The 70,565-nt window shown below is 36.5% G+C and overlaps 7 protein-coding genes and 1 long non-coding RNA gene across 10 annotated transcripts in view; 2 read left to right on the top strand and 6 right to left on the bottom strand.

The window, feature by feature from the left end:
- Positions 1-3,718: 3,718 nt before the first annotated feature.
- LOC145233361 (uncharacterized) lies at positions 3,719-6,551 on the bottom strand. Of its 2 annotated transcripts, none has more exons than XM_080098077.1 (3): positions 6,108-6,551; positions 5,153-5,279; positions 3,719-4,748 (listed from the first exon to the last, which is right to left on the bottom strand). In XM_080098077.1, exons 1-3 carry the CDS (start codon positions 6,434-6,436, stop codon positions 3,864-3,866), a joined length of 1,341 nt encoding a protein of 446 aa, XP_079954203.1. In that variant the 5' UTR covers positions 6,437-6,551; the 3' UTR covers positions 3,719-3,863. The 2 variants fall into 2 exon arrangements, with proteins under 2 accessions (XP_079954203.1, XP_079954202.1); XM_080098076.1 differs by having other exon boundaries at positions 5,153-5,315; positions 6,108-6,550.
- A 122-nt stretch (positions 6,552-6,673) lies between these two features.
- LOC145233363 (uncharacterized) lies at positions 6,674-8,641 on the top strand. Its single transcript, XR_013861070.1, has 2 exons — positions 6,674-7,271; positions 7,336-8,641. It is a non-coding gene; the product is annotated as an uncharacterized LOC145233363 (long non-coding RNA).
- A 551-nt stretch (positions 8,642-9,192) lies between these two features.
- LOC145233362 (uncharacterized) lies at positions 9,193-12,513 on the bottom strand. The gene is made up of 2 exons (XM_080098078.1): positions 9,964-12,513; positions 9,193-9,673 (listed from the first exon to the last, which is right to left on the bottom strand). Exons 1-2 carry the CDS (start codon positions 10,983-10,985, stop codon positions 9,460-9,462), a joined length of 1,236 nt encoding a protein of 411 aa, XP_079954204.1. The 5' UTR covers positions 10,986-12,513; the 3' UTR covers positions 9,193-9,459.
- A 2,177-nt stretch (positions 12,514-14,690) lies between these two features.
- LOC145232420 (uncharacterized) lies at positions 14,691-34,482 on the top strand. The gene is made up of 15 exons (XM_080097037.1): positions 14,691-14,825; positions 15,325-15,544; positions 19,234-19,725; positions 21,169-21,232; positions 22,070-22,242; positions 23,012-23,074; positions 25,092-25,189; positions 25,879-26,101; positions 26,603-26,698; positions 27,165-27,312; positions 27,982-28,243; positions 28,825-28,999; positions 29,544-29,623; positions 32,124-32,248; positions 32,593-34,482. The coding sequence occupies exons 1-15, from the start codon at positions 14,787-14,789 to the stop codon at positions 32,759-32,761; spliced, it is 2,427 nt and encodes an 808-aa protein (XP_079953163.1). The 5' UTR covers positions 14,691-14,786; the 3' UTR covers positions 32,762-34,482.
- A 1,844-nt stretch (positions 34,483-36,326) lies between these two features.
- Positions 36,327-44,964, bottom strand: LOC145233203 (FSD1-like protein). The gene is made up of 12 exons (XM_080097880.1): positions 44,709-44,964; positions 44,363-44,590; positions 43,825-43,926; positions 42,920-42,942; positions 42,471-42,592; positions 41,416-41,646; positions 40,968-41,159; positions 40,720-40,839; positions 38,629-38,792; positions 38,331-38,424; positions 38,092-38,222; positions 36,327-36,970 (listed from the first exon to the last, which is right to left on the bottom strand). The coding sequence occupies exons 1-12, from the start codon at positions 44,721-44,723 to the stop codon at positions 36,881-36,883; spliced, it is 1,512 nt and encodes a 503-aa protein (XP_079954006.1). The 5' UTR covers positions 44,724-44,964; the 3' UTR covers positions 36,327-36,880.
- Positions 44,965-54,344: 9,380 nt separating this feature from the next.
- Positions 54,345-56,520, bottom strand: LOC145233047 (uncharacterized). Its single transcript, XM_080097706.1, has 4 exons — positions 56,221-56,520; positions 55,825-56,010; positions 55,079-55,230; positions 54,345-54,492 (listed from the first exon to the last, which is right to left on the bottom strand). Exons 1-4 carry the CDS (start codon positions 56,518-56,520, stop codon positions 54,399-54,401), a joined length of 732 nt encoding a protein of 243 aa, XP_079953832.1. The 3' UTR covers positions 54,345-54,398.
- A 2,089-nt stretch (positions 56,521-58,609) lies between these two features.
- On the bottom strand, positions 58,610-62,926 carry LOC145233046 (galactosylceramide sulfotransferase-like). Of its 2 annotated transcripts, XM_080097704.1 has the most exons (7): positions 62,526-62,924; positions 61,809-61,994; positions 61,388-61,539; positions 61,113-61,307; positions 60,722-60,869; positions 60,395-60,514; positions 58,610-58,926 (listed from the first exon to the last, which is right to left on the bottom strand). In XM_080097704.1, the coding sequence occupies exons 1-7, from the start codon at positions 62,730-62,732 to the stop codon at positions 58,699-58,701; spliced, it is 1,236 nt and encodes a 411-aa protein (XP_079953830.1). In that variant the 5' UTR covers positions 62,733-62,924; the 3' UTR covers positions 58,610-58,698. The 2 variants fall into 2 exon arrangements, with proteins under 2 accessions (XP_079953830.1, XP_079953831.1); XM_080097705.1 differs by lacking the exon at positions 61,113-61,307 and having other exon boundaries at positions 62,526-62,926.
- Positions 62,927-63,482: 556 nt separating this feature from the next.
- The window catches only part of LOC145233045 (uncharacterized), an 8,454-nt gene continuing 1,371 nt past the window's right edge, over positions 63,483-70,565 (bottom strand). Inside the window, exons 2-8 of the mRNA XM_080097703.1 lie at positions 69,950-70,159; positions 67,703-67,858; positions 67,139-67,343; positions 66,539-66,675; positions 65,926-66,097; positions 65,185-65,356; positions 63,483-65,097 (exon numbers count right to left, since the gene is read on the bottom strand). Of these exons, the coding sequence (XP_079953829.1) occupies positions 64,535-65,097; positions 65,185-65,356; positions 65,926-66,097; positions 66,539-66,675; positions 67,139-67,343; positions 67,703-67,858; positions 69,950-70,159 (1,615 nt within the window). The 3' untranslated portion in view covers positions 63,483-64,534. The remainder of the gene's footprint in view (positions 65,098-65,184; positions 65,357-65,925; positions 66,098-66,538; positions 66,676-67,138; positions 67,344-67,702; positions 67,859-69,949; positions 70,160-70,565) is intronic.

A 70,565-nucleotide genomic window follows, 5' to 3' on the forward strand; every position in this document is an offset into this window, starting at 1 on the left:
AAGATAACATCAACTATTCGAATTGTATTCATGCACTATCGAACGAAAGCCAAAATCATTCGAATACAGCACGAAGGTGGCAAAACCGGTATTCGAATGCATTCGAATACGAATGACGAATACGAATGGCCCCATGTCTGATTGCGACACGATTGATCAAAGTTGTAATCATGACCCTCATATACTATAGCAGTGGTTCTCAAACTTTTTTATTGTCGGAGCCAAATGGTATTTTTTAAGTGTGCAGGGAGCCGCAAAAAACGAAACCTTGATAAAATCACTAAAGAAGATGACTTTGAAAGCTAAAATAGCAATGTTTGGTGGTTTTCTGAGGTCTGGTGCGAGCCGCAAAATAAGTAGTTGGGAGCCGCATGCGGCCCCGAAAACCGAGTTTGAGAACCACTGTACTATAGTGTTAAAGAATAGGCTGTACTGGTAACCAATGTTTCATAACGAAACAGAACGGAACAAAATAACGTTATTCGTTCTGTGAATTTTTTTTGTTTCGTCATTTCGTTCCGGTACTGATATGTTTATTTCGTTTCGCTCTGACCGAAAGAAATTTGTATTTTGGGGCATTTCGATTTTAACAAAAGAGAACACCTTATTGTGGTCTTTGAAACTTTTAAGCAAACAGAGTAAGAAAGTTACCACACACAACGCTTATATTGTCGGGTAGGTATTACGTCACATAACATTTGTCAATTGAAGATAAGTCAACTTGGGTATGATGGGGCAACTGCGCAAATTTTCACCGATGTTTTCAGCATGTCAATGACTGAAACGTAATACCGGAATAAATAACAACGGTATTTCGTTCTGTTCCGATATTTTTAATCTTTTTTATTTCGGTATTCCGTTTCGGTATTTGAGCCAAAACAATTGATTTTGTTCCGGTATAATCTTTTCCGACACGAAACACTGCTATTTAAATTGTTATAATAACCTCGGAAACCCGTTGAAGTTCACGAAATAGCTGGTAAGTATTGCTCTTTATCGCCATACGTTTTGGTGTCTCTGTGAATTTCGAGTTGCAGTATTTTTGCGCAAGCACGAAAACACATACACAACTAAAAGCAATACTTGAGCTTCGTGTAGTTAGTTTTTATTAGCCCCAATAACACCATAAATCGTTTTAAACGTGATGACCGGTGGCTTCTCAGCATTGTGGCCATAAGTTGATAAAATAGGCCCTCTGTTCGTAAATATGTTCGTAGTGATTTTTGTATAAGTAGGGACATTTTTAATTCTACCACCTATTTAGGGCCAGTTTTTATACAGAAAATAGTTTCTGAACCACTGATTGAAAAACTTTAATTTTCATATACATATGTAAAAATATCAATCGTAATAATAACCAAATATCATTATTAGCTTAATAATTAAACAAACACCGTTCAAAAATGAACTGCACATTTACTTCAAAGAAATTTGTTTATAAAACTGACAACTTTTTACTGTAACTACCACATTTATTCGATTGTAAGTCGCGCGGCTTGTAAAGTGTTTTATCCGATATTATTTCCACCCCTTGTGTATGTGCTTTCATTTAACTGGATTTAAATTTCTTTGCAAGTTGACAATATAAATCAGCACATGTTTCGTTGGTGAAAATTGTTTTGACTTGTTGTTAACAAAAAGTTCTACTGTGTAACAACAATAAGATGCATTTTAAAACAACAGTAAACTACAACCTATACATGCGGTTTACAACGGGGGTAATTCACAGTCGAGTAAATAAGGTAAATGCAAAAATAAAAGTCAAGTTTCTATCGAAAAGTTTTTAAATTTCTCATTGTAAACAAATTTAACGCAGGTTGATAACAACCAATGCGTTAAAGGTTTTTATAACGTTACAATCGCGTGGTAATTGCAGACGTGTATTCAGTATGAATAACAATTAGTCACGTGAATTCTTTAATTTTGGTCGATCACGGAATCTGTGCGGCATAAGACTTGTCACGAAAACGTAGACAAGTGCTAAACAGTTTCATGTGTATTAGTATTTTTAGGTAGGTGCGCCATCTTTGTACAAACTAACGTTTTGAAGATTGATTTTATCGCTAAGCAACCGACTATGGCGAAGTTTCGGGGAATTTGTCTGAATGCCATAGTATATTAAACAAGCAGTTTTGCACGCTTGCCCATAGCCTAGCTGTTTTTAAATATAGTTTAAAAAAATCTTAAACAAATTAGAAAGATTGTTTAGAAGCAGTACCTCGCATCAAAACAGTGGTAAGTTGTAAATATTTACTTGAGGCTGTCGGTAAACATGGTAAAGACAGTAAAATCAATGTCTAAAGCAGGGGAAGGCAACCTTTTTTGTACTGCGGACCGTTTTTAAACTGTAATTTTATCGCCGACCGGCCTTCAAAAAACTACCAATATTCAGCAATGAAAACGCCTAAATTAGTTTATCATGCATGGGCAAAATGTTTAAAGCGTAAGGTTGCCGACCAAGTACTACTTTCAGGTATGTTTTTAAATACTTGCAGTTATCTATGACTTATTAGCAAAAAATGTGCTTGATGTTTGTATTTGAGTTAATTGCTGCTGTGTGCCGAAATGTAATCGGAATGCTGAAAAGGGAAACTGATGATCTTATCAAAATTTTTGGTTCAAGAATTTTTATCTGACAAATATTTGTAAAGTCGTTGAAATTAATGATGATTCTGCAAAGACAGAAGTGACAAAGTTACTCAAGTCCTAACCTCGTGCTGATTCAGCAAAACTGGGCTCACATACAAATTTGACATCTTCACATCTTCGTTTTCGGCGCCACTGGGATTTTCACAGTTCATTGTTTCCAATTTTTTGTGCACAGGTTTTGGTTTGTTTTTCTATGGCTGTATTTTGTTATACGTTGCCCTGTTACGAACAAACGACTATTACATGTAAAAACACATACACTCTCGGCTAACGCGTATTGTTCCTATTTCCAGTTTTTTCCTTGCGTGTTAAAACCGTGCCATATTCACACAAATCTAAATGTTATGGTGACGCTACAAAAATCTAATTATGATATCTCCACATAACATAGTGATTATGATGACATAATACAATAGCGCGGACGGGCAATAAACTTAACCAACTTCTTGGCTAGTTCAAGTAAACGTTTTGTGGATCTTTACCTAGGCAGCATTCCAGGTTAAGTTAGTTATCTATTTAACTTTTGGTCAAATACTTAATTGTGTAACAATTGCATTCCCACGACTAACGTCCAATGAAGTTAATACGTTCTATATGTTTGTCGGATTAAGTGGTTTTTAATTTGTTTGTAATCAAGCTGTTTTATGTAGGTGAAACATATAAACCATTCTTCTGAACCTATTTAGACTAAAGTTAATTAGGCCGCTAGACCAGGAGTGGCGAACCTTTTTGTTCACAAAGGCCGCCTAACATTTCATTGGCACTAATGTTCTAGGCCACATAGACTATTTCCCAGGCATATGACAATGGTTCCCAAACCTTTTGATTATAAACATAACGGCCGTTGTACATTTCACGAGTGGACTTGTTTTGAAACCGCCGGCTTAAAGCGTAAAAGGTAAAAAAATCGAACAAATAAACATTTCTACATATTTTTCTTCGTCTGGTGCAGTGTGCAAAATCAAGGTTAAAAAAGATTTTGGTATCGAAGGCCGCACTTATTGCCCCAAAGGACCGCGTGTGGCCTTTAGGTCCCTAGACGCACGAACGAAATTACCCAGCACAAAACTTTGTTTTTAAAAATTGTTTTGTTTTGTGACAACAAACTAACAACACAGAACAATAAACTCGACGTAGGAAAAACAGCTGTTACCATATAAGGTACGATTAAAAACACAAAAGAACAAGAATGGAAAAAATACACACAATTTTTGTCACATTTTTTGGTATTGATTTTTCATCACTGTCTCGCTCAAATCGTAAATTCTAGCGTCGTACTGGACCTCTAGTGGTTTACTTTCATTCCAACCGTTGCTTCTGGCGTAGCGACAGTTATTCGACCAAGACGACCAAGTTGAATAGTAAAAGTATTTGCTACGGATCATAACGGCCATTTCGATCATTGAAATTGCTTCATCAATATCCCAATTATTGTCCTTTAAGCAGGTTTTCCACCGATTTAAGACGAACTCGTTAAGTGGAATTGGCGACGAGTAAAAATTTGAATCCAGACTTTTTAATTTTGAATATATGTCACTTGCAAAATACTTTTGTGAAGGCGGAGTGGCGATATAAACGTTTATTCGTTGCTGAAATCGTGGAAAAAAATTCTTTAAGTCATTGTAAATCGCTGTAGCGACGTGTGCTGCCGATATCATTCCAAAGTTTAAACACTCGTTTATTTTAGTTTTTGATTTGATCTTCATATTGCAATATTTCTTCCATTCGTTACTTCCGTATCTCCAATGCACACCTACGTAAGCTTCTCCGGCGAAAACTTCCTTCACAAATTCTTCTGCTGCTTCTACGATAGGCCTAGGTAAGCGGTTGACTGCATGAACGACTTCCCAACCGAAACCTTGCATCTTACTCTGCCAGATAGTGCTTGGTTCCGGTGCAAATGTAGGTCTAACGTTTTCAGTTTCGTCCGCACCAAATAACAAAGCACATGCCTGGATGGAGTTGAAGGTTTCTTCAGCTGAAGTGTCCTTGCTTGTGTAGAAAGTAGGTACGGTGAACTGTTTCTGTGCATCACGGGGGATTTTCATTCCACTGTCAGTTAGAATATTTCGCAGAAACTCTCCTTGAAGCTTAAAGCTCTGTTTTTTAAGAAATAAACATGTTATTTTTCAATCCAATATTTGTTAAATATTCAAATATATATCGAAATCGTCAAGTGGTAATTGCAACCGAGTGGTGATGGTAAAGAACGAAACGTCCTTTTATACATCTTAAAAATCATGTTTAGCGGAAGCCTCAGTTTTTAAGACTCCAACAATTAGGAGAAATGCCACAGGAAAAAATTGCAATGGAAAAATGACACAGCGGAATATTTTTAAATATGTTAAAATAGCTTATAAAACCAACACTAAGTTCAACCCTGAACATTGTTACCAGCAGGTAAAACATTAGATTTGTTTACTAAAGTAAAATAAATTAATCTATAATAAAATATTACAGTGATATTTAGTTTTCAAGTACCTCATACAACAAATAATATTACCAGAAAAAGAACGCCGAAAGCCCCATTGCAGACGGTCTGGAATTGTTTCAAGGAAATACAAGACACGAATCGACACAAGTGATCCACGTCTATTCTGTGATGTGGTTTAACCGTTTTTTCTCCAGTACTAAAGTGGGTGTGGAAATTGGGTATTACCAACGTTCTGTAATGTGGTGAACTTGAACTTTAGTTTTAAATTCGTCACAGTATATTTTTATTGCATAGTATTTGGGTCTAGTAAACTTAATGACTACATGTCACGTCTTACCAGCACGTACGTCAATGACTTTTGCGTATAATTAGCTAAGTCAACGCGCGGATACGTCACGCACATAGTGACGTCACACATTTTTTATCGCCAAACGAAAATTTACCAGTTAACAAAATAACCATCGCGGAAGGCTAACAATTGTTACGCCATCCAGGCTTCGAATGACGTCATGCAAAAAGAAAACTAGTGCATGTATTCTACGAGGAAACTAACTTGCTAACAGCAAATATTAATATGAAGTGTAATCAAGCAAAACAATTGTTTGAAAATGTATTGAACCAAACAATCTCACCAACATTCTTCAACCGTATCGATGTTATTCATTAAGAAAGCGAATTTTTATAGTTATACAAAATTGGTTTGTGAATACCGTCTTTGCAAAAGGTACCACTAATATTGCAAAAATAATAATAATCAATCGTCACATACAAGTCTAAGTGGGCATCGCACAAAGGCATATGACGTCACAATACTCCGTTAGTTTGTGACGAAAATTTCAAGTGTAGAATATTTTCTTGCCAAGAGTTATCTGTTGTTAAACTCTTTATAGTGAGTCTTCGCAGTAGGGTCATATTGACACTTGGCAAGTCAGCACTAAAAGTGACGTCATAAACTAACGTATTCGCAAGAACGTCACAGATATAATCTGACGACGTCACGATTGCTCTTGGTTACCAGCGTTACCTGTTAAGTTTGATAGCGAGGTACGTCGATGTAATAAGCTGCCGCACTTGGTTATTCGGTCCCCAATACACACCAGGGTAAAGAAATCGCGTAGGGTCAAGTTTCCATATAGGAATCACGTGATTCTCACTCCAAGAACTGCAAACATTCACGTGTTCTTGAATTTCGATTTTTTTCTGTTTGCTGACCGGTTTGAGTGCTGCACTGTTTTGATTTGCTCTGTTTTGATTTGCTCCAACTGACCTCAAGTGTAAATACGTATTTACCAACGTGAACACTGTCATGCCAACTACTAAAAGCTTAATCATACGCCAACACTGTCGATGCATTACGGAGAGCTGTTGTTTTGCAACTGCACTAAAACGCTGGCAACCGATTCATTGCAATAAAGAACGGAAGCTGCCTCCTTTGTCTTGTCGTATGAACAAATCTGTTAACCAGTCGACTGATAATGCCTTGATACAATAAACCAATTAAGTCGGTAATCATTATTAGTAACGCAGCTCCATATAAAGTGTGCCATCGGGGGTCGACTAAAAGCCTGACTGAACTGCGGCAGTGTTTCACAAAACATTTTTCGGGCTAATTTGGCAAACTTCTCTTAAGAGTTTTTTAATTAACATGATTTTCAAGACTATGGTTCCAATGAGGCTTAACTATGGTTGATTGCAGAATGTCTAACTAGGTTAATTGCCTGACTTTAAGGGTTGCCAATTACATAAGTGTTACATCTCCACGTTCAGTTACGCATGATTAACTTGTCTCATTATTCCCCTGCTATGACGTTACAATCGCCATGTGCGTAACAGTAAAATTAGAAGGCCTTTGTCTGTATGTTGCAATGATTAGTTCATTTTACTGTACAACGTGGTCGAGTAAGGTGATTTATTACTGCATTAAGTAAATTCGTTTGTGTTGCATTTTTAGAGACGAATAAGGCTAAATTAAATATTGTGACGACTGGCTAATTAATCTTCAAGTGAAGGCTGTTTACCGTGATTGTCGGTGAGTGTTTAATTCGATTTGTGACCTAAATTAATTCATGGCTTTATGTGTGACTTATGGCATGCTGTATTTTCCTATAGTGATTGCAGCGATTGTTTCATCGTCTTGCAACTGTTGATACGTGTACTGTACCTGTTGACCTGTGTCGCAAAATAGTTGGTAAGTTAGTCATTGGCATTTTTGTGCGTTGGCATATGTCAATGTGTTTCGTTTTCTTGTTTAGAAAACTTTTCCCGTCCCAGTCTCCGTTTCGTTCTCAACCCTGTTTCTGTCCGTTCCTGATTGTGTACGACGTTGTGGTTGTTGTCGCTGTGGATTATTACACGTGATTCGGGAAGTGTGATTTGTGTGGGAAAGGGCGGGGCGTGTTTCAACGTGACAAACCCCTTTGTGAGGCTCAGCCTTGCAGGTCGGCCGTTCAGAGTCTACAATAAGGAAAAGAATGTCTAACTAGGAAAAGGCCTGATTTTAAGGGTTGCCAATTACATAAGGCCTGGCCTAGTAAACCGTAAACAGCCTTAGGAGGTTGTAGGTTGGGAAAGGCCTGACTTTCGTGATTGTCGATAGGGAAAGGTCTGAGAGCATTAGAGAAGGTCCGACTTTAAGGATTGTCTACAGACGAAACGTATAGCTACATTTCTTGTTCATCGTCGGTTTACCAACAAAGTTATCTCCCTTTTTATGTTGGGTGTACCAGTTGCCATGCTGAACAAAGCTCTGCGGAGGCGAATGTTTGCGCACAACCTTGAATCCATGTTCAGTCGTGTCTGTGATATAACTCGTTGTGGGAATACTTTTAAAAGAAGCAAATTGATTTGGTGCCCTGAAGTTTCGTTTTCAAAGAAGTACAAATTCAAACATGTTCTCGAAAGTTTGGGAAATTACACATAAAAGTTCAAAATAACCGACTGAAAACACTTTTAATGACCTTGTTATTTAGTAAGCCACCCATTTTTAACTTGTATTTACGTATTGTGACGTCATTACGTTTTTAACAATTGTTATGGCGTCATCCAATTCTACAAGTTAAAAAAAGTCCACCATCATCATTTGCAATGGATTTGTGCCCCTGCCGATTACAGAAGGCCTGACTTAGGTGATTGTTGATTGTGAAAGGCGCGACTGAATAGAAATTGACTGACTTGGGATTTTCGATAAAGAAAGACCGGACTTTGGTAAATGGTAATTAAAAAAGGCCCGATTAAATAGAAACCGGATTTCTTTAGTGATTTTCGATTAGGAAAGGCTTGACTTGGGTAATTGTTAGTTGGGAAAGTTTAGACTGCACATAGAAAAGGTGATTTTCTATTGGTTTCGAATGCACAAAAAAATAGCAAATGCTTTTCATAGTTAACAAAAACATTCCCCTTTTTGTTTGTACCGATGATTGTCAATAATGTTGACGATTTGCAAAGATAACAAAACCTTTATAGACTCTGTTAAATAGTGGGACATATTTTAGCGGTTCAAGCTCTGATATCGTTTGTTGACAGTTTTGCAGAAAAAAGAATAAATAATTAACTTGTGGACTTGTGGTCATGTAACCTATTTTAAAGTAAAACACGTTTAAAAAACCACACAAAGTACTTGCAAAATATTCAAAAACCATAAACACCAGAAAATGCTTGAGCAATTGTTACTTGACTTTAATTTTAGTTTGTTCTTACATTTCTTAAATATAGCGAATAATGCGATTAAATTCGATGCGCGTTGTCTCTAAGTGGGGAGAAAAGTATCAAACACTTTTATAGATAAATGCTAGTTCAAGGAAGTCATTAACTTTAAAATTGACGCCTAAGGTAAAAGTTAAGCGGGAGTTAATTTAAATTACCTCCACGTTAAATATTTTGTATGCAAATATTTGCCGGTTAACAACCTGTACTCGTTGCTGTATGGAAATTGCCCTTTGTTTACTGGTTGATTTTCTTTTTCACACAATGACCATTGTTTGTGTATGTTAAAATGGTTAATGTTGTTGATTGGCTAAACTGCCAGCCAATTGACATGTTTTGTACAAAATATTCCTGAGAAAACGTAGAGAACCAGATATTTAAGGTACCGTAATATAAAAACGCTCATACCAGTTGTGAAAACTGTATTAAAAAAGTATAGGTGTGCCGAAGTTAGGATATAATAAGCAGCAGTTAAAATTATAGGCTACAGTGTTTTTTGTTGTTGCGAAGAAATATAACGAAACAGTTTTCGCAAATAAACACGCGCGACAACACAAAAACAAATGTAAACACAAAATTTTGGCAACCAACACACAAACGACAAAAGAGTACAGACGCAAATACACTAATGAAAAAGATTTTTCTCAAAATGCAACTGGGAGAACCAAAATAGTTTAAAGGTTTGGCCAGTCAAAAGTCGCTCCCGTAATGTGGGCCATTGCGACAAGGGCCAATACAAGTACAGACGATTTGACATTACCTTGGCAACACTTTGAAAAGTCGAGTTCCACACTTTTTTGTGTTTTGTTGGAGCTGCAATCGTAACCGCTTAAATTGATGGTATGTTTCTCGTAGTTTTTGCGGTACCCGTCCGGTATTTGCATGTATCTGTACACAAATATTGATTTATTCCTTACATCATTAGAAATCTGTAGGGATTCATGCTGTAACTAAAACAGTGTTACGAGCATACAGATAGAGCATTCGATATGATAATGATGTTTCACATGCTTTTTTTAAAAATAAACTGCATGGTATTTTTACTCTATTTTTACATTGCGTAACACCAGAAATGGCAATATCATACCAATAAACAAAGCGTTGCTGGATCGATAAACCTAAACCTAACGGTTAAAAAAAAACTAAAAATTAAAGCCTACTTTCAAAGTTTTACGAACCTTGTCTGATTTGAACTGTTGACATCCCACTCAAGAGACTGAACCGGTGTTTGGTGATATGCAAATGCACTGTATGGTATCAACTCAAACGTCAACTTGGACGCCAAAGGAAAGCCATACTTCAAAACGTATGTTCGGTTGCTGCAAGTATGAACTTCAGCGGTCAAAAAGTGGACAGAGCAGCTTGGAAAATTTGCAGTTATCGGCGCTGTCGTAGTTCCAAAGGCGTCGTTTTTAAGTTCCAAAAGATAGCTTTCATTGACTTTAGGAACAGTTACCTCAGCAGATGAACCTGAGATTTTAGGCCGTGATATCGGCTGTCGTGTTGCACTGTATCTGACCATGATCGTACCATTCTGGGCGTAATCTACAGGCCACTGATATTCTACATTGATAGAACGATTGCAACAATGGTACAAAATGTTGGTGACATTTACATGGCATTGCGGAATTGCTCCAAACGGAGTTGGATTTATGCAGCCAGGTATTCGGACAGTGCGTTCAACGCGCTGAACAACACCGTACGTGGGATCGACATTCACAAGGACTTCCAATATAACTTTAAACTCATCACTGGGATAAATAGCAAGGCCTTGTGCTGCCCCAAAGCACTGACTCAATGATATGCTTGTTTTTGTGTGATTACCAATGCAAAAGTAAAAAGAAACTTTGCGTGCAGGTGCAATTGGTTTTACAGCTTCGACTGTAATTTTGTATCCAACAACAGGTGATTGCAACGTTACATTGACCGTAGACCATGTGACGTTAATGGCTATGCTTCTGCCTGTACTTCTGCCTCCAGCAATGTAGTGGTAAGGCTGGTCTAACGCCGTCAAAGCTGTAATGTTAAAAGTTTGGTTGGCCGGTTTTGTTTGGTGGAAAGTCCCGCACACTACATGCTGTTGTTGGCAAGAGATTGAAATGTTTTCTGCTTTGCAAGGATTTTGGCAATTGCTAATGGCAATGTCCAGCGTGTTTATAAAGTAAAAGACACATAACATAAAAGAACAAAGTGAATTCATTTTTTAACTTGATGACTGAAAAACAAGCAAAGCGATTATTGATAAACAATTAATCCTGGTATTTAGTTCAATGTCTAAATACCCTTTCTGAAGAAATCCAATTTTTACGCAGTTTGAATATACACCCGATCAACCAGTTAAATGTTTGACAAAACTAACTTCCATGTAGCCCAATATGTTAGGCCAGGGGTGGGCAACCTTTGTTATACTGTAGGGCCAATTATAAATGTCAAAAATGGATCGAGGGCCGCACATGTGCATCACACACAGTGATTTTGCTTTGTTTCTTACCAAATATGCTTAACTACAAGTATAATTCGTATTTGATTCTAGCTACATTTTGCCAGATCGCAGAAAACTAGCATCAGGCGCATTAATCAGCTCAAAAATTTGTAATAATTGGACTCGTTTGCCAGTACTTTTGAAATCCAAGCGTCTCTGCGGGCCGCACAAGCTTTAATGAAGGGCCGCATGGTTGCCCACCCCTGTGTTAGGCTGTTGTTCCGCACAGCAGACAGGCCGTAACAGTGGACAGTACACAAAAAAAAGGATCAACACACGATGCCGAAAGTCTCTAACCCAAACTTCAAATAATATTTCATCAGCCTTAAATGAACTAACAAACTCCTTACCCTAACCTATAATTTACCATTTATCGGTCTGGTTTTCCCGCCTAATGATTTCAACTGTCTTGATTCTAAGGGCTGAGTATGTCTTGTTTTTGTTCTGGGTTAGAAAATCCGTTCTAAATAACTATAGCCGGTTGCTTGAAAGTTGATAGATTGTGACAACGTCCTATCGAGCTTATAGCATGCACGAACCGTTGCGTTTTTCCTTCGCCTTTTTCGCGGAGTTTTTCGTACGTTGCTGAGCTATGTCACGTGTAGGCTACTTGATGTTCACCTCGTTTTCGTCACAAACCTGGTGCGAAAACGTGCTGAGAAATCAACTGTTCGTTGCAAAACTCGTTTTGCACGGTAGACCGTATTTCGTTTTCGTTGCCCAGATGATCATAGTTTCAAAACTTCGTTATTTTTCTAAACCGGTATAAACGCAATATCACGAACTTTAACGTTGCGGCAATGACGCACATGTACTGATAAACAAAACTTCACTGTTAAACTATTCGAACCCACACAAAGACGGATTTAGAACAGTTTCGGCAAACTTTTTCACAGACCCTATTGCGAACCCTAAACATATCAAGTTTTGGCTGAAAATGAGCTGTTTTTACTTCTTGATTGAATTGTGCTATTCACTGAGTATGAAACTGAAATGAGTTCACCTCAAAACAGCAAATTACCATGTTTATTTTTCAAAGGACCACTGCAGAAAAACCCTGTTTTATCTAAATTCTGACTTTTGAGCGACAAACATGCTAAGATAGGTCTAATTTTCTGTCCCCAAACTGTTCGTTTGCGTTAAGATAAAAACGAGACAGTATACTGCTTGTATACTCCATCAAAACCCACTAAACTTTTGACGTAGCCAAAAGCCCGGTTTATTTGTCGCATGTAAATTTCCGGGAGGAAACTTATTTCCCCTGTCACTTGCTTTACTTCACAGAACTACTAATTAGTCTAGTAGGCTATAAAAATCCCCGACGAAGAACGTGATAAAAGATATCCGCCTGTCCGTGTGAACGTGATAAAAGATATCCGCCATGTAGCTTTAAATACGCTTTGTAGTTCCTGAAATATCACATATCTAATCTATTTATTACTTCTAAGTTTAGAATCTATAGAACTACGGGCCACAAAGGTGTTTTTTGAAATTTACCGGTCCGCGAGCCTAAAAAGGTTTAGAACCGACGTATATGGAATCCCCGAACTGTCAATCAAATTGCTTTTTAAACAGTTGTCACTTGGCTCAATATGAAAGGTCTTTTTTATTTCTGGGAGAAAATTTGTTTTTCACTTATATACACCAATATTTTGGGAAGGCAAATATCGCTGCCGTTCTAATGATAAGACACGTTTTGGAATGGATTTAACGGTGAAGAAGTTTGTGCGAAAGAAATATACAAAACAATCTTTTAGAACCACTTGTAAGTAGGCGTTTTTCGCAGGTTTCGGATTTTAACCATACAATGATCTTTTAACGATAATTTATATTTTGTTTAAAACATAACTTATGAATTGTAGCAATATGCCTTATCCAAAAGACTGTTAAAGTTAATGGGTCCGAAAACATTTAGCCTAATTTAAAGGATTATTGTCAGGTGTACAAGCATATGTGCCGCACCAATGACAAGTAAACAACCAACAACCGTAATAAAATAGGTTAGATTAGTTTTGGTTCTTAATCGCTGACACGTCTTTTGCCCTACAAGTGCGCTCTTTTAAGAACTTTGTTGCCTTGGGCTGCTTTTTTTAATTCATGGCCTGAAAATGCCACAGGCCACTTTATTCTTGACAACGCCTTGAAGCCTACGAAAGTTGATGAGCGCTAGCTCATTTATACGATTTAACTGGGTTATGTTGTCAGAAAATTTGTGCTTCGCTCATTTGGTAACAAAATGTACACTTGCAGTTCTTATAAGCAGCACCTGTATCCCATAATATTACGGGTTAAGTTACAATGCAATGCACCTGTGTGAGCAATTTCAAAATCATTTCTGGGCCTTGATGAAGTAGGCTACAGGTTACCATAGTGAGTTTATACCTAGATATGAGCGTTTTCTGAGCAATAAAGTAGCCACAATTCTGAAATGCACTTTTTCGTCCAACAGCTCGCTGTTTTTACCAAACTGCAACATATTTGCAAAACTAATTTCACGTTTTCTCCCGCCAAGTAGTTTCTCTCCAACGACAATGTAGTTTCAAACTTCATCCACATATTGTTTACTTATTTGGCTTTGTAATGTACTAGTTTATCTCATGTACATATATTTTCGCCACTGCTTCCATCAATTTTACTGAACTTTACAAATATTCAAGCCAATAGCGAATGAACCAATGTGAGAATTATTGTCTAATTTGCTATTTGTTACGCTCCAATGACCACAGCCAAAAACCAAATAAGTTTTTATCGTACGTCGGGGTGTTGAAGTAATTGGCAAGCAAATAGCAACTGTATATTTTGTAGGTTACGTTAGCATTAATGACTCATAACGCAAAATTAACTTGAAAGTGTTTATCTTTTGTTTTTGTCATTATTGCGTGTTTTAGAGGATACGTTCAGGCAGTTAGTAATGTTTGTTGTTTGACACACTTGATGTAAAGAACAGAAAAATGCTTTACCGGTATATTTCCTATTTAAACAACAGTTTTATTTAATGCATATAGTGAAAGTATTAGTAAGCAGTAGTGTTTTCCATGCTGGTTTTGTTAGTTATTATAACTGTGGGTTTCAAAATATGGTGTACTATAATTTGAAAAAATATATATACTGCATTAATGTGCTACAAACAAGGTTGTTTGATCCAAATAATACATATTTACTTGTTTAGTGAGTGCATAATCAATCATTGGGGAAGATTGTGTTAAAATTTAATGCAGTTAAGATTTAAGTAGTTTGGTTTCCTGAGACATGCTTGACCAAATTTTGTTTTGTGAGTTTTTAATAATAAGGTCAATTGTGCTCCAAAAATAGTTTTAATATGTGCAATATTTAAAAGCATGTCCAACAAAATTCTTTGATGTTAGTAGCAAAACAAAATATTTGTTCTATGTTATGTTTCAATTCGTGTGGTTCCTGAAATTGTATGTAAACTGGTGATTGTTTCTTCAGATTTATTTCCTTAGATTTTCCAAGTACTATCGTGTTGTGCTGTTATCTTTTGTCACAACAAACTGCCCCATGGAGGGCCAAGCTGTGCCAAGACTTCAACCAATAACGGTATGTCATCTCCACAACATAAGTTATATCTACAGGATTTCGAAACATATGTTTTTCTGATTGTTTATAGTATATTGCATTGAAACAGTTCATGTGTCTCAATGTGCATTATGACTTCATGCGCCAGTGACCTTTAGGAAAAACAAAAAATAAAATAAAATAAAAGAATACAAAGAAATAATATTTATTAAAAGATACCTGTTGACTTATATATGTGCAATAGGTTAAACAAATTGCCTCTAATGCTCATTAAATGGCAAATTTAACATGTTAAATGTCAAGCAAGTTATCTAACACTAATAATATCATGAGTGTATACAAGGATTATTTACACAGCCTCATAGAATAATACCATGTCAATAACAACTGTGTTGATATTTTGTAACAACTGCCATTCCTCTGTATGCTACTTTTATTGTACAAACTGGCTAGATCCCAAGTCTTTACCATAAAGTTAATGGGGTTTTCATATGTGTGCTTAATTTATTATGTTTATTAGATACACCATATAAACAAGGGACGACATCATACGCCAAATGTCACATCACCCCCACTGTCCCCAACTTCAGCTACGCCCCCTGTGCAGCATATGGAGACCCCAAAAGTAAAACCCCTGAACAAGATGACAACACCAAATCCGAAATCTTCACAGAATGGTGCAGAGTCCCATCAGCGTGGTTGGCTTTCGTTTGATGATAGTCCAGTCCACTCACAACCAGGTATATAAAACTTTTTTTTAAAATGTCAATCTTCTCTCCAAGATGTGGCTACAGTCCAATGAAAGCTGCATAACGTCAGAAAATTTGCATTTTACTTGAGTGTGCTGCCTGTGGGAGTGCCAATTAATATGTTTACACTTTACACAACACCAAGGGCAGGTACTTTTCTGGCTATTATGTTAAAGCCGTATGATTTTACTTTCAAGAATGTTGAAGGGTTTATTACTTTTGGTTCTAACTAAACTGGCAACAGTTAAGATCATATTTTGTGCTTATGATGCATTTAGGACTTTTTGGTTATTCCACACAACTGCAAAACTTACCTAAATGTTTGTTGCATACATTTTATTTTACTGTTCCTGGACTGAAATTTGAAGTGCAAGTTCAAATGCACTCAGATTTTTCAGGCAATATGTTGAAAAATGGTACACCTGTAAAACATGTGTTGACTGGTTTAATTTGCAATATTAAAAGAATTCTTGCAATCAGTAAATTTTTGAGCTGCATAATTATTATCAATTAGAGCAAATAAAAAATATCATTGAACGCTTGATATATTGAATGGGTCGACTTAAAGTTGGTTCACTTAAGAATTTTTTGTCACCTGTTTGTTTATGAAAAGAATCAACATGTAGCCATTTTTTGCAAAAAATTATATGTTACTATATGGCTTTAAAATATAACAGTGTCCATGTTTTTGGGAGACAAATTAGTTGCTCAACATAAGTACAGCCTGTTATGAAAATTGTTGAGATGTTGATCCTAAATATGTTTTTCTTTTCTTGAGCTTAAATGTTTGAGTACCTTTATTGTTTCGATAATAGTCAATGCAACTTAGCACATCCATGTAAAAAAAAATCAGTTTAAAAACATTTTGGTCATTTTCAATCAAGGTTGGATACCACTGATGGCAATTTGGTGCTGTTTATGATCAGTTACTTCAGTTACTTAGAAAAAAATGAAAGATTAGGAAACACAATATACTACTGTTTCAAAGTAAAACTATGTTACAATTTTAAAAATATTGTTTATTTCAATATTAAAAGAACACTTTTTAAATCACCTTAAACAACTCCCATATCCTGTTTATGTTGTGATTTGGTCTTTTGATCCCAAAATAATATCAATAAAATAATTACATGTCACTGTGTTTTGTTGGGAAACGGTTAAATCGGTCATCACCCTCACAGGAAAGGGTAACACCCTTTTCCTTTTGTGGTCCAGTCACGCTCACTGAATGCCTATCCTGTCTTGTTGTGGGAAAAATAAAATAGTGCTCTGGTCGATGAATAGGCCATGCCAACAGCTAACTATTATTTGAGGTAATAGTGGGGAGCAGTTAAGGTGTTTTGTTCATGATATTTTGACTAAGATTCTAATGCAGTTAGTGTGATGTGTCTGTAGAAATTGATAAATGACAAGCATAAACAGGTAGTCATTACCTTTTGTGAGATATGTATTTAAGTCAAGATAAAAAAAGAGTCAAAACATAATACTTTTTTATGATGAGATATATGTACTCAATGAGATAAATTAACACAAAAATGAAAAAATAGAACAGTACAGTTATGTTTAAGGTAATATGTAGACAAAATTAGTTCGAAAGGATTTTTGTGTACATTCATCTGATATTCAAGCCTACCTGGTTCCATAATATTATTATCGGCAGATTTCGTTGCTTGGAAAATCTTTTCCATTCTTAGTTGGTTCCATGATAGTTTGAAAATTTGCTCGGTATGGTTTTTGTTGAGGTGATACATTGATATGAAATTAGTTTTTAAAGGAATTTATGTGTGCATTTAGGTGATATTTGAGTCTCCTTGATTTCAAGATAATTTGATTTTTGCTTACTTTGAAGCAGTTACAACAGATACATTTTATTTGATTGACAAAACATATTCAACCAATATGCCTGATATTGTTCTGCATTTTGATGCCGAATCAAGCCCCAATAACAGCCAAATGAAGAAACCAGTAATAAAATCATTAAGTTCCGATGATGTTGCTTACAGCATGAACAAATTTACTCCAAGACTTTCACACAAAAGTATAGCAAACCAGGAACCAAAGAACATGTTTTCCAAGAGCACAGGAAGTTTTGACCTCCGGCGTCAGAAATCTGCACATACCAAGCTTCGTAAACGTCAGAATTTTAAATGTGGTGAAAATGAGAATAAAAGCACAGCGCGTTTAGATACTTACCCCAGCTTACCTTCCTCAAGTGCTACAACAACCTGCAGTCAAAACACTCAAGTTGGATATGGTGGTCGCAGATTTTGTACTGTTAACAGCAATGTCTTAAATAAACAGACCCAAGAACATGATGACAATACCAACACTACAGCAAGTGCCTTTGGAAGCAGTTTTAATAGCCCAGCATTAAACAACCTTTTGAAAAATGTGCCTCAGCTAGGTGGAATAAATATTGCTGAATATTCTACTGATGTTGATTCACGAAGAAGATCAGATGCTCAACTGATAACAGAAGACATGGAAAGTGTAAAAGCTAGCAAACTTAGGTTAAGGTCTCATTGGAGCCCTCAGTCTCTGTTCAAAGACAAGAACAAGCCTAAAGTAAATGCGGTAGAAGTTAAAGATGTAAAGAAAACCGAGAAACCTCAAACCTACTCAATTTCTGATGCTCTTTCACCTGGAGCTCCTGGTTTTGGTCCCAACAGCGATTTTATAAAATTATCTCCTTTGCCATTGGATGACATCCCTGCAACAGATTTTAGTAGTGAAGAATCATCACCTATAGCTGGAAAAGACACTTTAAGCTTTTCTTGGCCTTCATCGGTGTTTTCAAAAGAAAACTCATGTGAAAAGGAGAATGCAAAAGTCAATAAAACTCTTCCAACTGATCAGCCAGATAGAAGCTCATCAAAAATGTCCCCATTAATTGGTAGATTAAAACGAGTTGTAATGTCAGCTATCCCGAAAAAAGAAAAGGATGGTTTAATTTCTGGAGGCATGTTTTCACATTCTACAAGTTTTAATTCAGTTCCATGTGCAGTTAGGTCTGACATGTCAAGCTCTGCTATTAATATTCCAGCCAAGACGCTACGCAGCGGAAGTATTAGCAAAAGCTGGGATTCCAGTCGGAGTTCAAGTTTTTGCTCCTATATGGCTGAACATGCAAGTTCTGGAAGTGGTGCTGGGTTGCTTCAAATGAGTAATAAAATGAAATTTGTTTATTTCTTGCATAGATTTGTATAAGCATTTTTTTAGTTTTTTTTTTGTAAAGTTGACTGTCTGTGTCAGTGTTCCTTGACCTGTTTTTCTTTCCTTGTCCAGATATGTTTTTTGGCTCAAACTTACTGTTGGATAAGTTGTGACTAAGATTTTTGCCTGGTCCAATGGCCCATTTGCAAACTTGTTTTATGGCCAGTAATCACAAAACAATAGTCTGCGAATACGACACGAAAAATTGAAGAGCTATGGTTTTGTTGAAAATTTAGGATTTTTAAAAATTAAGAGAAATACAGATGTAGAATTGCTGCTAATTTGGTCTGAACAAATGTGTTTGGAAATTGGTATTTTAGTAAAAAAAAATATTTAGAAAGTTTTATATTTGTTTGGGTAAACTAGAAATACCTGCCTCCATTTGCTGCCCCCTTAAAATCATAAGTACACCCCCAAAACACAACTGTTCTAACAATCAACTTTAAACCATATTATTTTTTTTGCAGCAAACAACAATTTCCAAGCTGGCCAATCTCCTTGGGCAGCAGCAACCGAAAAACAGTGGACACCATTTTCAGAAGGAGCATCCAAACAGGACGCAGGGAGAGCAACAAAAAACACGCCAGGACAACAGCAAAGACTTACTGCTCAGGAAATACCCCCTGTAACCAACACTCCAATTAAACCTGCACAGTCTGTGCCAAGTTATCATTCCACACCCACAGTAAACACAAGTAGCAATCAGCATGCAACTATACCCAAGCCTGCTTTAAGTGAATCTTCGATTGTTACCAATCAAGGCTCAGTTCCCAGTTACCAAACTTCTGATGTTGGATCTCGGCATAGAAATGCCTCAAGGGAAGAAGAAGGCATCCATATGGAGCCACACGATGGTAGCAATGATTTTCAGGACCCCTGGTGTATCACCCCAGAGCAAAGGGAATATTACACTAAACAGTTTGCAACCATGCAGGCCGACTTGGAGGGAAAGATTAATGGTAGGTAACCTTTTGCATGCCTTCTGTTGCTTTTAATTCTGATGACCTGATGATCATGAAGGTAATTGTTGAAACGTAGTTATGTTTTATACACAAATATTGGCTCTGATTTTTTTGCTTAAGTTTGTAAATTATGGCAGTTTTTACTGTTAAATCGCAAGCATACTGAGTATAAATGTTAGTATGCCAGGCCTATTGGAGGTGTCATACCCAATAAAGCAGGTCTCCCAAGCATTCCAAAGTGGATAGGCATAGGCAAGAAAATATACCCTGAGGTGGGATTCGAACCCACAGCAGGTGTCTTTTCAGGACTCATGCCTTACCATCTGAGCTACTCAGGCTCAGTGGTGAGTCTACTGAAAGTCGCATCATAAGTACCGTTGCCTGCCTTCTATGCTGCACATGTCAGCTTCGTAGTAGAGTATTGTCAGTTCAACGATTGATCTGCTAAGACAGTGGTTCTCAAAGTATGGGTCGCGACCCAAACATGGGTCGCGCAGGGTCAAAAAAGGGGTCGCGCTATGGTGATTCAATTCTGCCCATACGTTTCATTTTTAAGGTATTTTTAATTTTCCATCGTGACTGAATTATTGCATCATAAGCATTTTATGTGGCTTCATCTCAGTAACCCGTAGTATTGCATCATAAGTGGTTTTCTGAGAGTTTTGATGGCAGCCAGCTGCAGTATCGCCATAGCCAACTACAGCCTCACTCGACCGCGTTGTACAGTAAAATGGACCAATCATTACAACATACAGACAATAGCCTTCCAATTTTACTGTTATGCATATGGCGATTGTAACGTAATAGCACGGGTAATAATATCACAAGTTAATCATGCGAAACTGAACTTGGAGATGTAACAGTTAGCGTTCATTAAGGAAGAGTAAATATTTGTACAAGGAAAATACAGTTTTTGTTGTTTGAGGTTTGGGTCGTGAGATTTTATATCAGTTCAGAATTGGGTCGCGCTCAAAAAAGTTTGGGAACCACTGTGCTAAGATAAACATATATTCACACTAGCATCAGCCCTGAAGCGTTTGTGCAGATTCATCCACAAATATAAATGTTGTTTAAATACAATGTGCTCATTAATAATAAAAACACCTAAAACATATTTAAACAAATTAATTGCAACTAAATGTGCAAAATACATTTCACACAAGTATTCTATTTATGTACATTTGTTTTTGTACCCTTTTGGTTGAAGGTGCTTGGAAACCAAAGTCTAACTTCACTAGTAGCCCGACTACTGTAGTCCCAATTTCAGTTACCCAGCATGTAAGGTTGTCTAGAAAGCTGTAATTATCCACTTAAAAGCAATCGTTAGTTGAAGAAAATTGTTCACCTATTTAACTCACATTTTGATTTGTGCAACACTTTGTAATGATAAGTGTACATTAATGTTGCTATAATAGAGTGTTTTTTTATTATTTTTTGCAGGCCAAAGTGCTCGAAACTTCTTTACAAAGTCCAAGCTACCTATCCTGGAACTGTCACATATTTGGTCAGTTAAAAATGGAGTTGAAAAATCCTAGTTTTTAACTATTCGTCATATTGCTCTAAAAATGTGTTCTTGCAACATGACAAATTCATGCCCTTAAATGCCCCAAAAGATTTTGATGGTACATTTGGTTGGTAATGTCAAATATTTAAAAAAGCAAAGTAATTTTTTTCTCCCAATGAACCCTAAATGTTCATGGCCTTGATAGTTGTACCATCTGATAGTTGTAATACAGTTTTAAAGGGGTGTTTAGCCCCTATGATAATGCCATTTTTGTGATAATAGTCATTTCCTACAGCTCAAGCCTCAAAGCTATAGTATATTGTTGTGTAAAGTAGTCTTGCTGTTTAGAAGCTCCAGCTAATGCCAATGTAGGCTAATCCCCCAATGGCTGGCTGCAGCAATATTACAGACAGTGCCCCTGAAATTCTCATTTGTTTGATGTGTAGCATTGTGTCACCGCTTGCAACTTCTTAGTGCACGAGTTTGTCATTTAAACACATATATAGTTGTTTGTGTTTTAAAAAGCAAACTTTTCCAACAAGCAATTGATAAAAAATCCCAAATATAAATTTTGCCCCTTCTCAAATTTCTGCATGTATACCAAGTAATTTACATGTTTGGCTATGTTTTAAATGTTATCAACATAACATCATGGGGCCAAAAACTAAACTTTGTTCAGAGGTAGATGCTGCAGTTAATAGTTTGTGCAACATCAATAAATTTCAATTTCCAAAGGCATACCTTGAAACTTGTTATTTTCGTATAAAGCATTTTGTCTTGTGAATGTGCGTTATAATTTTCCAATGTGTCTTAAATTTGTATTGGATTTTTATGTAGGGAGTTGTCTGACATGGACCAGGATGGCCACCTTACTCTTGATGAGTTTTGTACAGCTTTTCACCTCGTTGTGGCCCGCAAGAATGGTTATGACCTTCCATCACAACTTCCACAAGCGTTGGTACCAACATTAATCGACATTACCGGAGACAACATGGAGAAAAGAGTACCAGGTATAAACTATGGTAGTTGGGATCGGTTAAACTTTTTGTACTAGTTGTTCAGCGATAGGCAATTTCGAATAAAGAACCTGTTGGACACGAAAGTCGCTATCTGAGTCCGAAAAATTGGTTTGAAATGGAAAATAAGATTCAGTTTATGAAGCATTTCTAAACTTTTACTTGTTGTTGTTTTTGTAAAATTGTTGCATGATTTTTGAATTAGAACATTCTGCTTGGTTTTGCAAAACCTAATTAACTTCTGTGAAGTGTCAAAAACCAATGAACATGAGGATCACTGTGTGTTAATGTTTCTGCTGGAGCATGGTTTAATGTTTTTACTGCTGCTAGCCCCATTTAGCAATATTCACAAAGGTTCTCCCAAAAGATTACGACTACTTTATGACACACAAAAATATTTAACTCTGTTTTAATTTCTTTATTTTACTTTTTATTAAGTTGATCATTATGCTGAAGCACAAGTCAGCAGAGACATAAAATTGTTGACATGCACTGGCCCGCTCCATCCTGTTGTGAAAAATAAAATACAAAAAATGTTTCTACTTAATATTGTTTGTACAAAATTGACGTTTTACAAGACAAATCATTTAGCATGTTTTTTTTATCTGGCAAAATAAGTACATGGTAAAGTGCGGACTTCTGGTGTCAGTTTAAGTATTGTACTGCATAGGTACTTACGATTCATACATTATGTACTGGTAGTTAGTAGCAACTGAAATCTTGATGATTGTGTTTGTTTTAATCTGTTGCTTTTGCTCTGCAGATTCAAACACCACAGAAGGCAAAAACCAACAAGTACTAAACCACTCAATCACTTCGCCGAAAGGTGAGTAGTATTGTTACTGGTCATTTGACCATTCAGTCATAACTTCTTGTGTTAAATATGAAAAGTATATGCTTATGACTTAGAGCAGTGGTTCTTGCCTCTTACTTCTCATTACCCCTGAGAACAACTAGATGAATTTCATTTCCCTGTTTTTTAACTTTAACACCACAAAAGGAATGAATTTGAGTTACTTTACTCATAAGTGTAGTCTTTTATTAAATCTATCCAGACATTATGTATTGCTTGTTGGGTGTGAAACGAGTAGTGATGGGACGAGTACCCGGTACTCGGTATCGATGGTATCGAACGGTTTCAGTGGTATCGATACTCGTACTCGGTATCGAAATATTTTGTCTCAGTTTTCGATACCAACATGCGAGTACCGAAGGCCGATTTACACCATAAAAATACGGGCAACTGTTGGCCAATATTTGCTTCGGACAGCACAAAATCGGGAAAAAGTTCCGCCAGGTTACGTATATTTTTTTCGCTATCACATGGTGATTACATTTTTCGGCATGTGTGTGTGCACGCCTGTACCTCGGCCATGGCAGATAAATTAGCCAGTGATATACAACTTAGTACAACACTACACTTAAGTACTCGGTATCGAAGGTATATACATGTGGTACTCGTACTCGGTATCGGTACTCGCTTTAAAACCTGGTATCGTCCCATCACTAGAAACGAGGATTGTTTGGTGTGAAATGTATTTAAACATAGTTTTTGAATAAGATTCTACTTTAACTGTTTACAGCTGTATTTATTTTAAATTTGTTTATGTTATGTTTAGCCCATGGCTATGTCACGTGACAAGTGTCAAGTTTATAGCGCTTTTCTGGCAATAGTATTTTAATTTTTACATTTTCGACATGTTGTGAATGCATTGAGAGTTATTTACCCTGATGAAGGCGAACTGTATAGGATGTCACAATGTTGGAATAAAAATACAATTGTCAGAAGAGCCCAATAAACTTGATATTATTCCTGGCAGCAATAGCTAATATAAGTTACAAATGTGTTGTGCAATTTCACAAAACTGTTGGATTTCAGTATGTCATAAAAAGTCATAAGCACAGGTTCTGTAAATAAGGTTTTGGTTGTTTTTGTATTTACTTGTGGTTGTGGTTCCTTGAACTAGACTTAATCATTACCAGTTCCTTTTCAAAAAAATATCTACTCTAGAATACTGTTATTACACTGCCATAGACTATAATGAAAATATCGTTTATTTTCCACCAACATTTTTTTTTGTATTAACTGCTCGTAAATTGTTTATTTCTTTTTATTGGATGAACATAAATTCTGTACTGGGGCCATCCCTTAAGCTTCCTGTACAATATGTTCAATGGATTTTTTGCTCTGACATTGGCAGTTTCTTAGAGAATATTGTAAATGAAATTGTTTGATTAGGGGTCAGATAAGCTTATCAATGCCGACATGACGACAGCTTTTAAATATTTGCTGTCTTTTCCGTATTTGCTCAAAGGCATCTGTAAGCTCATAACTCAGCCACTGCTGCATTGGTGTCAATTTCTCATACAGAAGTGAAAGTAATGAAAAAAGGGTTAACCTGTTTTCTTAAAATCCCCATGGTTCCATTTATTGCCCCTATAGCATTTTTAAATGTGTCTTCCTGTCTTCATTTTGGTTAAACTTTTGTATGTGTACATGGTTTTGGGTTTTGAAATCTAACCAAATTATCTGAAAGAAAAAATGCCACACCAAGCAAATACTTAGGATTGATGCAATTCGATACAATTAAAAACATTTTTTTTGAAATTGGTTCATTTGCATGCAACCAATTATTACAAAGTTAGAGAGATAGAGTATTTTCTTATCTAACCAACTATTCTGTTCATGTGTGTTTCATATTTAAAAAAGCTATATTTGATTAATACAGTACTATAAAGTAAGCCGACTGCTTAAATTTGCATGTAAACAGATACAATGTGTTGATGAATCAGCAATAACCGGAAAATTACATTGTTTGCTCATAGATGTCTTTTATTGACAGGTGGCGATCAAAAACAAGAGCAATGGGAGACTTTCAGTGATCGAACATCGAGCTCGACAACCCTCGCTAATTTCGACCAAGTACTCGATTCCACTACAGTTAGTAACTAATTAAACAGTGTGTGTTTTATCTTATGTGTATAGTGCAGATAATGTCCATAATGTACAAGTTACTTTGCATTTATGTTGACTAATGGAATGGCAGGTCTTTTAGTATTATCAGTTTAGTTTTCATGTTACTTTTCTTTTATACCTGAGATTTCAACCTTTTGGTCTAATTTGCCACCCAGTCCTTTATTAAGAGATTATTCAAACCCCACAAACATATCAGGCAGAACTGTTAAAATACACATTTGAAATAATTTTCTAGTTGGTGACCCAGGATCCATGGCCATTTATAAATTACTCTCTCTATTCATGATAATGATTAGCAATTTTTTTAAGCAGACCTAGAGGATTAAATTTCTTTGCCCTATTTAAGTGGTATGTTGTAAACGGTATGTTGTATGTAAACTACGGTGCTGTGGTGACCAAAAAGGCATGCAATGTAAAATCCTGCTACCTTGGTCTACTGATGCTAATTTAATTTAGGGGACATTTTTTCACTTAACCCTGAAGATATATTAACTGCTGCTGCCAGGCGTAATATATAAACTGAACGAGGTTCTTCAAACATATTGACATCAACCATCCTTTTGGATAAAAATAAAGCAACAAGCTAATGAGACAACATTATTTTTTATGTATAATTTCATCACAGGCAAAATTTTACTAATGAAACATTTTAGGAACACTTGCACCACCCAGTGGCAGTAAGAATGACCCCATCTCGACACCACGAACACTGGACCCGGGTGGGTGAGGCAGACGGGGAGGCTGCTGGGTCACAGAGCAAAACTGAGACACTCGATGAAGAATCAACGACGTCTTCGCCTCAAACAAGGAGTAAAGTGATGACAAACCCTTATGGCTATCTACGTAATGAACCTGATAGTGCGGGGGAAGACAGAGGTAATGCAATGAATTCTCAGTGAATTTTTACAACCTATTGTTAAAGCTTTCCAAGGTCCTTTACATTACCAGTGGTGTATTCGGCTGTACACGCCCATGAAGTACCCGTTTTCCACCATCTATTTTTGTTATTGGATACCCTTTTGAACATTAGTTTGGCATGTTAGCAGGGCATAAATATGCAAATTAAATGCTGGGGTCTGTTTGTGTAACTGCTATACCGAGCCCTGAGCAAAAAAAACAGCGATGCTCGGTACCGAATACTCGGGTTCTGGCTCGGCCTGGCCCATCCCTACTGTGATAGTAACACTGCTGTTTGTCAGGTAGAAAAACGATTTTTTGTGTCAAATCAAAAGCGTAGCGTACGACTTTCCATCACACACAATTTGGTTGATTCAGTAAAACTGCTGAATATTCAGTTTTGGTCCAAATCTAAACGGTTATTATATGGAATTTGTCAATAAAATGTATGTTTTTCAATAAATTTACGTATTTGTGCAGAAATCAAACCCACAAGAATGTCGTCATCATCAGATTCGACAACTAATGCTTTGGACAGCGCAAGTGACAAACCATACATGCGACACAAAACTAAAGGTATCGCCAGTACTTTATAGAAATCACATGTGCTTCTAAATATGTGTGATGGAAAATAACCCGAGCATCTGTTATTACAGAGAACTTTTAAATTTTTGATCAATGTTCTCCCAGCAAAAGAGCATTAAAATGTTATGTTTATCTGTGCTATGTTGGTCTGAATTTCAACGGTAAAAATGCACTAAACCAAGTTCTAGGCTTGCATTGGTATTTTTGAGGTATACTTAACCTACAAGTTTTCTGTCTCTGTAAGTGGGTGCTCTGTTATGTATAAGGTTGCATTGACAGTTTACACATCGTTAGTAACTATATATTGCTTTAAATGGAATACTTCAACCATTGTGAAGCTTTATCAGCTATCATGAAATCTCCTATTTTTCAACTTGGCAAATTACCATGTTCATCAGTATTAAGTTAGATTGCTATCTGGTTTGACGTGCATAATAGCTATACTTGTACTTTACAGGCCGATCTCATTCGAACTCATCAATTTCATCCACCACGTCGTCAGTAGCAACTAGTGAACGTTCATCTGGTGACGAAGATTTTCATAATAGTGGTGTGAGGTCAGATCCTGAACATAGTGATTGGTCGTCGAGACCTTTAAGACCCAGGTATAATCTGATGTATATTTTTGTACAAAAGCGATTCGATAAAACGATATATTTTCAACCCTATTAGAACCTGTACTAGAGCTACCATATCTGCGGGACTGAAATATTACAATAAATATCTTAGGCGACACCAATCATGCGTACTATGGCATGTTGTTACATTTTACCAACCCAAACAACCCAATTTTTGGCAACCATCACTATCACTAAGACAAAGACGTAGTTGTGTTTGCTAATAAGTTACTAAACAGAAAGTTTCACATATGATCCTTTTAACAGAGTATTGTTAGCTTTCAAGACGCAAAAATAGCCTTTATTTCACCAAGTAGCCTTTATTTCGTGCTGTTAAGTTGTATTGCATAAATGTAGGGAGCATTATGCATCAAAACAGCACAGACAACCGTTAAACGTAAACTTTTGAGTACCCCAGGAGAAGAATTGTGAAAACTACTCTGGGTTAGGTTACAAGATCTTAAAATTCTGGACGTTAAGAGTGTTTTTGAAAATGAATTTCAAAAACAGATTTAACGCCAAACCTCCAGACATGTCCGGGAAATTCCAGTGGGCAAAGGCTATGCGTGGAAGGCTGAATATAGTTCAGCGTAACATCTTCAATAGGCCTGGCGTATTATGAGTTACAAACATTAAAAATAATTTTCTCTATTTCAGATCCGGTTCAAGTTCGTCATTGGAAAGTGGGTCGGTACCTCCTGTTACCGCGCCCCCACCTCCCGTTGCTGCAGCCCCCACACCCCCACCGAGACCCCAGGTGCATCCCCAACCCCAACACACGGCGTCTCCAATTCCCAAACCGCGGCCAGTGGCTGCTAAAACCAACTCCACAGACAAACCCAAACCACAGCTGAAAGAACCTGAAGCGCCACGTGTAGATGGGCCAACGCCCCCTCCACGCCCTCAGCAAGCAGCCAATGTGAGTTTGTTGATTGTAAAAATACGTTGATTGCTCTGTTGTGAACTGGCCTTTGCAATTGAAAAGGGGCAAGGTGTGATTTTATTTAGTGAACGCAGTAAAAACACGCAGATTTGCGGTGTTTATGTTTGGAAAATTCAACAAGTTTCCTCAAATTTTTACTGTTTAAGTGAGCATATTGATAAAAATGGTTTATTCGAAAAGATTTAGTTTAGTCGTAGTGCTTCGTTTAATAAGAATGTTTTAAAAAGTGCTTTCTGTTTTCGCATTTATCATTTACTTCTAGCCTATTGCAACAAATGCGTCTTACTTACTGCAATATAAAAATATGAAAACAGAATTAAATGTAAGTTACATGATGAAACCAATATTTAAAAGTTGAAAATGACATTTAAAAGAAGAATTATTTTGGGGTTGCAAGGTATAACTTCTGGTCAAATTTATTTTCTGTTAAGTGATAAGTTGTGCAACTAGTTTTTTTATTTTTGTTGTCTCGCATTATGTGAAAAACGCATCCTTTTTTGCCTTGCCATAAAACGATTTTTTAAAACAACTTTGAAAACAATTAGCTTTATTTTCAGGAATCTTTTGCCGACTTTAGCAATTTTAACCAACCCAACCAGGCCGATAAACCACCCACCAGTACCCCACCAACCAAACCTGTAGAAAGTAATCACCAGCAGGAAAAAACAAAACCGGAAACCGTTGCAATAAAAGAGCATGTTGAAAAACCAGTTCCTGCCCCACGACCACAAAGTAAGTCTTAAGATAGTGTTGAAATTTTTTATGACTTAAAAAATTTACATTCTACAAAAACAAATATTTTACAGCTCCTGTAGAAAGGAAACTTTTTCTGGAGATGTTAGCAATAAAATTTCTGACAACAGTAACTTGCAGTTTTTTGTATCCAGAATGTTAAATTTACGTATTATTGTAACTTTGGCACAATGATGTCCATCATTTGTAAGTACAGTAAACCTCCGTTAAACCGGATTCGGTTAACCTAATTTCACCTGGTGAACGAAAACGCCTGTTCAGTATAACCTAATTTCGACAAAACTCAAGGTACAAATGATTTGTAATATGGTAAGACCTGAACTAATCGATGTCGGTTAATCCGGATTTTCCCCGAATCCCAATATTTTTTTGGTCAAACAGGTCCGGATTAACCGACTGTAACACCAAAATTAAGTTTTCAAATCGATGTTAACATCAAATACAAGTGTATTAGGTAATAAACAAAAGAAACAATAGTTTGTTTTATCACGTTAATTATACATTTCTTGTAATGTATTTTCAGAGGAGGCTTTAAAGTCGAACGAAACTTCAGAAAATGAATCCAAAGATGTGGAATCAGAAAAAGCTCTTCACAATAAAAAAGTGAGTTTAATTTACTTGTGCTTTGAAATATCAGACTATCCGTTTAAAGTTTATCCGGCAATACTGCAGTTTCAATATTTTATAAACCTAAAATGCCGAAAAACATGTGCATAATAATGTACACTCACAATAAAATATAAAGTTCGGTACAAAGGAAATGATGTTTTTAAGAAAAGTGTTGCTAAGACTCTACTTATTCTACATTTAAACCTACTCGAAATGAGTTTGTTTAAATTAGGTTTTGACATTTCGTGCCAAACCTACAGTCAACATTTTACCCTGTAATATATTGATTACAGTGTTTGACCTTACAGCTCCAGTATTATTAAGATTACCTCTGAAACAAATAACTGACATACTGTTTGTGATGTTATTTTTTCGACCCTAAAATCGTAGAACTTTTAGAGCAGTGGTTCTTAACCTTTTTGGTGCGGTTTCCCATTAAAGTAAATCACCAAGTTCAAATTTCCCCCTCTGTTATTTTTATAATAATGGTTTGTGCCAAACATTAACAAAAAAATTATTCTTTAATCGAAATAATTTTGTGAAGCGATTTGGTCGGGACCTTAAAGGTACACTGCGATTTTATTTAGTTTGATTAGTGATTTCTTGAGAAAGTAATATCGTGTGGAATTTTGAAAAATATCAGGTGCTTGCATTGGTCATTTATTGCATCACAATCAACAGATCAAATGCATTTCTTCGCGAACAATAACAAAGTCATTGATACTTTTAGTAATGTCTGTGACGTAACAATCGATGAAATAAGCTATTTCAATCGATGTTTGGATTTTTATGCGCCTTGCAAAACTAGATGTAGTCTAATCTTACATGTTGTTGCGGAAAATTGTATTAAATTAACTTTCAATGGTTAATTTCAACCCACGGGCCCGAGTTTGGTGACTTCTGATTCACATAATTTCCCTCTAAAACCATTAAATTTCCCCCTAGTGGGAAATTTCCCATGGGTTAAGAACCACTGTTTTAGAGGAAGGCTGATTTATATGTAATTTTTTATCCACCAATTATCATTATGGGTCCCCTTCCCTGAAGGGGACACATTTTGATTTTACTCGATTTTTTTTTTTTTTCTTTTTTTTTTTTCTTCCCTGAAGTTTGTCCACCCCATTTTGCCATGAAATCTTTGGTGAATTTAGATGAAACTTTCACAGATGGTAGATATGGTTGTGCAGATGTGCCATCTGCTTCGTTTGTCATGACAACCCCAGTATTTACCCCGCTAGCCCCCAAAATGTAAAATGTTGTTGGTGCGCACCACAAATGTTAATTTTCTGAGGTGTTATAAAGGCAACCAGACATTTGTTACCAGTGTTTGTGGGTTGCTTGGTGGATGTTTTGCAGTTGACACTTAACAGCCTTATGACGTCAGAAGCATTGACGAATGTTGCTAATAACACCTCTAGTGGTCAAAATGTTAAACATTGTCAGAATTGGATAAAATTTTACATGACTGTTGATTGGGTCATTGTGGTTTCATATTTTATACTTTTGGGTTTTAAACCCCATCAGTTACCCCACTAACCCCTAAAATGGGTGAGTGTTTTAAACGCTGTCGGAATTAGATGAAATTTTGACAGCTTGTATAATTTGTCATTTTTAGGTTTCAATTGTTGTGTTTAACCCTGTAGCCCCAATATTTACCCCTCTAGCCCCCTAAAAGGGTGAATTTGTTAAACATTGTCCGAATTGGATGAAATTTGGACAGCTTATAGAGTGTGCTACTTATAGTTGTTGTTTGTTATGTTCAACTTTGTCGCCCCAACATTTACCCCACTAGCCCCCCAAAATGGGTCAATTTTTTGACAATGTCAGAATTAAATGAAATTTGGACAGCTTGTAGAGTGTGCATTTATAGGTGTATAATGTTGTGTTTTACCCTGTTGCCCCAGCATTTACCCCACTAGCCCCCCAAAATGGGTCAATTTTTCAAACTATGTCTGAATTAAATGAAATTTGGAGAGCTTGTACAGTGCAATATTTATAGGTGTTAATTGTTGGGTTCAACCCTGTAGCTCTATCATTTACTCCACTAGCCCCCAACAGTCACGTGCAATTCGCGCTGATTTGTGTTATAGGAGCTGATTGTTGTGTTTTAGCCTATTTTCTCACTGTTTAACACTTTTTTTCTCAGATAGACCATAAAATAGAAAAACCTTCAAAAATGTATAAATGGACTGAATTTGAATAGTTTGTTCTCCATATAGCATATTTATTCAGGCACAGTACCGATCACTGTGTTTTACCTTACAACACCCGACTTTCTCATGGTTATCTCTTGAAATGTATTATTTACAACTTTGCATGTGTGGGGGACCCATGAGTTTTTGCTTGCAGAAACAGCCAAGGTTATAAAAGACAATGGATGATATGGGACCTAATATAAAATTAGTGTAGAAAATATGTGTTATAGTGTATGTGCAAGGGCAATATGTGCTAAGCCACCCTTCTAGTTTAATTTAAAATCATGATATATTTGCAGGCGCCAGTGAAGCCACCCCGCACAAGAATGTTAAGTGCTGACGTTTGCAAACCCGAACCCATCATAACATCCTTGACAGTAAAAAGCAGCGACGAAGCTAAAATTGATGCTCCACCAAAACAAGAGTAAGTGACTCATGTTTACTTAAATATGTTTATTGATTTCATCACGGCCAAATCGAGAAACATTTTGCTTTGAGTTTTTAACAAGACTATTGTAACAGTAGCTCTTATAACACCATTGCACCATAGACCAGGGGTGTTCTGTATAAATACAAAAACCCAGGGGCTGCAAAAATTGGTTGGTGATTTGGAAGGTGTGCAGCACGGCAGAAGGTTAAGAACCACTGCCATAGATGAATCGTGATCTAATAACTAAGCCCTGTGGAAATTGCACAAGCCTTTGCGATCAAGCCATTAAGTACAGTACATGGTAGTGAGTTTTACTAAAATATTTTTGTTTCTTGCAGGGAAAACCGACAAAAAATGGAATTGCAATCTGCGATTCGAGAACTCAAAAACCGAAACACACAGCTGACAAGGCTTAACGGTGATCTGCAACAACAGCTTAAGGATGTGATGGAAAAACGTATAACAGTCGAAATGACCATCCACCAAATGCGACCTTTCACCCAGTAAACTTCTGAACCGTAAACGCAACCATGACAACATGCACAGCACGGACACTGAACGGCGCCCGAGAGTTTCATAATATTTCTATGTCATATAGGAGGGTTTAATATTTTTTGGGGGTAGGCTCATTTAACCCATAGTCTGGAGTTGATCGGTTTGTTCGCATCCAATAACAGTTTTAAGGCTTTTTTATAAAAAAATGTTTAGTGAAGTTTGCTGTATTATTATTTCGTCAGGAAAATTTATTAGCTGAATTTGCTTTAACTATAAATGCAAGTTACATAAAATTATGCTAGAAGGTTTGGAAAACAAATGATCGTCTCTTATGTGGTGTGTTCGTACGTAGTAGAGCTCGGGGCTGCTCACTTAAAACACAAACTTAGGCACAAAAGCCTTTTTTCAACCACAACAAAAATAATTAAATCAGATCCTAAAACGCCTTTGCACAGAATGGTCGTATGTTTTTTCACACCCAAACCACATGCCGCATATAGACCGAAAATCTAGGTGTTTTCTTTACTTTTCGCATTCAACGCTAGGTAGGCTTGAAAAAGGTACAAATAGTTTTGTTTTGGTTTGAGATTTGATTTTATTCCCACATTTTCTATCCATGTTTACAGGTGAAAAAACATCGTATAGCACGGGCATTGTTTTACACAGTATCTTCATGGTAAGGTAGCAACCGTTTTAGGAAAAACTTCATAGATCGCTTTCAAAGTGTAAAAACAATCCAAGAGTTTGGGAGCAAAGCTATCCACTGTTTAAATTCGCCTATACCTCTGTAGGCACTTTGATCATAAAGATGCTTTAGTACGAAGCAGAATATAGTTGTATCTGTTCATTGGCACTAAAAAAATACTAAATATTGGCTTTTGTAAGATTTATTTAGAGACCATGCCACTTATTTACTGAATAGTCTTTATCAAAAACGGCAATTTTTATCCTCTTTTCTAAAGACCACTGCTCTCCTGTTCGTTAAAAAAACGCGTCAAAAGCAAGTGTTTTGCAAAAGCTTGTAGCAGTAGACACCGTACGTCTGATTGTATGCGACAATTTCGCCACTGAAAACGGCCTATATTTGCGATAGACTGTGCCTGGTTTGCTTTTTGGGGGTCAGTACACACGTTTCATGCTTTTTTACTCAATCTTCTCACGTTTTTGCTTGTTTTTTCCTTCTCTTGCCCTTTTGTCGTCTTGCATACCGCATGTCGCTTTTGTACCAAAACGTCTTGGCGCAATGAACTCTTTCAACTGCTTAAGCCGGTTTACAATTTGACTTTACCTTACGTAGCACAAACTACAACAGTTTTTGTGTATTCCCAAACTCTTATACTTAGAGCCATGCTGTACATTTAGTTAGTAGAATAATTACCAAATAGGAGCTCACTGCTGCTCATAATACTATCGTGTCGAAAATGGTACGAAAAGCATTATTGGTTGTTTATGATATATTATTCCGTAATTTTGACGACAGCCGCAATATCACTGAAATGATTGTTCGATCTCTAATCGCTCGTTCTATCCCCGTGTATGTGTGTGTCCACCGCCACTATTATTATTATTGCTCTCTAGTTTTTAGTTTCAACTGCCCGCCCCCCTGAAAGACCCGTTTTCCCTGCTTGTACAGCAGATGTTGGCCGTTGATATCAGTAACCTATTATTATTATTACTATTTGCTTGGTGGTTCGAACGCAGGCTGATAATAAACTATTTTTATTACCAGTAAATGAAGATTGTGTATCAGCCGTTTGGTTTCAGATTGACAAAGCTTGAAGATGACAAAATCAAATATTAGAATGCATTAAAACTGTGGTTTTTAACATGTGGGTCGCGACCCCATGTGGATCGCCTGCACTGGGGTCGCGAGGTTTTATCAGCAATAAAACAGAAAACAAATTAAAAAATAAAATAAAAAAGTAAATAATTTTGGGTATAAATACCACCTAATCTGACCATTTTATTCCAACTTGTTTTGTGTCACAAAGAGGATAATGATTTTACTCAAATTGTTTTTGTTTTTTTGTTTTGTTTTTCTTCCCAAAGTTTTTCCGACTCGTTTTTCCATGAAATGTTTGATGGATTTGGCTGAAATTTTGCAGTACTATTGATTGAGTCATTGAGGTTTCCTATTTTTTTAGTTTGTGTGTCGGACCCCATCAGTTACCCTACTAGCCCCCTAAAATGGGTCAGTTTTTTAAACAGTGTCGGGATTGGATAAAATTTGGGTAGTGTGTGGACTATGCTATTTGTAGGTTTCAATTGATGTGTTTTACCTTGCAGCCCCAACATTTACTCAACTAGCCCCCTAAAATAAATGAACTTTTAAAAAATGTCCTAATTATATGAAATTTTGCAAAGTTTATTAAACATACTAAGTCCTCAAATGTTGTGTTTTGCCCTGTAGCACCACAACTTAACCAACTAATTCCTAAAGTAGGTGACCCTTTACACAATGTTCGAATTGAATGAAAACCGGACAGCTTGTAGAATTTGCTATTTATTTTTTGTTTTACCCCATTATGCCGCTACTTACTCCTTCGTTTCTTTGAAAAGGAACGTTAAATAGGACATACTTCAAACAATATCTCGGGTGAATCTAAATTTATATAGTTTGTATTCTACATAGTATTATTATTTAAGCCCAGTGCCGATCACTGCGTTTTAACTTACAACACTAAACTTTCACATGGTTATCTCTTGAAATGCATTATCTACAACTTTGCATGTGTGGGGACCCATGAGTTTCTGCTTGCAGAAGCAACTAAGGTTATAAAAGACAGTAGATGGTATGGGACTCAATATAAAATAAGCATAGGAAATATATCAATGTTTTAAAATAGGTTATAGTGTATATGCAAGGGCAATGTGTGCTAAGCCACCCTTCTAGTTTATTACCAGTTAAGATGAATAAAAATTCATAACTGGGATAAGCCCTGAAGCGCAGCTACATACAGACCAGAAATCTCGGCATAATCATAGCTAATTTTTTAGCCTAGCGTCTCGTCACATAGGAATACTGGGTGACCGACTGATTCGGTATGATCGCCTTTAACGTGCCTGGCGTGCTTTGATTTAGTTAGTACAATTACCTCAAGTGAGCGTTTAGATCAGCATGTGCCGAAAATATCGAAAGGGGGTCAAAAGTTACATTTGGTCCCTAAATGGATTGCGGATTAAAAAAGCTTCAAAACCACTGCATTAAAATATCCGGGATTCAATTCGTCAAAAGCGCTAGGTATTAACCTTAAGGCCATGATGGAAATTCTGCGCTGAGTTGTAAACAGGCCTGAAACTGGAACCCAAACCAGATTCGTTTTTGAGAAGCTCGCTTAGGCCAACCAAGACAACAAACAAGACAGACAATTGGTCGTGAACAAGGCGTTTTCAGGTTTTTTGACATTAAGTCAGGTCCAGCAACTTGCTATTTATGTTGTTAAATTTATTCAAAAAAATATATGACAAAAAATGTAAAGTCGGGCCCGAACCAGGCCCGTTTTATTATGAAATAAGCCCGAACCCAACCTGACTTACAACTCTGTTCCAATAATTTCATTAAAGAGAAAAGCTGAACCGCAGTAACTGAAGTTTTATTTTGTAAACCGGCAGCGAATCAAAATCCAGGTAAAGCTGTTACGATTGCACATCTTAAATCAGATTGTCAAAAACTTTTTACATAGGCTTCATTTCATGTGCAAATTACATTAGGTGTATGATTGGAAACAAATAGCAACCTTACATAAAAAAATTAAAACACAACACAGTAGAATCTACTGAGTAGATCGTGAGCTAATATCTTCACAGTCAAGCACCAAGTAAAATATGAAGAAACATAATAAATATATTGCAACGCAAAAACTTACGCACTACAAAATACCACCAGGCAGTTATCAACACAAAATATTGCCATGTAAAGGAATGTAACGATAAACGACATAAAATAAAACACCTAACGTTTAATAAATAAAGGAGTTTTCTTTAAAACATGACGTGTCTCATGATGTCATAGAACGGTTTGTGACATAAACTTTTTTCGATGTGTCAGCTTACAACATACTGCATATTTTAAAACCGCACATCGGGGTAAATAACCACCATAACTTATTTATGATTCAGCTGGAATTTTGGTTAGTCGTTTTGCGACACTTCGGATGATACAATCGACATGCTTCTGGTTTTAGGTGATAGGTTAGGTTTGGTTTCCACCCAAGACGGAACCTTAAACAAAACAAAAAACATCTAGGTCAGATCTGCAATGTCAAAAATTTCCAATAGACAAAATTTATTTACTAGTTCGTTTCACACAATATGGCAACAGAAAAAGCGATATACGGAAAAATGTTTGAAGTAACTGCTTGTCCTTTATTAACAAATCCTTTATTTGATAATTTGCTTGCGGCAAGAACACCTAAATTGTGGTGAATGTAGGACAGATTTGCCAAATAAGTATAAATACAATACCATGCTTTGCTGTGCATATAAACTAACGCAGCTGTGTAAAAACAGACCTAACACAAGTCATATCCGAGTATTACAGGATTTAGTTTTGTGTCTAATTTGGCGTTAAACCGATCAGTGACTGGGCAATGTCTAATGCAACCTAGTTTAAACCTGCCGAACGGCCGTCCAATAACAAAAAGACCGATACCGTTAATAGGTAAGATATGAATATCGGCAGCGATAATCGGCCCAGTTGATAGTTGGGTATAAGGTTCACACATTTTGTAATCTAGGTAAATGAATACGCTTTTAACGGGTCACTTAGAAAACCATTAGTGTCCAAATTTACGAGCGGTCCCAGAAGTACAGACATACACAAAATCTGAACACACCGAGGCCCAATTTGAACAACATTTGATAGGCACGCTGTGGCCACATAGCCGTAATGCAGCACAAAACTGTAGAGTACATGTGAGTAGTACAACTGCCCGAACAATTAGGTTAGGAAAAGCGTAAGGACGTTGGTTCTCAAGAAAACATGGATCGCTTACCACCTAGGAACTTTTTCTATGACTGTGTACCACCTAAACCCTGTGTGAATGGGGATACCCATAGTTTGGCCTATTCTTTTTGACCAGGTTAGCCTATTTCTAAAACCAGAAATGCAATTTTAGAAAATTGTCCAAACGTGAGTTTTGTCCTAAACCAAGGCTTGTCAGATGGGTCACTTTTTTGGATCTGACTTAAATCAAGTGTAGCAGAAAGCTACTCGCAGATGACTCGAAGGGTTGATCATTATAGCGGTATGCATACCGCATGTTGAGAACCACTGCTTTGGTGCAAGGTGCTTGGGCGAATTTTTAAAGTTTTTTTTCTAAAAATATAAATGCTAATCAAACCTGTATTCCAGTGTAAACTTGTATTGAGCCACACCACACAGAAAAACCGGGTACAAGTGGTGTAGAAGACTTGACTTGCTTGAATGAATATATGCAGCGATGGGATGATGGGTCGTAAAATGCCAAGTAACCTAAAAAATGTATGTGTTTCGTCCACAGATGTAAACAGAAAAAATCATTACTGTTTTTAACAGTACAAAGAAAGTTGGTTACATAATCAATTTTGCAAATAATTGTACTTTGTTTAGGGCTGAAGAAAATGCCAAACTTCTTTGGGATTTCAGATTGGTCAAGGTTCTTTATCTTGTTGTTGTGTTTTGCTACAAAAGTTTTCTAAAAATTCAAAAAAACAAATTTGTTGTCAACTGATGCACAAAAAAAATAAATAGATCAAACAGTACCCCTTTTAAACACCATTTTAGAGCTACAACATTTTTTATTATTTGAAAGTATAACATCTCACAGAAAGTTGATTTTAAAAAGACAACTATAACTGTGTTGCAAAAATGACACAAAGAAATTGCCAAAAAAACTTACTTGTATCCATGTATTGGCAGTAATACACCATGAATGTGGAGTTCGTCCCAGCTGGTCATATCTACTTAGTGCACGAGATGAAATTCCAATACTGTATGTTTTTGTATCTTCCTGTGGTGTGGTCTCAAAGTAGATATTGTCATCAGATTCAATGACACTGTTTCCTGTGAACAATTGAATAATACAAAGAATAAGAAAGATTGTAAATGTAATAAACTTTGTTTTTCAAAATCAAATGTGAAAAAAGCACTTAAAGTGTTCATGCAATGTCACTTTATAGATCCATTTACAACTAGAATAGTGGCTTTCTGATATACTTCCATTTTATATATTCTATACGATATTTACCAATTTACTATACACATATGATTGTTTTTGTAAACAAAAACTAATGGGTCCCCACACGCGTGTTTGTGCGGATTTACGGTAAACTAATGTTGCGGTGATTTTTAAATTCTTAAAACAAATTTTTAGAAAGCATTAACCCAACAATGAAAAATTTTGTTGTATTTTTTTGCACTATTATTGTCATATAATTACAAAAACATTAAAAAAGAACGAAACAAATACTTTCAATTTAATCTCTTGCTTAACTTTGTTTCGTAAAACGAGTTTTTCATTTAACTTTGTTTCGCAAAACGAGTACCATTGACATGTAGTAACCTTTTAGGATGCACACACCAAACGACTGTTTGACCTTTTGACACCGTTTTCAATAGCACGCCGTCCTTGGTGTTCAACAACACCGTTTGACCTAATTTATACATGCCTTGGGTATTTGATTCAAAAAAAAAAAACGCTACGTTATGACGAAAGAAAGTTCTGAACTGTGTTAGTAATACCTACTAATTGACCTTAAGTAACCCGTGGTCATGCAGCGGCCAACCTGACAACGAGCATTTAAAAAAACTTTTATCTTGTAAAAAAATCAAGTTTATTTTTTTATATTTAGTTTGTTTAACAAAGTTTTGCTTGACATTATACGAAACCGAAGCACGCTTATTAGGTTTAAATCGCGTCATATGTGTGAAACCTTTGCCGAAACTGAAAATGTGAGTGATAACTTAATAAAACGACATAGCATTGCTGTGCAAAACAGCTGATTTCTAATCACCGAAACGACGTCTCGTAAAACGTCTGTCCGACGTCAAGCTGAGCCTTCCCGCTCTGCCCTATTATTCGTAAACGTACTCTCTTGGGACTTCTGCCTACAGTGTCTTTCTTGACCAAACGAGCGTGTGTCGCTGGGTCATTCGGGGTCAAACTTCAGGTGGACCAAGTTCAGATTAATATTAAACATATGTCCAAATTTGAATAAATTTGAAGCACTCTTTCTTTACTAAACGAGCGTTACAAACCAGCGTTAAAAATTTTACGTTTCGGGGGCCTGTGGGTGAACCGCTGGGTAACTTGGGGTCAAACTTCTGGTGGACCAAGTTTGGATTAATTTCTAACATATGTCCAAACTTCAATAAATTTGAAGCACGCTTTCTTCACTAAACGAGCGTTACAAACCAGCGTTAAAATTTTTACGTTTCGGGGGCCTGTGGGTGAACCGTTGGGTAATTTGGGGTCAAACTTCAGGTGGACCAAGTTTGGATTAATATCTAACATATGTCCAAATTTGAATAAATTTGAAGCACTCTTTCTTGACCAAACGAGCGTTACAAACCAGCGTTAGACAGAAAAAAGAAAAAAAGAAAAAAAAAATACGGACAAAAACAATATGTGTCCCCTTCAGGGAAGGGGACCCATAACTAAGTCTAACTGTCTGACCATAATTATCAACTAAAATGACATTAAATTTGTCATTAAAAAATTATTTCATGTCCCATATTTGTCAGTGTGGTAAACAGTGGAATATTTTTGTCTAAACAACTTTTTGTTGTTGTTGTTGTTGAGTAAGGTCCATAATTTAGCTGCCAAGTTGACTGAGTGATTAGCCCAACAACCTTGTGTTCACAATGTTCAAGGTTCTAATTCTTCTCAGCAAATTGTGATTACTTGGGCAAGAAACTTATGCAAAATTGCTTTATCATCTTCATATGCCGAAAAAATGAAATAAAATTTGTTGCAACAAATTCGAATTACCCAGCACAGTGTAAGATTCCCCAGTGAAGCGATCTTTGGATTTTGCCTTCTTCGGAGATGCAGTTTTGATGGGGGAAGATGGGCGGTTTATTCCACCACTTTTCACTCTTGCTTCAGCACCTGTACACATTTAATTTATTTGTTTTTTGAACCCCACTTGTTAATAAACTACTTTATTAGGACCTAAGAAGTTGTTAGACTCAAAATACATTTGATCTGAGATATAGTTTCAAGTTTCAACTGCTAACCTTTCATTGAGGCTGGATCCCATTCTACCAAGAGGGGACTTGATATTTTTAGACTACCATGGCAAGCTTCTTTGTCCAACTCAAAGTTAAATGCTGGTGTTTGGATGATACAGATTGAGCTGAAATTACCCCCGACTGACTTATTCCAAGCCTGTACTCGGACTTGTAGCAATGGCTTTGTAAAAATCAAACCTTAAAACAAACAGAAAAGTATAACGTACATAGTTTTTGTACCAAGGAAAACACAGAGACAAAGGAAAATTTGAGTCCTCCTTGATGAAAACAATCCAACAACAAAGGCTACTTAAAATGAAACTAGTTTTGGACAAAATAGGGAGCAATGCATTTGAGGACTTCAGATGCACAAACAGGTAAATAACTTTAAGACTTATTAAAGTTCTTAGTAAAAGTCTCTAGATAAAAAGATAAAAAGAGTAGATAAAAATACCTTCAATTGTGTATTTCATATGTTTGAGATTTTCAACAGTTTTCCATGGAACATCTTGATTGCCCTGATCGTTGTTCACTTGCCGATATTGAAACAGGAATGATTCGATTGTTGAGTGCATTGGCACATCAGTGTCATCAATGTCATTCTCTATTGGCATCTGCCACTGACAGGTGACAGAGTTGTCAATTGTTTCACAAAGTGTCTCGTCAATGATTGGAGTTCCAGGAACTTCACAAAAATCAAAGGTTTAAATAGGTTATTGTTGTCAAAATGTGTCTAGTAGAAATAATATGTAGGTCATAGTGATGGGACAAAACCAGGTTTTAAAGAGAGTACCGATACCAAGCACCGAGAATTTAAGTATAGTGTTGTATCTCACTGGCTAATTTATCTGCATTTGTCGGGGTAAGTCAACCTAAAGTCAGCGGGTCACATCCCGCCTGGTTAAAGCCTTTGAGGGGCCTGCGACTGTGTTCTAACAGCTTCATGTATCCAGGCTGCATAAAAATTTATGTTAATCTTTATGGCCTGGATGCAATTTATGCATTGTTTCCCTATTATATACCAAAGAGTTTTTAAACTAAATCCCAAGTTATTGCTAAGAATAGACATTGTTATGCTCAAAGACAAAATTATTTATGCGTGTGTGTGTGTGTGTGTGTGTGTGTGTGTGTGTGTGTGTGTGTGTGTGTGTGTGTGTGTGTGTGTGTGTGTGTGTGTGTGTGCTTTGGACTTTGTTTATGCCAATCAAGCCTGTCCAAGGGTAAAGTTTGCTGTAGTTCACTTGATATTGTACATGTTCACTTCGAACAATGAGTAAAAGTTGAGTTGGATTATACTCTTGTATTATTGCATGTGCACCGTTGTGGCCCACACTCGAAATATCTGATTACTTCTCTAGCCCGGGAATGTAAAAAGGTTGCCCACTTTCGGTTTACACCCTGGCCACCATTCTTAGCATAAATTAATATTCTATACAACGTAGAAAAAGAGATGTTAAAAAGATGTAATTCAAACTTATGTTTTGAGCCTACAATCAAACAGACATTTACCTGGCAAAAATGCTAAATTATTCAAAATTCTTTCTTCACGAGTAAAATCAGCAACAAGATGACAGGTTGGATCAATGACAGATGCTGTTATTGAAAGGCGGAATATGGATGACATAGTAATTCTGCAATGTATAAATTTAAAGACATCATAAAACAGTATGATCTATAGGAATGCTTGCGACACCTGCTGGATTCAGTATATCATGGCTAATCCCTACTGGCATCCTATGATCAGTTTGGTCTATTTGAGGTTGTAAAGGACAAAAACTAACTTCTGTACAAAAACAAAGCTTAAAATCAATAGCCAGTTTATCTCACAAATTACAGCACACCATATATACACAAACATGGTGTGGTGGCAAAAATCAATTATGTCAATGCCAAAATCAATAGTAGTTACTTACCTAATGTTATTATCCCACCAAAGAACATAAAAGTATAAGACTTACCTCTCTTTTATTGCCAAAGCAGTCTGAAATTAAAAAGTTGTTGGTGTAAACTTGTGTGCCTTTTAATTTAAGTAAACATTAAAACATAAACATTTTGAATTTAAGTAGTTTAGTGTGGATAAGCAGGTATTAACCTTTACCTAAAAAGACAAATGTCCCAAATCACAATTTTTTTGTAATACCAAATAAAACATCTCAATTGATACCATTAAAATGGTACCGTCTAAAACTGTACGCCTGCTAAACGTAAATTAAAATTTTTCTGACTTGTTTCCAAAAAAAAGCACATAGTTAGGGCTAATGGGGCTGGGGTGAGGTATTTAAAATATTATAATAATTAAATCTCTTATACCTGGGCTTGGTGCAGGCTTTGCACGGTAGGCTAAGGGTGCACTACGCATGGACTAAGTGGACTTATCATTTAAGATGACACGTCCTTTACAATTAAATTGGCCCTAAATCAGGTCACTGTTTTGATGTAAAAGAACAAGGATGAGAGTCGATAGCTCATGAGCCAGATGGCTTTTTTAGTGGCAGCAACTGGCTCTCAAAAAAAGTTTGTTTGCATTTCAACACAATAAGGAATAAATTGATATCAACTCATAGTGTTGCTTCTCAGAATTTAATCCAAGTGTTTTGGTTCTTCTTGCACTTTGAGGTGGTTAAGTATTACACACTAAATTGCATGTAAGACAAAAAAGTACCACATATATATCATTTCCTATGAAAATGCCTTGTAACTTGGTAGAAGCACATTTAGTCTTATTTGAAGTGACAAAAATATTGTGTGGCTCTTGAATTAATACTATTTGAAATATGTTTATGTAGCAACTGTCTCAGGTAAAACGGTTCCTGGCACCTGCTATACAGAACAGCATGTTTTAAGAGTGCAAAATGCAACTTACCTTACTGAACTCTGCTGGCTTGTCAATACCCAATGCTTTGTTAGACAAAAGAATCAACTCATCTGCATCAGAACGAGATTCCTCATAAAGTTTTAACTGGGTCTAAGTTTAAAAAATGACATGTTTTGCTTCAGATTTGTAATTTCACATAAAAAGCTTTACAATGCTGAAACCCAAGACATAAACAATATCTAACCTAAAAAAACCTTGAGATCACAGGGAATTAAATTTAGTTTACCATTCTTGCATGGGTGCTGGCGAATATGAAAGAGAGTGCAAATTTTAACAAATTCATACTTGGATACATTGCTATCTATCATGTATAACATTTTATCTGTTCGAACTGACCCTCTTACCCCTACGTGTAAGTGATTTCTTTATTATCTGGTATTTTATTTACATTTAACATTGCCATTTTACTAAAAAACAAATCAAAATTGTGATCTAGTAACATTTTTTGCCAATAAATTGAGATGAAAAATTTCATGACCAAAAAGCTTACTCATTAAACAAATTAGCATAGCAACAATATCATTACTTTTATAATTTCACTTTTGTTTTCAAGGTTTTTTTGGATCTCCTCTTTCATTTTTTCTTTTTTTCTTGTAAGTGCATCAAAAAGTTTCTCAAACTCTGCATTTAGATCTGCTTGACTAGACTCATATGCCTCATTAAGTGTGCGAACATCTAAAAGTAAATCAGCATGACAAGAACTGGCTTCATCATTCTTGTTTTTTAGCTGATCCACAATCCTGAGAAGAGCCTCCTAGACATAACACAAAATTTATTATTAACCATAATATACTTCATTTGACAATCAGATATGCCGTTAAATTTAACTATATGCAGTGTCTTATTTTTTAAGTGTGTCTTTTTAGGCTTACCTTTTGTTTTTCCATGTTATTGCAAAACGTTGTAATAATAATTGTCCAAACAGTCACGACAACCTAATGACAAGGTGCTGCAATCTACGACTAGGTGCAATATTACGTCACAATTCTATACCCCAACGGTTTTAGGTTAAGGCCACTAGAAGTAGCAATGATAAAAAGCAATAAATTTGAATACTAGGAGTGGATGGACGGGCTTTTTTTTTGCGCATCGCTATGAAACCGGTAAAAAAGCAAGCGACTGTGGAGTGTACTGTGGACTGTGGATCTTGCAAAAGATGTAACGCAACCAAGCGTGACTATACAGCAGGGGTGTCCAAACTTTTTTTGATGGGGACCAATTTTTACCAGGTGAAGACGCCCGCGGGCCAACGTTTCTTTGGAATCAGAACACAAATATACGGGATTTAAGGAAATTGTGGGATTTTGTTGCGCCAGCACCATTTACACTTCCTTTTTTACCGGTAAATAAAGTTTCATGGAAAGCTTTTGCGTGAAGTGGCAAGTGGCCCAAACCCCAAAACGTAATCCAAACTATGACGTAACATACGCAACAGAATTTTAAAAAAACAGCCGCGGGCCAGGTGAAATGCCGCCGGGGGCCGCATTTGGCCCGCGGGCCGCACTTTGGACACCCCTGCTATACAGGCTGGGCCTGAGACAGAGGTGGAAAAAGTTTACTGGTGTAGCGGTCATGATATTAATGTGCACAAAGTTTATGTTTAACGTTAGCATGTTGTTTGCAATAATGTTGCACAGCATGTAGGGGAAGTGTTTAACCTCTTTATAACTGGATGTAAGTGTTGGTATTTCCGTTCTCATGCAAGTCATTAGATATTTTGAGTCATTTTGTTATTCTAGAATGTTCTGCACAGACAGGTGTTTGTTCATCATTACGCATACTTCCTCTTGTTTATACTGTCGTTTCCGTTTCAAGTTTAAAGTAGAACACAGCCGCTAGTACTTGAGAAGAAGCATAGCAGCTCGGTCGAGGGCGCTATGACTTTATAAATTGCACCTTTGCCATAAAATGAATTCTATAACTTAAAGGAAAAAAGGTTTCACGCAATAGCCAATATTTTGCTCTACTATATATAACTTATTTTCGACTTTGTCGCCGGTCTATTTTTGGTCTATTCTTAGACTATTTTTGAGTCTTCTATTTTTATCCCATGTGGATGTGTAGCTGATTTGAACGTTCGCCTTTAACGTTATTCAAGAATACAAAGAAAGAAGAGACATATGCGTGGCTGTTAATCAGTCAGCTGTTATTGAGATGCAAAGATCAGACTCACCAAACAATTTGCAATGAACATCATAGTTTACATTGTAGCCGCCTTTAACAAGTCGTCATCGAGGCAGGGGTGCCTACAAAGTGGTGCCCACGAGTTGCTACAGACCTTCCGAACTCGCTTCCAGCGCAGGCAGATGTCACTTCAAATTGGTACTTTACGAGCAAGGTTCGGACAGCACGTTCAAAGTGATGCCCCGAACGGTTCGAACAAGTCGTCATTTGGACAAGGGTTACTCACAGATTGCCCTGACGCTCGACCGAACTTGCCAGAGACATTTCGAGCACAACCAGACATTTTAGTTATGTGCAACGCCACTGACATCCCAATGGAATCAGAAACAAAAGAGGAGGAAGAAATCGACTACCAAGGTCACGGAAATGAAATTCACGCGGTCGCTCCGACTGACATCTTTTCCTCTGTTAAGTAAGTTCGTGTGAAATCTGAACTTGACAATTTTCTGTGTTGTAAAATATATATTTAATTCGCTTAGTAACACTTTTCAAGATAAATTAGTTATGTTTATTCATCGATGTATGTTGCATGTTAAGCTGTGTGCGTGTATATAACTTACAATTCAGTAAAAATTGATATAATTTTTTGCTAGTGTCAAACTGTAAACGTGTGCTTCGGTGTTTTTCACCGTCAATTTATGTTTCACGTTTCATGTCAACGGTTTTGTCAAGCCGGAAACGTTCTCGTTTTGCTACCAACGCTGCAGGATATGTATTGACTCCCTGGCTTGAGCTGTTTAATAAGATCACACATTTTCCACACTCAAATATTACATGTAAACGACCAACCTGTCAAAAACAAGTGAGCTCAGTTACGCTGGGGACAATTTCCCAAACCCAAGAAAACAAGCATCCTAACCGAAACACGACGTCGTTCTACGCCATATTTGTCTGCATGGTGCATACCACTTTGAGTATCGAGCTCCATCTGTTCACGAGTCTACAAACAGACATTTCGAGCCACGAGCTCCAACTATTCACAACTCTACAAACAGACATTTCGAGCCACGAGCTCCTACTATTTACAAGCCTACAAAATTATGAGCCAGCACGAGCGAACGATACTTTCTCTCAAGTGGGTAACAACGTGCAACAATTGGAACCAACTTAATTATTTGCAATCGTCATATCCATGACTAGTTTTGCAGTGCTATTAACCACCTTTTTTACTGGCCACGTCATCACACACGTGACAGTACAAAAACAGATGAACTCAGACGTCAAACAACAACAAGATCAACAGGAAGCAATTTGCCGACAATCAGCAAACTGAGCTTTTCACACGGCGTTAACATTTTAGCCAGCCCCTTACTCGTAAATAGATTAACGCCAACATTACCCTTGTTCACATATAATCTTACTTCACTTCACACATCGTTTCTGTTAAGATTAGCTTCCAATATTTTAGGGAAGAGTCAATATATATCTTATTGCATAGCACTAACTTTTTACATCCAACAATTAAATTATTTTGCATGTTGTTTTTGAACCATTTCGCCATTATTAGTCAAGTGCAGAATTTTCCCTATTATCTCGCTACCCAAAATATGTATATATTGTATCATACTTTTTGAACGTAATGTTAATGTAAACTTTCAATTTGAAAATTCGTGGTTGAGGCAATAGCGCAACTTACATTTTTGTATATTGTCATATTTACGTTGTATATATACATACAAAAAAAGAAGAGAAAAAAAAGTAACAGTGTCCCTGTTTTTAACCATTTTTGCTAGTCCATATTTGCATACGTTATGATTGTCGACATATTCACTATTATATTGATTGCTGTTTCGCTCCTGCTACCATATCTACTACAAGAATTGCAGAGTCAATACCCATATTTGACAAGAATTTATGACATTATTTATCATTGCAACGCAAAGTAATTGTTTCGTTCCATCGTCACCCAGCGTTTTAGTGTTTTTTTGTCGCTTGTAAAGTGTCGCACGCAAATTTTGTAGGATTTCGAAATGTGTTTTTCATTCAAACACATTTAACACCCTTTTGGGGGGGGGAGCTTATGTAGCGGTCATGATATTAATGTGCACAAAGTTTATGTTTAACGTTAGCATGTTGTTTGCAATAATGTTGCACAGCATGTAGGGGAAGTGTTTAACCTCTTTATAACTGGATGTAAGTGTTGGTATTTCCGTTCTCATGCAAGTCATTAGATATTTTGAGTCATTTTGTTATTCTAGAATGTTCTGCACAGACAGGTGTTTGTTCATCATTACGCATACTTCCTCTTGTTTATACTGTCGTTTCCGTTTCAAGTTTAAAGTAGAACACAGCCGCTAGTACTTGAGAAGAAGCATAGCAGCTCGGTCGAGGGCGCTATGACTTTATAAATTGCACCTTTGCCATAAAATGAATTCTATAACTTAAAGGAAAAAAGGTTTCACGCAATAGCCAATATTTTGCTCTACTATATATAACTTATTTTCGACTTTGTCGCCGGTCTATTTTTGGTCTATTCTTAGACTATTTTTGAGTCTTCTATTTTTATCCCATGTGGATGTGTAGCTGATTTGAACGTTCGCCTTTAACGTTATTCAAGAATACAAAGAAAGAAGAGACATATGCGTGGCTGTTAATCAGTCAGCTGTTATTGAGATGCAAAGATCAGACTCACCAAACAATTTGCAATGAACATCATAGTTTACATTGTAGCCGCCTTTAACAAGTCGTCATCGAGGCAGGTGCTGCTACACTGGCAAGAGGCAACGCACGTTAAACATCGCAAATTCGGGAGTGTATTTATGTTTACTTTGGTGCTTTGTCGTTCCAAAATAATCTTGCTTCCAATACAAGTATGTTCTTGTTGCCATCATAACAATCAGTACCTATAGTTTCCCCCATTCTTTTGCGGCACCTATTTTGAACGACGCGTTTGTTCTTTGTTGACCTTGACAGTTTTTATTTATTGTATGATGTAGGCTATACATAATACAGCGACATGTAAAGTTGTGCAATAATGTAAATTCATAAAAAAGGATTTTTAGGAACACTATGTAGGCTACATAGAGAGTAAACAAAGATAGAACGGAAGTACACCTATAGGCAGGGTTGCCATCGACTTGAATCCAAAAATAAGGACAACCGAAAAATTAAATTTTGAAACGAAACGAAACCAACGTTTTTTTAACAAATCTTTGCATTTATACGTCCCCTGACACATAATATGCAATATTTTGGCCAGAAACAATCTGTTTCAGCAACTCCTTGCTCGTAGTAAATAGAGATGTACCGAATATTCGGTTTGCCGGATTTATTCGGCCGAATCGGTCATTTTTGCAAAGATTCGGTTTCGGCCGAATAATTTGTTGCGATTCGGCCGAAACCGAATCTTTTACGAACATAAATGTAAAGCGTTAAACGTGTCTTTTCTGCTTAAGGTACCACGCAAATCTTTTAAAAGCCCAAACATAACGAAAATCGCGTCAATTTTTATCTTTTTCAACACATTATCGGTTTCCCACTGTTGTCAAAAAAATTAGCAACTCATTGACAGGTTGCCAATCATGCTTGAGGCAATTTTAAACCCTACAGAACTGAAATGAGGACGAAACACAACTATTCTGCACTAATTTCCTGGTAGATAAACATTTTTTTCATGTCAAACGCGTAGCGTACGACTACGCGTGACGTCATAAATGATTCGGTTGATTCGGCCGAATTTATTCGGCAAAACCGCCGAATATTCGGTTTCGGCCGAATCGAAATTTCGCCGATTCGGTACATCACTAGTAGTAAACACCTTGCGCATCTCACGACCGCTAATGTCTCGTTTTACGTTTACTAGTAGCATGGTTTTGACTTGTAATTGTTGAAAATAAGACAAAAGAAGGACTCAAGTCAAAAATAAGGACATTTCTTAGAAATAAGGACATTGAACTTTTCTAAGACACTACCGTTCAAAATAAGGACAAATCTTAGAAATAAGGACGGTATGGCAACCCTGCCTATAGGCTACATAAATAGGTTTGTCATGGTTTGGATTGAGTCGAAGAAATGTAAAATGTATAAAAATTAGACACAATGCTAACCTCTTTTTGTGCTGCTTTTAAGCATGCATTAAAATGATCAAGAACATCCGGGTCATTTTGTTCCGGATCCAGGACAAGTTTTTTTGTTTTGCGAAATATCAGTTTCGGTTCTGTCGCTAAGCAACACCGCTACGTAGTTGGAAATGTTTTGTTTTGAGTAGGAGAAGGACTTAATTCGTATCCGGGTACTTGAACTTGTAGCATACCATATAGACCAGGGGTCACCAACCCTATGACCGCGGTCACCCGGTCGCCCGTTGGATCCTTTCCAGTCGCCCCGCGAGACTGGTTCTGGAAATAAGCCTCTAGTTTACACAAAATGCTGCGCCTTATGTAGATTAAAAGTAATGCAACACGTTTATCTACCATGGACCATTACTACCTAACAAAGCATTATGCAACATTCACGACGTTCGTCTGTTACAAAGTGGTACGCTAAAATATTGTAGACCAGGGGTCTTAAACTCGCTGGCCACATGCGGCCCTGCATTAGTTTTTGTGTGGCCGACAAAGGATTTAAAATTAAAAGTTGTGTTATACTAAGGGCCAAGTAGTGATGCCTATAACGTGCGACAGATACAATAGTTTTAAAGTGTGATCACCAAAACGTGTGCAAAGTTTGGCAATAGTGCTTTTTTGAAGCGACACAAATATTAAGCCTAAAATGATATTTTTTTGCATTCGGAAGATACTAAAGAAGTTGTCAAAATATTTTGTAAACTACTTAACCGACAACCAAATCAACCAGCGACCCACTTTTCAATCGCGATTTAGAGTTGAGAAACACTATTCACGGCTAAAATCGCCATTTTTGGTAAGAATTAGAGGTTGTCTTGACTCCTTTTTTGGTTGTTGGGTCACTATGTGCAATTATTTTCAAAGTCAGCAATAACAGAACTAAAAACTTTAATGTAAACAGTGGTTCACAATTAACCCTGCTTTCGTCAAAACTGCGATGATTATACGCTACCCACAAAACATGGCTTGTTTTACCATGCTTATATTTATGTTTTGAACTGGTAGTGTAGCAGACCGAGTAGATAAATGCAATATTTCACACGAATTGCACGTTATACTTTTGTACGCTGCATTAGAGCAGCGGCCCTTTTGTAGCCATTATGAAGAACAAACGCAAATAGTCCATAAAACGCACATTTCACACGGTTTTCAGGTACATGTTTTGCTTGTATCGGTGAGGTCATATTCTATTTTTAGACATTTTGCCTTGTATTTCGCAGTTATACATGTCCGGTCCCACTGACGTCTATGTGCCTGTTTTCGAGTACATTCTTAACACACAAAAACGACAAATGTGGACTTTGCCCAGTTAAAAGTAACATTTACAAACGTAATTATGTGCAAGAGAAGAAGTTTACTGTTGCATTGTGGGAGTATAAAAGCGCTGTTTTCCGCCTTGAAAGCAGAAAGGTTTGGAATTGTGCAAAAGGATAAATATTGTGTAACTACTCAGAATAAAATTGTGAAGGGATAACTTTGCATTATGATTCAGATGACTTAAATATAGCTATGTCTCAAATTGATGTTGCTGCAGTTCGAGTCAAGAAGACAGCGTTCAACAAGTGAAAGCAGACAGAACGAGGATCCAACAATAACCGAGGCAAGAACATTGTTATTTCTTGTAGCGTTTATTGGAGTAAATATTGACGCCATCGAGGTAAACGCTATAGTAGCCTTTGGGTTTCAGGTTGGTGACCCCTGATATAGACAGTGGTGGGATTCAGCCGGTTCGCACCGGTTAGAACCGTCTCACGAAATTTATGAGATCAGCGAACCGATTAACATTACTAGGTACTGTTAATGGACTTTTTGTAACGGAACCGACTGAAAAATATGACCTTTGTGATAGAACCGGCTGAAAAATTTGAATTCCAATTGCGGGGGCGAGGGTGCGCTCGTGTGCTGTGTTATTGTTTACTTGATTTTGCACAACTATTTCGAAACACCCGGTTTACGCAACAGCCTGTCTTATGGCCAAGCTGTTGGAACATATGAGGAAGACGGGAACATGTAACAACGACACCGAATATGTGCTTCCAATAGTTACTGAATCATGAGAACACATGGAACAGTAAAGTTACACCGCTCGGTAGCATATGTCGCAAAAGCAGCATATAATTTTTATGGGACGAAAAGTCATGCTTGCAAAGTTAAAATTTTCCATTACTTAATGCTTAGCCAAACCAAAGTGCCAAAATGATGGTTTAAAAGCACGTAACCGCTACACAATACACCGACATTGGGCATAGTGTTAAAGGCAGTATATATATTTTTTTTTTCCGTTACTAACTGACAGATTTTAAAAATCATTTCTATTACTTTACATCTCACGTCCAAACTGTGTAATTTGAGCCAGGGATTTTGTACTAATACGTAATACTAATACCTATTTGACCTTTGAAGATTTCAGAGTCTAATTTGATTGCATTTGTCTATTTGATGGTTCTTGAACACGGTGTACTTCTGCCTTAGACCGAAAAAGTTTGAGAAAGTTGAAGTAAAATGTTTCCCCTACTACAAAAATTGTTGCTTGTGTTAATCAATAAAATATACCAGTTACAACTTACAACTCAATTTTGTCACCGCTGTTTTCTATTCAAACTGCATATTTATTTGAGTTTCCTGTCTTTGCCGTGCACAGTACGTAACTAGAAAAGATGTAAATCAAGAGCTTGGCATATTAAACATGCAAGTCTAATTGACTGAAATTTTAACGGCTTCTTATGCAGTAACAATAAAAGTACACAACTACTAACAGAGATGCGTACTTATATCATTTAAATACTAAATCATGTGGTGCGGACAAAGAAACTTTCATACAATTACGGAAGGGTTTAACTTGGATAAACACAGCGTCCTGAATTTTTATTCATATACTTTTCCATTTCGGCTTCCAGTCTAGAATCCACCTTTACTCCGCTTGAATTTCCAATAATTTTCCACGTTGATCGTTTGTTTCGCTTTTTTCGAAGGGTTTCCAAGTCCTTCGCCATTCTGTTTCGTCCATACGCATCAACCCGTTTCCAGAACGTTCGGTTGAAGTGATCGTAAAGTGCAATGTCCTAAATACATCAGGGGCGTCAGATATAGATCAAGAAACTTTTATGTTTATCTTTCAGCATACATTAACCCAGTGTTATTTACCCTGATGAAGACGATCTGTATATGGCGTCGAAACGTCGGAATAAAATTACATTTGCCATAAGAGCTCTATAAACTTGACATTATGCCTGGCAGCAATAGCTTATATATGTACACCAATCAGAATAATAGAGTTATTCAACATGTATTTTTCTTTTGCAACGTTGTGAAATCAGGTATTGGTAAAATTTCTAACCAACGGTTCTCTTTGCAGCCGTAGCTGAAATTAGCTGTTTGTAACATTGCAGAAAACAAGTTGGGAAAGGTTAGGTTTTATCGCTTGATAGTATACAGCTCTTTGTTCAATTAGTTTCGCATACTATACAAATCACTGTTTTTAATATTTGTGCCCAACGTCCCTCGAAACTGTATAAATAACTTTACATGTTCCGTGTTCAACAAGACCACTAAAAAGGCGTATAATTCTCTTCTTTTTGTGGGACATTGCCTTTCATAGAAAGTTTGCTATAGCTGTTATTTAGCAAGTGCTGACATGCATATGTTTAATGTAGTGTTTATTTTTTGTGACTTACATGTTCAAATAATAGCATGATAGTTCGTCATCACACATGTTTGAATTCCAGATGAAACTACGTTGTATTTGTCGGCATAAGTTATTAGCTAATAGCAATGTTGTTAGCAGTTCCGTATTGTCCTAAACTGGCGCTATAGTCTTCAAACTTGGTACATTTCCTCTTATTAGAGCAAGCAATATGACTTACCAGAACACAGAATATTTTCTTATGTAGAGTTTTTAAGAAAAGATACTTAGTATTCGAGCTCGTTTTTTTAAATTTAAATACATTTAAATGCGAAGATGGTTGTAAAAACGCTACCGTATTCATACAATTACTTACAACATTATAGAGGTGATCAAAGTTTTTTTGTTCTTGCGTATCCATTGTAGTTGGTCGAACGTAGTGTCGTGCCGAGTTCATGTGTCTGGCATCCAAAACATTCCAGTTCATGCAAAGAAGATCCTGACACAGAGTTTGTTTGTAATAATAATCGAAGCTTAGTCGAGATTCAAAAGGTGTAAACATTTTTTGATGGTAAGTGAACTTTTACATGCCTAGCATTACGTTGTTCTATCATGTCTCATCTTGCAATCATACCTTTAGAAGTATCAGAGATTCACTGTAATATTCCAGTATCATTACTAGATCCATGTTTTCATCCAATTAATTTTTTGATTTGATTTTCAATTTTATTTACATCGGTCAACATCGGATCAATTCCCAAATCATGTGATTGGAGATTGCGAAATCTGGTATGGCAATCATGTAAAAGTGATTTTTGTGTGTAACATTCTACCTTAAATTTGTTGTGGTAAACATTCAACTATTTAAAGTTTAAATATATTGGGTGCACACTTGAATATATTGGGTGCACACTTGAATAAATCAAGTAACTTTCCGTATAAAAGTATTTCCCGAAAAATTTATTCACGTAAATGCTTTGGTTACGAGTTTAAATCCTTTTCATGATAGGTATTCAAACAAATTTGACTTTTCTTAGCACCAAGTTGATTAACATTTTAAGGCAAAAAAACAACCTAAAATAAAATGGAACTGAAGAATTGAAGAGATCAGCAGCTTTAGACAGGAACTCGGTGGTATTCATAGTTTCACTGCTTTCAATATATGCTTTTGGCATTCCTCCACAACTGGGTTTTATTTTTGTGAGAGATGTAAAAAAATTGTGCGCTGAACGAAAATTCTCCAAAGGTTTCCGAATCAATGTTATATACCTGCAATGATCTCACTGTTTATCTCCCGATACTATACATCTCTGTCCAAATTATAGTTAAAAAAAAGAAAAAATAACACAAATGAAAATATTTTCGCAAGTACCTCGTGTCAGGATGAAAACAATTTCTCATTTCCTCGTTGTCAAATCTGATGTGGTTAAGGTTGATTGAAGCTTTGGTCGGCAACTTAAATTTGCACTTAAAGCGACCGGGATAACCTCCTGTATAGGGTGCAGGAAACGCAGCGGTTTGAAACTGCAAAAATGATTAGATTTATTCCAAACAACTACTGGAAATATCTGATTTGTTTTGTTTTGAATTTTTCAGAACATGCTTATGTGTTCTGAATAGCACAGAGTTGAATATCAGACGAAAGATTGGTTCATGTTCGGCCTCAAGTTTAAATAAAATGTGTTCGATTCGGCTCGATTTCACAATTAATCATTTTCGTATCGTTAATCTAACTTGCGGGCTTATTATTGCATGATTGTTCTCATTTATGAAACGGTAAGGAAATATAATATCTTGCAGCTGTTCGTATTCTAATTTCTATATAGCTAAAGTTTCTCAAGTTAACTTCATGTAAAAACTGCACAAAATAATAAAAAAACTTTTGTAACAAGATAAACAAAAACAAATTAGTCGTTTCCAACCACAGGTTCTAGGTTCGGTGCCGGGTTTGTGAGAATTAGACACCAAGCAAATAAGTTAGCAGAAATGCGCAGAATCAAAAATTTCTTGGCGCGATACAAGCTTCCAAATAGAATTAAAAGGTCATTGAGTGGATTTGACAAATCATAGCTTAATAAAAACCTTGGCTACGCGCAAGCTCCAATCTTAAGACTTTACCTTTGTCCATTTGTTTTTTGTGACAAATCTCTGTAACATGGCCTTCATTGAAGTTGAACCAGTTTTGTGAATCTTTACGTACACAAATTTTGACACCGGTTTACTGCACTGTTTCTTGCCTTTTGCGTCCTCATGTACGTGTCCCTTTACCGTTGAAGAAGGTTCCCTTACTGATTGAAAACTTTTCTGAAGTAAACAAAAACAGTTGGTGGATCATGACTGATAGCTCTTCCAACACGCTGTGTTATGAAGCGTTGTATGTGACGGGTGCTCGCCAGAGAATGGGTTTGGATGGTTGTTTTTTTCCACGGGGTGTTAAGTTAGCTTCTCACTTCATGGTGGAAACATAGTGGTAACACTTTATTGGGTAATTCTTTGCACCTTCCTATGACTTACCTTTAAACTGTCATCTAGTTGTTCATCATTGTTAGAGAAGAGTTTTGGTTCGATCGTTGGCGCATCAATTAAAAATTCCCCAAAGTACATTAAGGCCAGTGACAAACAAATCAAAAAAACAACACCAGTTTTGAATGCTCCTAACTGTTGCATTTTGTTAATTTCTCTACAAAAGCTTTCAAATGGTTTTAAACAGGGGTCTACAACACGCAGACCGCGGGCCAGATACGGCGTCATTAGCAAATGAAAAAAGTAATTATATCTTGTGTAAATAAACGTTTCAGAGTCTATGTAATACATCTACATAGATACATCTCGGTAGCTCAAACATCATTGTTTAATTGCTAGTTAAAGGCTCAGAAGGCTTGCTGCCTATTCTGTTAAGTCTACTATATTACAAACTGTGCAGGCTGTCATTATTCGCACAATTTACGCCGGAAAAGACCTGTCACTAATACTAGTTATTTGATTGCGCCAGGGTCGGTGCCATTATATTCTCTTAATCCATCAATGTTTTTAATCTGTTTACTATTTTCTAGCATTACCTTCAATAAGTGTAAAATCTTGAAACCGCAGAGTAGGATAAAGCAGGGGTGCAGAACCTGTGGCCGCGAAGGCGAGTTTGTGCGGCCGTGACCATGTGTATTAAAATAGCGGCCGTGACGTATCTGAACTATTTTGCTAAATATTTTGATTTTGAAACTGCTCAAAAACGATTTCGTGGGACTGTAAAAAGATTACCCGCCTCGTAACCATATACGCCAGACTTTTTGTACGCTAGTTGTGTGCAAACAATGCGAAAAAACAGGCACCGGCATCGTCACAATACAGATTATGACGTCATTAACCTTTAGCTCTGTTCAGCTAAATGTATGCACCAAATAGGAAATGATTAAACTGACCTATTTAGACGGCTTTAGATGGTATATGTGTCATATAAATCTTTTTTCACACCAGTAATTTTGAAACAAAAGCAAGCAAGCATTTTGCGGCCGTTGGTGAAATAACGACCTGTATAGGCTACCTTGTACTTTTTTTCATGCATTTTCACTCTTTCATTTCATGAGTCTCTTTTTGATCAAAACGTTTATGTGGTTGCTCATAAAACAACCCATGACTAAAGTAACCGATTATAACACCGATACCAGCGAATGCAGTTACCACGTATTGCAACTCGAAACTTATACTTTTTATCTATTTTTTATTGCTACATATTTGAAAAAATATTTCTATTATTTTACATCTGTGAAGTGACCTATCCATGTGCTGTCGCCCAACGTAGCTTGGTAAGAACAGTATGTGATGAAACAATGATGATGAAACAATGTGTGACGTCATAAAGGCACATTGTGGTGATATATGTTATTGTATGTTTAGGTGTGTACCAGTAATTGCTGTCTCTCCGGTTACCACAACAGTTGGTAAGATTTGTGATGTACTTGTGCATTCATAGCGCAGTGTGTCAATGACATTATGCAGAACATTCGCCCGCAAACACTTTTTATTCGTATAGCAGAGTTTACAATTGTATAGGCTATATACCAGGGGTGGCCAAACTGCGGCTCCCGAGCTGCATGTGGCTCATTAAGCCTTTGACTGCGGCTCTTTGATACTGCACATGGCATGCATTTCCCATCTTGCAGCTGTTTAACCAGATGATGAAACAATGCATTCTTTCACGTATTAACAATAGGCTGACTGTTTGTCATAACCAATGTACATTCTGAAAACAAACCGAAAGGACATTATTGTACAGAAGCGTGCTACATTGCGCATTGTAGTCAAATATATGATTTAAGCCGTAAGTCAGTGCTGAAATTAAATGCATTTTACATTTGTATTGCAGCTTCTACTAGTAATAACTGCAAAGTTTAAACCTGTGCCTTGTCAGTCAAGCTTCGCTCAATCATTACAAAACTAGTAACTTGAAACGTCATTACGAAGCTAAATACGAAACTTTCCCATGATATCAGCCTAATTTCAAACACCTTGCAGCCCAGGTGGGACTCACGGTAGAGCTACTAGCACGATACGTTACGCCTGATCAAAGAACCTTACCGATTGAAAACTTTTCTGAAGTAAACAAAAACAGCAAAAACAGAAGTAACAAAAACATGACTGATAGCTCTTCCAATACGCTGTATTATGAAGCGTTGTATGTGACGGGTGCTCGCCAGAGAATGGGTGTTAGTTACCTTCTCACTTCATGGTGGAAACATAGTGGTAACACTTTATATTTTAGGCCTACTTTCTCGCTTGGAGAAGATGTATGCTAGGCTAAATTGAGAGTTTGGCGTATTGAACGGTGAAGTCTTGACCGAAATTTTAGCGGCTTCTGATTATGCGGTAACAATAAAAGTACATAATTGATGATAACAGAGTATACAAATCAATATTTAAATATTTATTTGCGTAACAAATTTTGTGGTGCACAAAATAAAGGTAAAAAACTTTTATACAATTAAGGAAAATGCTGGTTTAACTTGGATAAACACAGCTTCCTGAATTTTTACTCATATAGTTTTCTATTTCGGCTTCCAGTCTAGAATCCAACTCTACTTCGCTTGAATTTCCAGTAATTTTCCACGTTGATCGTTTGTTTCGCTTTTTTCGAAGGGTTTCCAAGTCTCTCGCCATTCTGTTTCGTCCATACGCATCAACCCGTTTCCAGAACGTTCGGTTGAAATGATCGTAAAGTGCAATGTCCTAAGTACACAAGGGGTGTCAAAATAGGTCCAAAAACTTTTGTATTTATCTGTCCAACATTTTTAATCATTCCAGTAATTGTTAACCAAACAGTAAAGCATTTGTTTCAGTTTCAAGGGATTTTTCAAAGCCATAAGTGATAAATAAAATCATTTCATATACCTGTATTTGACTTTGTTTAAATATTTGGTTTTGTGCAAACATAAAGGCAATAGATTTAATGGTGAAAATAACGGCCCAAATAGACGTTAAAAGCGACATGCTTTATTGATCAAACGTTTCGGCAAATGCTCATGCCATCATCAGTGATATTTTCACCATTAAACTTATGAACAGATCCGTATATAGTGTTCCAAAGGCAATAGAGTTAGTGAAAATGCTATTATTTGGCGTGTAGGCTACTTTTAATTAGACCTCAGGTGGCAACCATATATAACAGCTGTTGACATTTTAACAAACAGAAATCGTCGTTTGATAAAACAGCTTAGAACTAGGTATTTCATAAAAATGAATTGAGTGGGCTATGGTTGAGTCGAAGCATGCAATGAAGGGCAGTTGTCCTAGGACAAGAGCCATACAGATGCAAGGCACTTTCGCCCTTGTGCATGTCAGGCCGTAGAAACCACGAAACATTTGTTTCTCTATTGTCCACTATTGGTTCGTCATCGCACAATTTTGTTGTCTACTGTTTCGAATATTCTGACAGAAAAGTTTAACGCATCATTTCTTTCCAATCTTTCTCCTGGTGCATTTATTCGTTTCATGCTATTTGGTCATCCTGATTTAACAGACACTGTCATTATTCCATGCTGTTCATAAATATTTGCGTGCATGTAATAGATTTTGATTTCTGCTGCCGTTTTATTGACATTTAGCCTCTTTCGTTCGCTTTTCCTTTTTTGTTTACTATTATTGTCGTTTATCCTTTATGTGAAAATACGTTTATTTCTCGTATGGTGACACAACAAAGGACAGTTTTCAGTTTCCGGACTGTCGTCTGATTGTCGTAAAATAAAAAAAAGAATTGGCGGGCTACACAAATTACAGTCCTTAATATTTGTTCTCTACTTTCCACAATATTCTTTGTTAGCTGTTAACTAGCAATGTTTTGATCCCTATGATTAACAAGATTACTGAAAACGCTTTTCATTCGTCTTGTTCTAAGGACATGTGACTAGCACTGTCTTACTAAAAAAATGCCTAAAACTTTTGTTTAGAATTTTTGACGTAAGGATTAAGACCAATATGTGTATTTTTAATTTACTATATGAGTTAAAATTTAAACATGATAATTAGTCATCGCCAGATTTAATCTCATTAGAGCAGGCAATGACTTACCAGTAAACAAAATGTTTCCTTGTGTGAAGTTTTATTAAGAAAAAGCGTTTTTTGAATTTAAACACAAATTCGTGGTTCAGGAATGCGAAGTTGGTTGTAAAGATGCTACCGTATTCACACAATAACTTACAACATTGTAGAGTTGATTAAAGTCATTTTGTTCTTGCGTGTCCATTGTCGTTGTTCTAACGTAGTGTCGTGCGTTCATGTGTGTGACATCCAAGACGTCCCAGTCCATGCAAAGAAGATCCTGAAAGAGAGTTGTTTGTAATAATAAAGCTTGGACGGGATTCAAAGGGTGTAAACTTTATTTCACGCGAACTCTTATTACTAATAGGGGCTTGCAAATCGGCAATAGTGTATGTCACATCACATAAAAAAACGTTGCATGATGGTAAGTGAACTTAACACGCTCAGCAATACTTTGTTTGTATCAGGTTACACCTTGCAATCATACCTTTAGAAGTATCAGAGATTCACTGAAATGTTCCAGTATCATTACTAGATCCATGTTTTTATCCAATTTTTTGATTTGACTTTCAATTTTATTTGCATCAGTCAACATCGGATCAATTCCCAAATCATGTGATTGAAGATTGCGAAATCTGGTACCAATTATGTAAAAGTGATTTGTTGTGTAACATTCTACCTTGTATGTTTGTGGATTTGTTGTGGTAAACATTCATTAACTATTAAAAGTTTAAACAGTTATTGGGTGCAAAAAAAAACGATTGAATAAATTAAAATTAAATACCTTTCCGTAAAAAAGTATTTCGCCAAAAAGGTATTTAAACAAAATTGACTTTTGTTAGCACCAAGTTGATTAACATTTTAAGAATAAAAATAACCTAAAATAAAATGGAACTGAAGGATTGAGCAGAACAGCAGCTTTGGACAGGAACTCGGTGGTATTCATCGTTTCACCACGTTCTATACTTGCTTTTGGCATTCCTTTACAACTGGGATGCATTTTTGCGAGAGATGAAAAAAAATTGTGCGCTGAACGAAAAGTGTCCAAGGGTTTCCGAATCAACGTTATATACCTGCAATAATCTCAATGTTTCATCTATGTCTAAATTTTTGTTGAAAAAATAACACAATTTCAAAATATTTTCGCAAGTACCTCGTTTCAGGATGAAAACAATTTCTCATTTCCTCGTTGTCAAATCGGATGTGGTTAAGGTTGATTGAAGCTTTGGTCGGCAACTTAAATTTGCACTTAAAGCGACCGGGATAACCTCCTGTATAGGGTGCAGGAAACGCAGCAGTCTTAGACTGCAAAAATGATTAGATTAATTCCAAACAACTACTGTAAAACATTCGTTTTCTCTCAACTTACTTCATGTAAACACTGCACAAAATGATAAAAAAAACTTCTGTATTTAAACAATATAAATAAAAACAAATTAGTCGTTTCCAATCACTGGTTCTAGGTTCGGAGCCGGGTTTGTGAGAATTATGCACCATGGAAAAAAGTTAGCAGAAAGGCCCACGCTTAAAAAATGTGTTGAATTATCTTTTTAGATTTAATCACAAGGCGTTACCTTTGTCCAATGGTTTTTTGCGATAAAGTTCCATAATATGTTCTTCATTGAAGTAGAACCAGTTTTGTGAATCTTTACGTACACAAATTTCGACACCGGTTTACTGCACTGTTTCTTGCCTTTTGCGACCTCATGTACGTGTCCCTTTGCCGTTGAAGAAGGTTCCCTCACTGATTGAAAACTTTTCTGACGAAAAAAACGTTGAATACACTATAAGCATCGAACTGCTAAATAACAGGGTTTTTACCCGGACAACAAGCATACTGGCTTGTAGTGTATTTCTTTATGACAAAATTTCGAGGAGTGATATTAAACAACTGACAGCTATAACCAATATGGCCAATAACGTGGATAAGCTCATTTAATGAATTATATGCAACTATTTCTGATTTTTTAAGTGTAATTAACGTCCTGTGGGTCCAAAAAATCATCATGGAACATCTGGCCTAGGTGGTGTAAGTTTATTTTTATTGAAATTGAAACGTTATGGAACGCACAATTGGCGAATCACTGAACGCTCTACCACTACACTGTATTATGAAGCGTTATAAGTGACGGGTGCTGGCCAGGGAATGAGTTTGAATGGTTGTATTTTTGCTTTGGAGTGTTAAGTTTGCTTTTGCACCTGACGAAACTGTAGGCCTACTTAATGTTTTAGCAAAATTTTAATCCTTTGTCCAGACAATATTTATGATTCTTAAACTTCGTATGACTCACCTTTAAACTGTCATCTAGTTGTTCATCATTGATAGAGAAGATTTTTGGTTCGATGGTTGGCGTATAAAATAAAAATTCCCCAAAAAAGTACAAAAAGGCCAGTGACAAAAAAATCAAAAAAACAAAACCAGTTTTAAATGTATCTAACTTTTGCATCTTGTTAATTTCTCTCCAAAGGGATGCAACTGATTTGAAACACAATAGCATTTAAGTAAAATATCCTATAGTTACCTTGGATTCATACCAAATAATACAAACAATTTTGATTGAGTGGCCGCGTCTAATAGCAAATACTAAACTGTTAATAAATGTCTCAAAGCCTATGTAATAGAACTACATACAATACATCTCGGTAGCTCAAAAATCCTTGTCTAGTTGCTCGTTAAAGGCCTATAAGGCTTGCTGCTTATTCGATAAGTCGAAATGAATAAAACTCTAAAGCCGGGCTGCCATAGTTCGCACTATTTACGCCGGAAAAGACCTGTCACTAAACTAGTTATTTGATTGCGCCAGGGTCGGTGCTATTATATTCGCTTAATCCCTCGCTCCAGCGTTGCCTTCAATAAATGTAAAATCTTGAAACCGCCGTATTGTGTTAAAGAAACATTTTTGTATTCCGATTGGGGCTGTAATCAAACAAATAATTATTTATGTTTTTGAAGTTGTTATTATTTAAAACTTATCAAATAATGCTGTACCCACAGTACACAAGGGCCATTGAGGGGACCATACCAAATCAGCTGGGAAAAACGCCTTCAATGAGCTGTATTGTGTTTTGTTTATGAGTGAGTCCTGATGGTCCGCAGAGGCGCTTCAGGGCTGATCCAAGTCATGAATTTATGTTCATTAATGCTAAATATTTACTCAATTTTAAACATACATTTGTTCCATGCAGTAAACCTCAAAGTAGGTGCAAAGTCAAATTAAATAAACAATTGATAGTGACTTTTTCGTGACACGAAGTTTAAAAAAAAACACTACAATAAGTGTTTTTAACCTTATAGACCAGGTTCGGCTAAGTATTTAGATACTGTGCGGCAACCTTTTAACATACGATTTAAGATCAAACATAAATCCCGTATTACCCCTTCATCCACAAATGTTTTTTATACATTTTATGCATATATATAACCGAAAGCAGACTAAATAAATGGAAAGATAACATTCGCTAAAAAGGAGGGTCACAACATAAGAAAATTAATATATATATATAAATTTAAAAATAAAATAATGAGTAGACTTACTTTATTGGTTGTGAGTTGTGACTATTACAAAGATGCAATGTGCTGCGTTTGGTGCACCCGCCATAGGACAGAAACATAATAATAGGTTAACTACCCTGCATTCGATAACAGCCCAAGTTCCTGTGTGTTCCACAAAACAAACACTGCTCAGCGGAATATTTCAAACAAAGGAACATTTAATACGTGGTGGTGAAAGTAAGCTACATTGTTTTGCGCAGCTGTTGCAAAAAATGATTTAGTATCTAGTTGTTGATTGGCCACTGTTTTCTCGCGCTAGTGGATTCTAGTTGTGAAGTTTAGGTTGGCCCGAAAACGAATATGCGATGCTTTGTTGTCGGGTCAAACTTTTTAAATTTGGCAGAAACAAAACTTTTTCAGTTTTTGAAATAAATGTCAGAAATTACAAACGAAACAAGTTGTCTGGAAAATATCAGATGTAATGTTCATCCACCAGAAAGAAAAGGGGGATTTTTTTAGAAAATGCAACACAAGTTGTTTTCAAGTAAGCTGAGGCATTTCTTAGTAAAATACATTGCCTTGAATTTTATATATATGGATAAGTTATTAGGCTTTCGTAGACAAATGGACATGCAATGATCAAGTCGCAATGTATAGTACTCTAATATGTGTATATGTACACAGTCAACAGTTCTTTTTTGCACTGTCTAAACAGCGCAAACTCTTTCAAAACACTACTACGGCCAGTCACGTTGCATCTTTATGCGCCTGCAAATTATCTAATGTCAATTATCCCCCAGCGTGACGTCAGCGTTGCGGTCGCGTAGTTCGCTGTGGTTCCGGGGGTCTGTGTTGAGTGATGGGACTGTTTAACCCCGAACCATACCCCGAGCTTTTGGACTGGCCGAAAGTTACTTTTTTGTCGGCGAAACTTTTTCTTTTTCTGGCGACCAGGGTTTCGTCGCCACTAGCAACATCTTCACGACAAGCTTCGATTTTTCGTTGAAGTCTCGCAGCCCGTCGCCTGTTGTTGTAACCCCACACCGCCAGAAAGAACGACGCCAAAAGACCGACGCACGACACACAGGCAAGCACACCAATGAGTACAATCCGAAGCAATGGAATTCCCTGCGTTGCTTGAGTGCAACCTCCAATGGGATTACCACTTGTATCGGGAACAGGTTGAATTTCGCTCATATCGTTTGATGCGCCTTTGACCTGCACCGCCACCGAGCGGACATCATCACCGTTTTGAGTTGCCGCTACACAGTGGTAGATACCATCATCGTTGATTCTGGCATATCGGACGCGCATATCGTTGTCCAAAGAGCCTCGAGAAACGCTAGTTGTTTGTGGTTGCAAATAAGATCCTAGATAAGAGCAAGAACAGCATGAAAATTGTAAGACGTTTTTTAAACGGTAACATTTCGAGGCCTAAAGAAATTTGGAGATCTTACTAGCTGGGGTGTACCACTTGATAATGGCATCTGGTGTTTCTGTCGCTGCACACGGAAGATTAAAGTTTTCGCCGGCTAACACTTCCATAACATTCCTATCAACAAATTTGTTGATCTTTGGCGGTTGGCAGTTGGTAAGATTTGTCATGAATAAATCTGTGAGGTTTTGATTCTTAAAAATAAAATAAAACAGCACGTTTTAACAGCTTTGAAAAACGTAACATGTTCGTTAAAAAAAGTCTTTCAAACGAGAGATGAACGACGATATAATACAATATTTCATGACCTTGTTTAGTGCAGGCGCACCTAAAAATGACATTTAGCGTTCACCATTGATAAGAATACGGAAAAAATCTATAAATATTATAAATCTAAATCACTCATATACATTATTTTTTTTTATCTTTTGGCGCACCAGGCTGTCTTCAAGAATGCAACTTTTAAGAACCACTTATCTAATGCAATACGCTGATAATTAATTGATTTATGGTGCAAAATACAGATGCACAGAAAACATGGAAGTTCAGAAATAAGGCGTACAATTATACCTCCCAAATAAGTTCTCAAAAACAATTAGTTAATTAGTTTGTGCTTTAAAAATATATCCACTTTTCCTTTACCGATTGGGCATTAAGAATAGCTAAGAATGGAATGTGAGCACTCCATGTTTGTTTTGTAAAAATATACCTCAACCTTGCTAGCTAAGCAATGTTCGGAATAACCTTACTTATTTAAGCCCACCTGTGCCGACAATGGATTTGAACAAACAACAGGTTCTTCCCCGTTCTTTGCACTGAAGCATGAAGCAACCCATTGCAATCTGCAGTCACATGACCAGTTGTTTCCGGAAAGAATAAGGTTTTTCACATTTGAAAGCTTCGGAGGGAAACTGTTACGCGCCAAAGTTATTAACCTGCAACAAAAAATTGTACAAACATTCGGAAACTAAAATGTAACAAAACGAACAGAATTTACAGGAAACTTTAGGTTTGCAAAGTTTACTGATTTAAGATCTAATTTGAATAATATTTCCTACATATTTGACATTAAGATTTGTGCACCATAAACAAAGCATTTGCAAATGATTGTTTGCCTAAATTTACTTTGGTAGGTGCATTTAGAGTGCATGTCTAACTAGAAATTGGAAAGCAACATTCGTATCAGATTACATTTAATACATATCAGAACCTACAATTGAAAATAGCTGTTAAAATTAATCAGGTCATTACCAACATTTACCGCTTTATAATTGATTGCTAAGAATTTAAAATGTTATATTCGAGAGTGTTATTTGTAAACTTGTTGTGCATAGAATGTTGTTGTGTCTATTTTACTACGGTGCTTAAGTATCAACCTGTTGTTCGAGAAATCAATTGATACAAGGTTGACATTTGTACGCAGTGCAAGGTTCTCTACTTGCATCAAGCCATTGTTGGAAAGATCAATCTTTGTCAACTTATTTAAGTTTGCAAGATCATTCCGCCTTAAAACCTGAAAAATTGAATAAGTGATATTTTCAAAGTCAAATCTCCTCATATGAAGTAAGTGTGATGTGCCCAAATGTCATGCCAAATTTATAATTTAGCATATAGGGTCCAAATGAGCAGTTTTTTTTATACTAACTTGTATACAGCCAACAATTATGTGTATTTGGAGCGCCAACACCAGTTTCGTTTTGACAAGGCCTCTGGTAGTGTTGTTACATTAACCCAAACCGTTTAAGCAATTTGTCAAAAACAAAATAAATAAAACGGTTCTAGCTCGATTGACAACCTGCACGACAGTGATTGTTGAAACGTCTGCATGATGTATTCTTTGCACACAAGTGCTTTGGTAGTTATGTTTTTAATTAAAATAAGTAAATATGTCTATTAATAGCAATTTCTAAACAAAATTTTAAATTTCAAAAATCGAGTTACTCTCTTTTTAAGTTACAATATAAGATAACACTAACGTTTATGTAATTGTTTGATAAGTACAACTCTCGTAGATTGTATAGTTGTCTCATTGCCAACTCGGGAATATCCGTGAGGTTGCATGAGGTCAATTGAAGCGTGTGCAATGATACTGACAAACTGACAAATGTGGTTGGCGACAACCCAAAAGACGACAGGTCAGAAAATTGGTCAATAATCAAAGTACCAAGTTTAACATTCCCCCTGAAAAGAAAACCAAAATATAATTCTATTTAAAAAAATTATGGGTAAGATGAACGTAAATTCTTAAATTTTCTTAAAAAAGGACGTTATACCGAATCAGTCGACGACCAAGCACTTAAATAAATGCTTTTACGAGGTTTACCAATGCTTTGTGTCTTTTTTTATCGCTTGCAAAATCATTTTGAGATAGTCGATTTTTTGTAACCTAAATTTGAATTGCTGAATACTTGGTGACCGACTGATTCGATGTTATGAATATTTTGTTTCCCATCAAAAAACATTATTTCTTGATTTTTAATAAAAACTGATTTTAAAACACAAATATTATGATTAATTAGCAGTCACGGTCACAAACTTACACAAAAGACTTAGACTGCAAGCTCGTAATGAATGGAAACTGTTTGAGATCCAAAACCCGTAAATTGACGAGGGACGACAAGGCATCAGCGGGTAAACCAGTTAGATTACAACCGGACATTCGGAGTATTTTTAGCTGTTTTAATCCAGTAAATGCACTGCAAAATAATAAAGTAACCTTCAAAAAGAATGTGAACTAAAGTCAAAACCGGAAAAACACAAAACGTTTAAAGTCTTTTTTTGTAGAGAAATGTTTTAAACTGCAGAGAAAAATTTTGGGCTTGACTGATGTTGCATAAAACTAGTGATGTACCGAATCGGCGAAATTTCGATTCGGCCGAAACCGAATATTCGGCGGTTTTGCCGAATAAATTCGGCCGAATCAACCGAATCAGTTATGACGTCACGCGAAGCCGTACGCTACGCGTTTGACATGAAAACATGAGTTTATCTACCAGGCAATTAGTGCAGAATGGTTGTGTTTCGTCCTTATTTCAGTTCTGTGGGGTTTAACATTGCCTTAAGCATAATTTCCAACCCGACAATGAATTACTATTTAGTTGTCTGCAGTGGGGAAAACGATAATGTGGTAAAAAATATAATAACTGACAGGATTTTCGTTGGTACTAAGCAGGAAAGACACGCTTAACGCTTCAAATGTGTGTTCATAAAAGATTCGGTTTCGGCCGAATCGCAACAAATTATTCGGCCAAAACCGAATCTTTGCAAAAGTGGCCGATTCGGCAAACCGAATAAATTCGGCAAACTGAATATTCGGTACATCTCTACATGTCAACAATCACACACAATTTCTTTATGAAAGTATTCATCCTCCATCACCAGTTTCATTGTACCAACGTGATTTGCTTAAATTATTGTTATGAAATACTAAGACTCATTGTGAAATAATAAGAATGTAATTGCGTGGGGCGTTGCTGCTACAATACAATAGTAGAGTGTGAGCTTGTTTACTTCATTGCATCTTCATAAAATTCTGTTTGGTATTCCGTAAGATTAGTTCAATGCATACTGTGTTCCGTGGTTCAAAAGAGTTTGAAAACACTGACTTAAAATACCACATTAAAGATGAAATTCATGCGGTATAAGCTATTTTCAAAAAAAGAATGTGATAATTTTAAGCATCAAACCATCACTTAGACGTTTTGTTTTTATTTACTTGTAATTTAACAAAACAATCGACATAGCTCGTGTGACACCCTTCTTATACATCGTGTGTCGGCATTGGTTTTTAACTGATAATGATGAAAAATGGGCAGATTTATCAGAAATTTACCTTTTTTTCTGCTAATGCATTTTTTGTTAATTTAAATTTATTTCAAGTCCCAAGCAAACAGGTATCGCTGCAAGGTGGTCCTGCGTAGTATTCAAAAGCTTACAAATAGTTCTTAGCAAGAATAAGTTGATTCAAAAACACATAAACAGTATCTTACATTAATTTTCTCCTCTAAAAATACACCTGCTATTTATTATAAGCAATATTTAACTGTCCGAATTCGGAAGCTTTTTTTGAAAATTTTGAAGGGGCCCAAACTTCATCACTAAATTAAAATAAAGAAACTGATTGAACTTCTGCTATGGAGCCATGAATAACGAAGTAATTTACCGCAACATACGTAAGGTGATGTTGATAAAACCGTTACTGAAATGGAATACACTGCACATTGATTTATTGGTGGCACCTCAATGAACTTAACGCCATTGACGACATCTTAAAACCATGGGTTATTTATACCAAAGGTCATCGTAATCAGTGGTTTGACAGCAGGCGCAAAAATAAATATGACGTCAGCACAAGGATAAACACGATACTTTGCCGTTTGCAAAAACGCCTTTGATTATACATGTCGAAAGGTAATAGTTAAAAACAAGGTAAAAAAGTCAAGCTATGACTGTCCACTCATAGAACATGCTTTGAAATCATTTTAAAACTATGCAGCTCATTTTTACACTTAGTTGCAATTAGGAACTCAATTTTGTGTTGTTGATACTTTTGGTTTAGTGTTATTTTAACTTTTACAAGACGTTGTTACCAGTGGTGGGATTCAAATTTCTTGTCAGCCGGTTCTATCACAAAAGTCATATTTTTCAGCCGGTTCTGTTACAGAAAGTCAATTGACAGTAACCAGTAATGCTAACCGGTTCTCTGATCTCAACCGGTGCGAACCGGCTGAATCCCACCACTGGTTGTTACATATTTCGCTAAAGTTCTGTATTTTGCATTTGTTTACCGTTGGGAAACGTAGAGCAGTGGATTTCCACTTAAATCTAACTCCTTTAAAGCCATCAGAGATTCGAAATTATTGTTCATCAGAACAACAAGTCGATTTTCGGCCAGGATTAGTCGCTCCAAATTCGGCAAAGAAATTCCAAACACGTCGGGCTCGAGAACACGAATCCGATTTCTACTTAAATCCACAGTGTTGAGATACGGGAAAAACCTGTAACGTATTTGTAAAACAAAGTCTGCAGGTAAACGCATGAAATATTGTATTGTTAAAGATATTTCAAAAACGGACGCTTTTCAAAACACGAGATTAGGTAGTGTGTTTTCAAAACAAGAGTGATCGTTAACCGAGCAGAGACGTGTCTTTTTAAATGTATTCAAACATACAAATAGAAACGACATTTCTCAAAGCCGGGCCAAACCTAAACATATAAGCTTGCAAATTTGTGTAAAATGCGAATTTTTGGTTTGTTCACTAGTTTGAAGCAACAATTGGTGAAAAAAAATTCATAGAGCAAAAAATCTGTTTTTATTTCACATTTTATCATCGTGCCAAATACTGTAACATGTGCCACGTTAAGAGACATTTCCAATGTGTCATGCGAGCGTCACTCCGACAA

Source organism: Phallusia mammillata, chromosome 6 (genome assembly GCF_965637545.1).
Source record: "Phallusia mammillata chromosome 6, kaPhaMamm4.hap1.1, whole genome shotgun sequence".
In the NCBI taxonomy this organism is placed as follows: domain Eukaryota; kingdom Metazoa; phylum Chordata; class Ascidiacea; order Phlebobranchia; family Ascidiidae; genus Phallusia; species Phallusia mammillata.

Coding starts and splice junctions, on each gene's coding strand:
- LOC145233361 (XM_080098076.1), bottom strand. CDS start 6,436: ATGCATCGACAGTGTTGGCGTATGATTAAGCTTTTAGTAGTTGGCATG. Junction 5,316..6,107: donor CTCGCTATCAAACTTAACAG/GTAACGCTGGTA, acceptor ACCACATTACAG/AACGTTGGTAATACCCAATT. Junction 4,749..5,152: donor CTTTCGGCGTTCTTTTTCTG/GTAATATTATTT, acceptor CTTAAAAAACAG/AGCTTTAAGCTTCAAGGAGA.
- LOC145233362 (XM_080098078.1), bottom strand. CDS start 10,985: ATGAATTCACTTTGTTCTTTTATGTTATGTGTCTTTTACTTTATAAAC. Junction 9,674..9,963: donor AACAGTTCAAATCAGACAAG/GTTCGTAAAACT, acceptor ATTTGTGTACAG/ATACATGCAAATACCGGACG.
- LOC145232420 (XM_080097037.1), top strand. CDS start 14,787: ATGGAGGGCCAAGCTGTGCCAAGACTTCAACCAATAACG. Junction 15,545..19,233: donor TCCAGTCCACTCACAACCAG/GTATATAAAACT, acceptor TTTTTTTTGCAG/CAAACAACAATTTCCAAGCT. Junction 26,102..26,602: donor TAGTGCGGGGGAAGACAGAG/GTAATGCAATGA, acceptor GTATTTGTGCAG/AAATCAAACCCACAAGAATG.
- LOC145233203 (XM_080097880.1), bottom strand. Junction 41,160..41,415: donor TATGAAATACACAATTGAAG/GTATTTTTATCT, acceptor GTTTGTTTTAAG/GTTTGATTTTTACAAAGCCA. Junction 36,971..38,091: donor AAGTTTACACTGGAATACAG/GTTTGATTAGCA, acceptor GTTTTGTTTAAG/GTTCCGTCTTGGGTGGAAAC.
- LOC145233047 (XM_080097706.1), bottom strand. CDS start 56,520: ATGTATTACATAGACTCTGAAACGTTTATTTACACAAGATATAATTAC. Junction 56,011..56,220: donor AACTAGATGACAGTTTAAAG/GTAAGTCATAGG, acceptor TGTTTACTTCAG/AAAAGTTTTCAATCAGTAAG. Junction 54,493..55,078: donor TGTTTTCATCCTGACACGAG/GTACTTGCGAAA, acceptor TTGCCATACCAG/ATTTCGCAATCTCCAATCAC.
- LOC145233046 (XM_080097704.1), bottom strand. CDS start 62,732: ATGCTATTGTGTTTCAAATCAGTTGCATCCCTTTGGAGAGAAATTAAC. Junction 61,308..61,387: donor TGTTTTCATCCTGAAACGAG/GTACTTGCGAAA, acceptor AGATTATTGCAG/GTATATAACGTTGATTCGGA. Junction 60,870..61,112: donor TCAGTTCCATTTTATTTTAG/GTTATTTTTATT, acceptor AATTGGTACCAG/ATTTCGCAATCTTCAATCAC.